Source organism: Nelumbo nucifera, chromosome 1 (genome assembly GCF_055504915.1).
Source record: "Nelumbo nucifera cultivar China Antique chromosome 1, China Antique-T2T, whole genome shotgun sequence".
Taxonomy (NCBI): Eukaryota; Viridiplantae; Streptophyta; class Magnoliopsida; order Proteales; family Nelumbonaceae; genus Nelumbo; species Nelumbo nucifera.
In genome coordinates, this window is record NC_142649.1 from 16646611 (window position 1) to 16717590 (window position 70980).

The 70980-nt window shown below is 37.9% G+C and overlaps 6 protein-coding genes and 2 non-coding genes across 9 annotated transcripts; 5 read left to right on the plus strand and 3 right to left on the minus strand.

Annotated features, from left to right (window-relative positions):
- Positions 1 to 2170: 2170 nt before the first annotated feature.
- On the minus strand, positions 2171 to 6023 carry LOC104611602 (uncharacterized). Of its 2 annotated transcripts, none has more exons than XM_010278738.2 (6): positions 5194 to 6023; positions 3606 to 3756; positions 3198 to 3482; positions 3069 to 3126; positions 2632 to 2710; positions 2171 to 2526 (listed from the first exon to the last, which is right to left on the minus strand). In XM_010278738.2, the coding sequence occupies exons 1-6, from the start codon at positions 5754 to 5756 to the stop codon at positions 2313 to 2315; spliced, it is 1350 nt and encodes a 449-aa protein (XP_010277040.1). In that variant the 5' UTR covers positions 5757 to 6023; the 3' UTR covers positions 2171 to 2312. The 2 variants fall into 2 exon arrangements, with proteins under 2 accessions (XP_010277040.1, XP_010277039.1); XM_010278737.2 differs by having other exon boundaries at positions 2955 to 3126.
- A 7418-nt stretch (positions 6024 to 13441) lies between these two features.
- On the plus strand, positions 13442 to 14286 carry LOC104611603 (anther-specific protein LAT52). The gene is made up of 2 exons (XM_010278739.3): positions 13442 to 13695; positions 13781 to 14286. Exons 1-2 carry the CDS (start codon positions 13533 to 13535, stop codon positions 14113 to 14115), a joined length of 498 nt encoding a protein of 165 aa, XP_010277041.1. The 5' UTR covers positions 13442 to 13532; the 3' UTR covers positions 14116 to 14286.
- A 1524-nt stretch (positions 14287 to 15810) lies between these two features.
- On the plus strand, positions 15811 to 27663 carry LOC104611604 (bifunctional riboflavin kinase/FMN phosphatase-like). Its single transcript, XM_010278741.2, has 10 exons — positions 15811 to 16214; positions 16458 to 16644; positions 17365 to 17495; positions 18271 to 18340; positions 18428 to 18493; positions 20749 to 20903; positions 20993 to 21070; positions 21239 to 21375; positions 21797 to 21889; positions 22137 to 27663. The coding sequence occupies exons 1-10, from the start codon at positions 16127 to 16129 to the stop codon at positions 22281 to 22283; spliced, it is 1152 nt and encodes a 383-aa protein (XP_010277043.1). The 5' UTR covers positions 15811 to 16126; the 3' UTR covers positions 22284 to 27663.
- A 404-nt stretch (positions 27664 to 28067) lies between these two features.
- On the plus strand, positions 28068 to 28140 carry TRNAE-CUC (transfer RNA glutamic acid (anticodon CUC)). The gene has a single exon. It is a non-coding gene; the product is annotated as a tRNA-Glu (tRNA).
- Positions 28141 to 28203: 63 nt separating this feature from the next.
- Positions 28204 to 28276, plus strand: TRNAE-CUC (transfer RNA glutamic acid (anticodon CUC)). The gene has a single exon. It is a non-coding gene; the product is annotated as a tRNA-Glu (tRNA).
- Positions 28277 to 36309: 8033 nt separating this feature from the next.
- On the plus strand, positions 36310 to 44691 carry LOC104611620 (ubiquitin-conjugating enzyme E2 36-like). The gene is made up of 8 exons (XM_088896737.1): positions 36310 to 36478; positions 36710 to 36737; positions 37082 to 37168; positions 39119 to 39177; positions 43536 to 43577; positions 43699 to 43772; positions 43937 to 44034; positions 44369 to 44691. The coding sequence occupies exons 1-8, from the start codon at positions 36443 to 36445 to the stop codon at positions 44404 to 44406; spliced, it is 462 nt and encodes a 153-aa protein (XP_088752863.1). The 5' UTR covers positions 36310 to 36442; the 3' UTR covers positions 44407 to 44691.
- A 4881-nt stretch (positions 44692 to 49572) lies between these two features.
- On the minus strand, positions 49573 to 53326 carry LOC104611605 (arogenate dehydrogenase 2, chloroplastic-like). The gene is made up of 7 exons (XM_010278742.3): positions 52754 to 53326; positions 52434 to 52602; positions 52192 to 52359; positions 51235 to 51317; positions 51038 to 51107; positions 50860 to 50934; positions 49573 to 50198 (listed from the first exon to the last, which is right to left on the minus strand). Exons 1-7 carry the CDS (start codon positions 53164 to 53166, stop codon positions 49938 to 49940), a joined length of 1239 nt encoding a protein of 412 aa, XP_010277044.1. The 5' UTR covers positions 53167 to 53326; the 3' UTR covers positions 49573 to 49937.
- A 12791-nt stretch (positions 53327 to 66117) lies between these two features.
- Positions 66118 to 67805, minus strand: LOC148802948 (uncharacterized). The gene is made up of 3 exons (XM_088896750.1): positions 67229 to 67805; positions 66728 to 66772; positions 66118 to 66640 (listed from the first exon to the last, which is right to left on the minus strand). Exons 1-3 carry the CDS (start codon positions 67322 to 67324, stop codon positions 66281 to 66283), a joined length of 501 nt encoding a protein of 166 aa, XP_088752876.1. The 5' UTR covers positions 67325 to 67805; the 3' UTR covers positions 66118 to 66280.
- Positions 67806 to 70980: the final 3175 nt, after the last annotated feature.

Sequence of the window (70980 nt, forward strand, 5' to 3'; positions counted from 1 at the left end):
GTCTTTTTTTTCAGGTTATAAATTCCAAGTGTCTACATAGCTTCCATTTCAGGTATGTAGAGACACTCTCATTGTAAGAGGGAGAAAAGAAGAGGAGGCCGTGTGTAAGGGAAGAGGGAAGAAAGGGTTTGGTATTATCTTCAATGTATTTAACATAAAATGGATAGATTAACAGAGGATAGAAGCACTCAGCAGATCTGCTGACTTAAATGCAGAACTAGAACAATGGAGAGATGCTTTAGAATGAAAAAGATATCAAAGGAGATCTAGCAAATCCTATTAAGTGGGGCAAAGGGGTTGCCAAAGGCCGGTGGAGATCAACTGACGTCTTCAATGAGATTCTGAAGCTCTTGAGAACCAAGTCATCCTAAAATGGGTTTCAAGAGAATTAAGATGGAAAAGCTACTATATATTAGAAGGGATTTTTTTTTGTATAGCAGTGATATGATATCCAAATAAAGTTTAAGGCATGGTCTTAGGATGATTTTTTTCTAAAGTCACTGTATATATTATATATATTTCTATACACTGTTACATACATTTATTCTTTAATATAAGGGGAATAATGTAGTACTGCTGAGATCTCCAGTTCTTTAATGTTCATGTGCCAATGCTAATGCCAATGGATATCCATTATTAAGTATGTTGTGATCAATTGATTGTTGATTTGTGTTGTATATTTAGGTTTCCTTATGACAAATGGAATTAACCATTCTCCCTCTTTGCACTGCTATGGCTGCAATAGGAAGGTTCTGATGAATACAGCTTTTTTGGTTTCATGGTGGTTCTGCATGTGTAATGGATAACTAATAGGAATGGATCAGCACCTAGTACATTGGATGGGATGATAGTGGATAGACGACATATTTGACTACACCTAGTACACACCATTGCTGCTACACAAGAGCCTCAAGAAATTTCTGTTTGCCCTTGGACATCACAAACAGTTTTGTTGCCATATATAATTTGCATGATCTGTTTGCTGCAAGCCATGAGCCATTTGCTGTAACAGGTGGATCAGAATAATAACAACAGATAGTCACCGTTGGCCATGGTTACATATAGATTTGGAACCCATATTTTGGGTTCTCTCGATGTCGTAACTTCTGCACTAGCAGCTTTTTCTAGTTCCTTTCCATTAGTTTGAGCTTCACCACTTGAAGGAAGCATTGATTTTAATCTATTCCAAACAGACCCGACTTTCACCCTTAAAGCTTTCCCATGCCAGAAAGCAAAATATTTTTTTATAATTTTTATGAGCATTAATTATTAACTACTCTATTTTTTTTTATTTCTTCATGGAATTTATTCATAATTTCAATATTATTTGAATCTTTAATAATTTATTTTATTTTTTATTTGTATTAATTATTAAATATATTATTATTTATTATTTATTACATATTGTATTACCTTTTAATATATTATTTCACTAATTATTAAATATTTTTTCATTGCTTTATGGAATTTATTCGTATTTTCAATATTATTCTAATTTTTAATAATGTATTTTTAATTGTTAGTTTTTTATAATTTTTAACACTTTATTGATTTTAATATTATTTATTGTTTAACGATTTTTTGAATGATAATGTATGAAATAGTGCTAACTGCATTCAAAATTACAAAATAGCCTGTTCTGGGGTAAAATAATAAAACCAAGCAATTTCAGATGTTGCATAATTGATCCAACACAAACAACATTATCTATTCAGACCCTCTAAAAAATAGAAAAACATCTATGCTGCTTTTTAGATTTCAGACACAGATAATATCATTTTAACTTTTCAGACTTCAAATTTCAGATTTATCAAACGCCACCTGAATTAAAAAAGCACGTGATATCATGTGCAAATGACAAAAGCTTTGAATAACAGATGACCTATTTTGTATCATGGGGTCATACTATAGAGTACATTTAAATAGTATTTGAAACCAGTAATTAACCCAATAGTTAAATATGAAATATTTATTTTAAGAGTATCTTAATCAGCTAATTTCCGCTGCTTAAGCCATTAAAGAACTCATAACCTCTTTGATAACTTATTCTCTAAGGTCCCTCCCTACCTTTCCTTTTCTTTCCCTACTTTTTCCTTCAAACCAAACATGGCCTAAAAGGCAAACAAATATATCATTCAATTGAACCACTTCAGCTATCATAGACGCCGTCTGAATAATTATCTTTAATTACTTAATATTAATTATGTATTATTTAAGAGTCTTTTCAAACAAGTCTGTTTTCAACTGCACTACACACAAAATCCATTAATTATCGAAACATAGTAGAAATCCTCTGTACAGCTTATATGCACTCAAATGGTTCCTCCAGTACCTGTCACAATGGAAAATGGATGTCTTCTGATATCAGCTCCTAGGCAACGAAGCTTCATCTCCAGATTCTCATAACCCCGATCAATATGTGTTACACCATCAATCACCGTGATTCCTTCAGCTGCCATTCCAGCCAACACCAGTGAAGCTCCACTTCTTAAATCAGTTGCAACAACTTGGGATCCAGACAAGTCACTGTCAAGGAGAAAGATGGTTAGTTTTCAACACCATTTCTGCATTCTTCTAGTATAAAGAGAAGAATATTCACACAACTCAAAAAAAAAAAAAAAAAAAGAGTACCTTCCTTGTTCTTTCCCATGGATTAATGCATTGTTTCCGTAAAGGTGGATTTTTGCTCCTAGTTTCTGCAGTTCCCTCACTAGTGCATGTGAAAAGACAGTAGTCAATTGTGGTTGTCCTATGGTCAAGATCAAAGAACATAAACAAAGGGAAGAAAAACGGTTCAAGTACAGTGGCTAATGGCAGATTTACACAAGGATAAACCTCGTTCTCCTGTTTAACTCAAATAGACTGGATACCTCGACCATTAGATGCTGTTAAACTTGAAGCTAGAGAGACTAGATTCCCGTATCATACCAAGTTTTAGTAAAAACTATACATACCATGCTTCATACGGCTTTCAAAAACAGACTCCTCTACAATACTTAATCCTTTACAAGTTGTAAGCAGTGACATTATTTGAGGCTGCATATCTGTAGGAAATTTAGGAAAAGGACCTGTTTTAACATCAAAACCTTGAAGATCTCCTCCAATCTTTGCAGGAAGTGCTGAAACCTGGGAATGCAAGACAGCATCTATGATCTCAAGCTAAAAAATCAGAAAGAAAAGCATAAAAATGTCCATACCTCCAATGTGTTTGGTGTGCTTTGCATGATCTTGCAACCGGCAGCTGAAAGCTTGTCAACAAGACACAATAAATGCAAAGGTATGACAGGTGAGATTGAGATATGTGAGCGTGTTATGGCTGCAGCAACCATAAATGTACCAGCCTCGATGCGGTCTGGCATTATGGTAAATTCAGGGCCATGCAATTGATTCCTGCCATTTATAACAAGCTTGCCACTTCCAGCTCCTTCCACATGAGCCCCACTTCTGATCAGAAAGTGTGCAAGATCAACTACCTCTGGCTCCTGGAGTAACAAGGCAGACCCAACACAGTCAATTTTTTGGCAACAATGGACATAAAAAAAGGCACTTCCATAATCCTGAGCATCAGAAATAGGGAAGTTTGAGCTTCAATCATCATATCATACTTGGGCTACATTTGTGAGCACAGTCATTCCATCAGCCATGGAAGCTGCCATCATGAGAGTTTCAGTTGCCCCAACACTGGGATAATCGAGATGGAACCTTCCTCCAACAAGTTTTCCGCCGTTTACAGCACATGCATGAACTTTACCATTCCTGTAAAATATACAATGCAGACACTTGAGTCCTATTAACCTACTTGGCTAAACTTAACAGATGTATGATTGTCCTTACTCTAGATTCAATGTTGATCCTAACAATATCTTCATGTTCAATGATTCTAGGTACTGTTTTCAAATATTTATCACCAAATTTCAAGCCAGAGAACTTGAATAATACAAATGTTCCGATTTGAGTCTGTACAAACTAAAGTTGTGTATCAATAGCAAAAAACACTTCCACAAGCAGCACAGAAGCGCCATAATAGTATGCATATGGCCATAGCCCTAAGAGCACATCAATGAGGCTAAGAAAGCCAACAATCAATCATCTTCTTTCAGATGTTTAATGATATTATGGGCAACAGACCACAAAAATCAAAATGGTTATGAGTAATAATTTACATTATTTCAGATATACAGTGTTCTAAAATATGACCTACCAGTTCTGACATAACAGATTGGCGGTTATGTCTCAATTAGAAAACTGGTTCAGTTCACACATGTTGGCAAAATTCATGTAGGAACTTAACCCCCAAAACCTTCAGAAGTTTCATCTATTGCAGTTTAACAATTAGGACTATATCAATTTGAAACAGGATAATCATTTGTATGCCTAACAAATAAATAAGTTATACTCGATATTATTTCAAACTGTACTTTGCAAAAAATATATATCAAATTGTACATAATAAAACGGAAAGTTCTTTTTTTGCTTTCTTTTTTTACCTTTTGTATACTCAGAAGGTATATTGCTCAATTCAGGCTTGCAGTTATTAGGTCATGAAAAGACGACGACATGTACTAACCCAAATGTAAGAGTACATAGATGGGCCCTGACAGTTGCATTGTGTTGCCTTCCATAAGAATTGTTCAGAATTGACACAATATGACATAGAAACATAGAGCCCCCACCCCATTCCCACCTCTATTTATATGCAAAAACACATTATACCTTGCTAAACTAACTCAGAACTAGAGCCTCTTGAAGACTTCAATGAGTGCAGTTCCTTGAAAGAAAGAATCATAGCCACCCCAAGTACCCAAAAGCACAAGACTAGTCACATCTACACCAACTAGAGGTGACATATAATATATAAGAATATCCAAACTAAGCTATCCAAACTAAAAATTTGGATATAATTAACATAAAAGATTTTAACTTTTAAAATCTTTAGGTAAAGGTTAAGCAAGCTTGGCATCTCTATTCTGTAAGCTTGACCAGCAGATCCAAACTAAAAATTTAAAAGTTTGGATCAACTGGTATCCCAATCATGCTTGTGGGTTAAAATCAATCATGGATCAACTGCTAAAAAAACAAAAAACACTGCAACCCTATGAAATGCAAATTCTTAACCAAATTTTGAAAATAAGTCGTCATAAAAGATAAGCTGAACAAAACATTAACTGACTTGAAGTTAGTATATACACTTAACTCAATTCAATAATGGCTCCAAGTGCACGAAGTCCTCGAATATACAGGTCTACAGGTCGAGCTCCTATGTCGCAACCACCGGGAAGTGCGACAACTGCCTCCCCGAACCGAGTAAGCAATGGCCCCAGAACAAAAAGCCCTGCTCGAATCTTCCCAACAGCGTCCGAGCATGGCTCCAAAGAGCAAAGTCCATCTGTATCTACTGTCATTTCTCCATTAGATACTTGGACTCGTACACCCAGAGACCGTAAAATCGAAACCATTGTTCTAGTGTCGGACAGGTTTGGCATGTTGTGAAGCTTCGAAGTTCCGGAGCAACAGAGGGTCCCAGCGAGGACAGCCAATGCAGAGTTCTTGGATCCGCTGATGTTGACATGACCGGAGAGCTTGGATCCGCCGACGACAACAAGTTTGTGATCTGGAGCTAATTTCTCAACATGGGTTTGGAGATTCTGAACATGGGAAGATTGGGCAAAAGCAGAGGTCCTTCTAAGAAAATTAATGTAGGGTTTTTCTGGGTTCGACTGAGATATATGGTTCTGGGGATTGAAGAGCAGAGCCATGGCTATGCACTCGCGTACACACTAAGAGGAAGACCGCTTTCACAGAATGGCGAAAAACTAAACGTGATAATCTTAAGAGCATTTTGCAGGCTTGCGCAGAGAGAAAAAGTGCGAGAATATTGTTTTGGGGATTGAGGAGTAGAGCCATGGCTTTGCATACGCGTACATACTGAGAATGAAACCGCCTTCACAGAATGTCGGTAAGCAAGCACCAAACCAGCCCCTTCGGAGAACTTTGTGGGTTTGCGCAGAGAAAGAGCACGAGCTTTTTTTTGGAAAATAAATAATAAATAATTTAGGTTAATTGAATATTAATACCTATAATTTGTGATTTCCCGAACCTCAATACGTGTCATTCAGATACAGTTTATAAACTGTATATATATTACTGTTTATAAACTGCCATTTTTTAAGATATTCATACAGTTTACGGGTCTACATAAATTGACCCTTATATATCAAACCCGCTAAAATAATACATGTCATTAAATTCAACTTGAAACGTTTATTACTTTAATTTAACCATTATTATTATTATTATTATTATTATTATTATTATTATTATTATTATTATTATTATTATTATTATTATTATTATTATTATTATTATTATTATGTTTATGTTTATGTTATTTTTATTTTATTTAATTTTTTTGTTATTTAGTAATAATATTAATTAAATTTGTAATTATTTAAATATTTACTTAAAATATTTTTTCCAGCCGAGTATAATCATTAAATAATAGATTTGTTAATTCATATTTTCCATTTAAGAATAAACATTAATGATTTGGCTTAACATTTTTAATGACTATTAATAAATATTTATTCTTATTTAAGGTTTAATTACTACATTTGGTAATTATTATGGGGCATGCTTTGAATAAATATTAATGATAACTAATGATTGTTATTTCGATTTTTATTATTTACTTAAATAAGTACTTGATAATTGTTATTATTATTAATTATTTTTATAAATAATTAATTGTTATTATTATTTACTTAATTCAGTAATTTTGAGTAAGTAATTATTTGATTTAATCTAAATTATTTCATTTTTTTTAATTATTTATAATAGACATTTAGGGTATGATCTTTATTTGATTTAAGAGACTTACCATGTTTTATCTAGACAATGACCCCATACTAAGGGGCAACTACAGTATCATTTAATTTAAAATTTACTATTTAACAATAAAAAATCAATGTCCTATTGAGCAATCCACCCCAAAAAAAGTATCAATAACTTGGAAATCATTAATCTATTTATAAAATAATAAAATTAGATGGATGTTTACAACAATATCACCAATACTACTTAATATTTAGAGACATATGAATAGATAAAAAGCATTTAAATGATATTCATTTAAAGAGGCAAAGAAAGAAGAAAATCATTCAAAGAGCTGCTAAGAAAAACAATCCATGCCAAACAACATTTGCAGATGCATCCATCCTCTGAAGTAAGAGATGAAAAATATATGACTACAATCAAATCATCATGTATGGATACAATCAACTGATAATTTGATAAGGATTCCAAAGCCCATCCAATAGAAGAAACATGAAAGAAAGGAGAATAATGGGACCATCCTAAGTATGAAAGTCACCTCCAAGTTAGGTGGCAATGCTTCTTTTGATCAATCCTGGTTACAGATTTTAAGTCTAAACTCGCCACAGTGCACACAGACTAGCTAGAATTTATCTCTAAGAAAAAGGTAGGGAAACATGTACATAACATAATAGTATATTTGAATTATGGGAATTGGGAGATAGAAATAGGAAATGTAGATTGAAATTACAATTTTGGGCATGTTGATGTGTCAAATTCAATTCAATTAGAATACTCATAGATTTTTAGTTCATTCATTTGGTAGCAATTTGAATATTTTTTTATTCCATGTCTTTATTAAGTTAATATAGATTAATAATATATTAATAATTATGAAATCAATAATAATAATAAGTATATTATTATTACTATTATTTACTAATAATATATTCTTATTATGTGTGTACTCATTTTGAAATCAGTAATATTAAATTATTATTGTTATTATTATTATGGAATAATTAATTTGTTATAATTATGATTTTTAGTTAATTCCTAAAATAATAATTGCTTTTATATTTCTTTTAGTTTAACAATAATGGATAATTGAAATTTTATAATTTAACTTTAACCAAATGAAATATTTATTGGAGAATAATAATTGTAATAATTATAATTACTTATAATAACAATAATGTAAATAAGTAGCACTAATTATATATTTATAAAATAATTAATATGAACTAATATAAATATAAAATGATTTTATCCCGATTAATAATTAACATTATTAAAATACTTATTAATTATCATTAATTAATTAACATTCTGAAGTAATAATTATCATTGTTATAATTAAGGAATTAATTATCAGTAAGTAATTATAATCAGTAATTAAATTTTATCAAGAATCATTATTATTAGTAATAATTAATTATAAATATTGATAATAATAATAATATAATTATATAATTATATCAAGTAATATAAGTATTAATTATAATTACTAATAATAATAATAATATAATTAATTATTTCATATAAATGTATGAATTATAATTTCTGATAATAATTCTAATATAAATAATTAACATTAAATATTTATTTTCAAAATAATTAATATGAGTTAATATAAATATAAAATGATTATTTTCGAATTATTAATTACCACTATGAAAATCGTTATTAATTATCATTCCGAATTAATAATGAGAAATATTTTTAGTAATTATTATTATTATAAGAAATTATTATTAGTAATTAATTAATTTCAATGAATTATTATTATTATTATTAATTAATAGCTAAAATTAATTAATTAGAAGTCGTTAATTATTATTAGTACTCCTGTCTTTCAAAAAGTTGACTCATCATCATTGTCATCATCAATGACAACTTGATAAATACATAATTTGATAAAAATAGGTAAACAACATTAATTTATTTTTTATCTTTTGAAAAACTGAATAAGAGAAAAATAAAATGGTTAGTGATGCGACGCAATCTGGTTGCTCCTAGCTGGAGATGATTTGGCTTCCAATAGACGACGGAGGTGGCTGATCTGCACAGAAAGAATCAGAGAACCCGGGGGTGCTTACCTAGTGAGGTACCCACAAGGGCTCCAATATATAAAGACTCCAACACTTTGGGGGCAAAGGTATGCACAATCACTGCTTACTATCTCTCTTGCTTTCTAAACTACATTCAACTCGCAAGTTACTCCAATAACAATATAATCTTCTCCGATGATGCTTTTCCATGTAGCTTTTTCAGCGGTTCAAACATGGTTATTTTGGTCATAGTTCAAATGTATACTCTTCTCATCTATTTGAAACTTGAAGGGTATTTGTGTTCTTTTACATGTTATCTAACATCAATTAATGCTTTTGGACTAAATTGATAGTTGTCGAGAGTTCATGTATTTCAATAGCATGTTTTAAAATTCAGGTATTAAAGTGAGACTAGCCCCAAAATAGAAGATATTAATCTCCAATTTACCCTAAAAAGTTTGCTTCTTGCATTGAGATTTGAGAGTACTGAGTTAATGGATTAGTAATTAGCAATTCTTTTTAGGGTAAATTGTTGAAACCTCCCATGAAATATTTATGACCATTTCTTAAACCTCCTCTAAAGTTTGATAATTGTGATCACCTCCCAAACTTCTAACATAGTTAAAACTTGAAATTAGATTCCCTTTATTATAATCCTCCAACAAGAATCACAAAAATATCCAAAATACCTATGCAACTACAATTGAGACTGGCTTTTATAGAAAAACAATACAAATTTGACTAACAACAAATAAAAAAAGAGAGTTTAAAGTTGCAGCTTTACCTTTGAGAGATTAATATGAAGAGAAAATTTTAATGCATGGGTATTTTGGACATTTAAATGCTTCTTGTTAAAAGATTATAACAAAAGGAATCTACTTGCAGTTGTGTTAAAAAGTTCAGGGGAGGTGATTGCAATTACTAAACTTCAAGGGAGGTTTCAACAACGGTCATATACTTGAAGAGAGGTTTTAGCAATTTCTAATTACGTGAGAGGTGTAAAATGGGTTAGGCCGATTGCAGGCCGGCACGACTCAGGCCATGCTCGACACAACTAAGTTAAGGGCTTTTGGCCCATGGGTCATGCCGGCACAGCTCGTAGCACGACCCAGCATGGCCCGACACATCATTAATCATTTTATTATAGCATTTTTCAATTTCTTAATCATTTTATATGGAATAAAATTTTAAGATGATTTTTTTTAATTATTGTTACAACCATTGAATTTGTCATTTTTCATTAACTTTTTATTATTTTTTATATTCTTTTATTATTATTATTTTTATAATAAAAGTAAAAAATAAAATAATACGGCCAAGTTCATGGACCCCACCCCAACCTGCACAGGCTGAACGGCTACAGTGATAAATATAATATATTTATAATTAAGAAAAATACTACTGACGAAAATACATGATACATTAGTTGGTAGCCTGGTAGTGGTAGGTTCTCTCACTTGTCGAGCTACCTGGGATCAAATCCTGCTGCTACCACAAGAGAGAAGAATGATCCATTAGCTGACTCAATACCGTAAAGCCACATTCCTTCATGCATGTTTACACATTACTTCCATGTGTGTACACAGATGGTGACTGTTGCTAAAGGTATCAATGGACTGGTTTTGCATTGGACCCTGTCCAGTTCAAAATCAATTTGAACGAATTGGATGGACCAATAAAATATATTGAATTGGATCAATCCAATCCAAAATATTTATTAGATTGAATTGAACCTGGTTTGCCCATAATAAATTTATATTAGATTGGATTGGATTAAACTAATATCTAATCCATTGATATAAAATAAGAATATACGTGTCAATAGACTAGGTTTGAGTTAAAACCAATCTAAAATGGATATTAACGTGTGAATGTGTGATGTGTATATTTACACTTAGTTTGTGCATGGATGTGATTGTTTTGAGTTAATATGCATATATATAAGTCTGACCATCATGGCGGAGTCAGGAATTTTCTTCTATGTGCCGAGTTATATATTTTTTTGGTTTATGATAATGAAAAAGTTATATTAACTCAATTAAATTATATAGATTTGCAATATAAATAATATAAATATTGTTAAGGAAAGTAAAAAATGATACAAAGGATGAGAGGACAGCCACATCTTTTGGTTATGGATAGGATTTGTGTCAACTCTCAAATCTTGTAATTACTACTTAATTCTCAATGTAATTGATTTACTTTTCTGTATTCTTTTTGGCAAAAATCAAGAAAATGAGATTTAGAGTAAAATGAGGTAGGATTTGAAGAGAAGTAGGGTGAGACGGTTTGAGTTTATTATGGCTTTTTTACAGTGTTTTTGAATTATCATTGACCCGAACAGTCGGACCGTTCAGCTTAGAAACTGCCCAGACAACCAGTTCCATTTTACCATTAATTCATTCTTAGGCAAAAAACTGTTGACTTGGTCAGAGGACTGCTAACCCAAACAGTCGAATCGTCGGTCCTAATTGCCCTAATATTCCAAACCACCTGAACCATTCAACCCAAACAGTCAAACCACTGAGTAGAAATCAGTGGCCACAGTGATTCCATTTCCGAATCAGCTTTTAAAAACTTGCTTTTTATGAAAGAAAAATAAACAAAATTTTGTTTTAATCTTGGAGTTAGTGGAGGGGCATTAAATGATTAAGGAGTTAGAGAACAGTGTGTGGTGGGGGTGGGGGAAGGACCATTAGGGGGCAAAGGACCCTCTAACTTTATACTTCGCTCTGCCCTTGCTGACCAATCAATCGGTATCATGAGTATTGCCTATATATAATATACAACTAGTGAATGACCCCGTACTAGTACGAGAAATCAGTAATGTTAAATTTATATCGTGGAATTAATATTGTTAAATTTATATTTATTAATATTTTAAATAATTATTAAAATTTTAATAAATATTTATTTCAAAAAATAGTTTTTCAATAATTATTAGAATATTGATGGTTTTCTTTTGTTACGATACGTAGAGGGTTAATGATTAAATGAGATTGATAGAATGTAGGCAGAAGTGGTTGTGGATAATTATTTTTGTATTTTCTGCATTTTTTAGAAATGGATTGAAAATAGTGGTAGTGAGTTGTGAGCTTTAGCATCAACTTTTCAGAAAATGCCACATGTTTAGTTTTCTTGAAAAATGAGAAGATCATGTATCTAAATTGATGGGGAGTTGTAGCCTAGTAGTGGGTTGTGGGCTTTAGTAGGAATTTCTCAGAAATTGCCATATGTCTAGCTTTTTGGAAAATGATAAAGCCACTCGTCTGAATGGGGTAATGGGTTGTGAGCTTTAACAACAACTTCTAAGAAAATGCCATTTGTCTAAATTTGAAAAAGCCACGTGTTTGAATGGCGGGGGATGTAGCCTGAAAGCCTTGGGTTGAAGGTTAAATTGGGTCAAACCCAATCAAAGTTTAGCAAGCCTAAAAGTGCTGAAGCCTAACAATAACTAGTCATCAACACGTGGACTAGACATTCCTACCCGGGTCAGTACAAAATGAAAAACAACTTGAAGGATAGTTTTACACTTAACATACCAAAGCAACTCATGTAAAATTACGCATAGACATTTTGGGGTCAGCTTGATTTAAATTCAGAACCAGAATCGAAATTGAAAATCTATTGGAATTAGAATTGGAATGATCTATTTCCTCTGTTTGTTTGGTTTAGACGGGAATCGGAATCAACTGGAATGGATTCTCATTCCTAAGAAAAAGAGAAGGAATGACCATTTTCTCAAATATAGAAATGTCATTCTACTAGGAATGCAAATAGGATTCTTCCACCCAACCAATTCTGATTCTGTGAACTGGATGGACCCTTAGTATTTTTATTCTCATATTTTTCATGTGAAAAGAGTTTGAGAGGACAGAGAGGGAGATCCAATCAGCTGAATGTATTGGCTGTAAAACCAATAATAATACCCCACATCAGTCATAAAACATATGAAACCACAATAAGAGATTGAAGTTATGAGCCCATGGTTTTTATGACCAGCGTGGGATATATCATTGTTGGTTTCAGTGTATACAGCCATCAGCTAATCCGAGTTAACATGGAAGAGAAATGTAGAGATAGATGTTTTCCAATCAGATAACCAAATGAAAGAATTGTTAGCTGGCCAGCAATTATAGTATTGTTACAATGTAGATCAGAGGGATTAGCCCAAGTGGAACAAAAAGGTCTTAATTATGTCCCACGAGTTGGGCTCCACCTTAACAATATCTAAAAAGGCCCATTAGAGTCCAGGACCTCTTCTAAGTTCTAACTTCCAACCATTCATCCAGTCATATCTTTAAAATAAACAAAATTCTGGAATCTGGTCCGTCCGTTTTGAATCCAGTTAATGCGTATGGTGATGGTGTAATACATGAACGAATTCATATTGCTTTGTTGGGTGCACCATTTTCTCTCTAATGGAGTTCATTCATTTTCCAAAAACCAGGCCCAATGAACGGGTCAACCCCATTCTCTGGACCTCAAAAATCAAGAGAGAATGCTAACAACCTTGCCAAGGATGACGGTTAGTCCCAATCTCTCTTCTTCTTCCTCTGACAATAAAACCCCGTCTCTATCTTGCATCAATCCATCCTCTCACAGTCTTCAACACCTTAAAGGAATTTCAAAAAGAAAAAAAACAAGGTTGGGTTAGCAGAGAATTAATCCATGGCGAAGTGTTTTCAGGCTCTTCCCCTCCTTGCCGCTGCTCTATGCTTCTTGTCCCTCGCAGGCTTCGTCCATTGCGACGAGCAGTTCTTCGTTCAAGGGAAAGTGTATTGCGACACTTGCCGTACACAATTCGAGACCAAACTCAGCGAACCCATATCAGGTAATTAAGAGCTTGATCTTGATTAATTCGAACTCATCGATTAAAACAGAAACCAGTAGTCCGATCATCCATTTCGGTGTTGCAGGTGCGAAGGTGCGACTAGAATGCAGGAGCCGAGAGAACGACGACGTGGCATACTCCGTCGAGGGCGAAACTGATACAACGGGCATCTACAAGCTGCCGGTGGAAGGGAGTCACGAGGAAGATATCTGTGAAGTGAAGCTGCTGAGTAGCCCCAGGAAGGATTGTTCTGAACCAGCTCCAGGACTGGACCACGCCCGCGTTTTGCTCAGCTCAAACAATGGCATTTCCTCCGCATCACGCTTTGCCAACTCCTTGGGCTTCATGGTGTTGAAACCTATCGAAGGCTGCTCCGATGTTCTCAAGGAATTGGGTCTCCTTCCCGGAATGAAAATCTGAGAAAAGGAGTTATCCAAATCCTATCCTTATATTTAATTAAATGATATAAAAATATTCTTCACCTCTGTAATTGCTTACAACGTTAACATCACATTTGTTTTACATATGTAATACTACTTATTGGGTGGAATTAATAATAAGAAATGATCTATGACTCATTAATAACTATTATATGACATTTAGCATTGGTCGATTAATTTCAAGTTGTTCAAAAAGGCTTAGACGATGATGATGATGATGACGATGGTGATACATGAATTACGTCCATGATTGGTACTGTGGTGTTTCAAGTGAAAAAAAAAAAAAACAGTTGGAATTTAGGGTCTGTTTGGTTCATTTTTGGAATCAGAATTAGAATTGAAATATTCTCACAACTTGTTTGGTTCAAGCAGGAAATCAGTTGGAAAGAGATCACATTCTCAAGGGAGGGGAGGGGGAGGGGATTTAGAATCAACCCTAAACTCTTCTTTACGAAGTTCATCATAAATAGAATGTTTGTTATCAGATTAGCCTTACTTGCGCGATGTCATAAAATTGGATGTCCCTGGTTTCGGATCCCTACCCACAGACACTGAGCAAGGTTTAGCTGAACCCTTTACCATTATTTAGAATCAACCCTAAACTCTTCTTTACGAAGTTCATCATAAATAGAATGTTTGTTATCAGATTAGCCTTACTTGCGCGATGTCATAAAATTGGATGTCCCTGATTTCGGATCCCTACCCACAAGACACTGAGCAAGGTTTAACTGAACCCTTTAGAATATGGTTTCACGCCATGGGGCCTGCATCTTTTACAGTGGGGTCCATGAATTTATTACTGACGGAATGACATGGAATTTCATCGTTGATTTCACAACCCATTGAACAGTTAAAACGTTAGTTTAATCCGATGCAGGTATCTAGGAAAGCCTTCAAGTTATGTTTGGTGAAAATATGGAAACCAAAAAAAAATACACCCATGGAAATTTACTCTCTGATAAAGTTATTCCTGTAGCTTCTCCAAAGCAACTCAGTCAACACAGCTCGAGCAACGCTAAAGCCCTCCTAAATCAGGAATAAACACATCAGTTCTGGTATATCCGACATGGATCATATCATGGTTATTTCCAACTTTAGTCAAGTTTACTTCTGGCCTAGTTAATCTTTTCGGTTATTGGAACAATGAATAGATCCTTCAACAATGACATTAGTTGCAGTTGTAGGGCCAAACGGTATAATCAATTTGTGCTTGTAAATATATTCTCACTCGGAAGCATAAACAAGATATACCCACAAAATTGTTCTTATTCCTTCTCATATTCCCCCAATATCTTTACCAATGTCATCCTAATTCGATTCTTGATTTACTGCAATTCAATTCACAAACTGTAGCAAATTAAGTGAATCACATCATCAATCTACTTCTTAATTCTTATAATTAAGACCATATTGTGAATGCCGAGCTCACGAGATTAGCAAATGTGCATCCAAAATTTGACAAACCAGCAAACCCAATTTGAATTCACTACTACTTGAATTCACTAATCAACCTAATTTTGAATCAGAAAAACCAGCAAACGGATCCAATTATGAACATAGCAACAATGATAATAATCATGTCTTAGATGGGCTATTTGTGAATCCCATTTGATGATGTGTTTCACCCCTAAAAACCTTAATTTTTTGTTCTCATCTAATTTTTGTAAGGTTTAGCTTAATGGAAGAAGCAAGAATGTGAGATGCCAAGAGGATATACCAAGAAACATTCTTAGTAATAAATCAGACTCCCACAATCCCTCTGAGGATCAAACCTTTATACCACTATCAATTGGTTACCATTATCAAAATGCAACACCAGTTCACGTCGTTTTCTCTTGCCCCTTTGGTTTTGAAATCGATTCCTCTGGGTTCATGGCTGTGTTTTTAAATGTCATCTTCATCTACTCAAACCCATTGCTCTATTTCTCTGCTCTTGTTTCATCATCTCTATTTTTTCTGTCCCTTACTGTGTCTCAACTAACTCCAAAGCCATGAGTTGTTGTAACATTGAGTCATGCAATGGAGAACCTCAGATTTCTGCTGTTATTTTGGATTTGGACGGGACCCTTTTAAACACAGGTACTGTACTGAACTTACTTGTTTCCGTTCTTTCCCTAATTGGTAGAGGATAAAAACCTATTCAGGAACCTTACCCAACTCCCCCTTGATCGAACACTAGACCATTCGATCAAAAAGGCTCTAATACCATCTCAAAGAAAAGCTTAAGCTGTTAGGAGAGGTTCCTGGATAGGTTTTTTATCCTCTAACACTAATCATATCTCTTTCTTTTAATCTCTGCCGATCGCTGTGGTTTATTTGCAGAGAAAGCAACGAAAGGAATTCTGAAGGATTTCCTGGGGAGGTATGGGAAGGTTTTGGACAGTGAAAAGGAAGACAAAAGGTTGGGTATGACGCACAAGGAGTCTTCAGCTGCCATTGTCAAGGACTATGATCTTCCCCTCACATCTGATCAATTTTCCCGGGAGATCATGCCTTTATATCAAGAGAGGCAAATTCTCCCAGGCCCACTGCTTTTCTCAATTTTTCATTTTTTCCTTTCTTACTTCATATGGGTCCTCCTGATGTTCCTGATTCCTCAGATTGATTGATTAGATAAAATAAAATTTCCGAACTTGGGCCTAGATTTTGTATTCAGGTATGGCCTGGGCCCATTACTTCAAACTCAGGCCTAAGTCCCTTTAATTTCAAGGACCCAAAGTTGCCTTGGCAAGTAGTATTGTAGAAGATAGAAGGTTTATCACTGGACACATAGAAGAGTGCCAAAGAAGGATGGCCATGGCCATGCTTCTTGGAACCTATTTAAGATTTGTAATTTTCTGTATGCATGTGTTGATAAACAACAATCACAACAGAAAGGATTTAACCATGATAAACAATTGTAAGAATGAACTGTTTGGTTCTCTGCATTTATCCAGGGGTTTTTATGTTACACAGAGAATGGTCCCTAGCTAGTGAACCATATGGGTACCCAAAGTTGGGATATGTATTCAAATAAGGAACTACACCTTGATGTCAAGTCACATTAAACCTTTCAGATTTTTTTTTTTAAATCCTGCATAAGAATTCTGCATGACTTAGAAGATAATTTTTCTAGTCAGTAAATAGTTTAGAAATTTGTCATTCTTTATTATTATTACTATGTGCACATAAATGATCTTAGTTTGTGCAGCTTTTGTAATGGGCTTACTGTTTATTTGGGTTCTTTTAGGTGGCCACAAGCCAAAGCTCTTCCAGGTGCTAATCGCCTTATCATGCATCTACATAAGCATGGAGTGCCATTTGCACTTGCTTCAAATTCCATACGGAAACATATAGAAGCAAAGATATCTTACCACCAAGGTCCTTTTTTCTTCTTGGCTTTCTAGAATATATTAACCAACATTCTGGATTTTCTCATCAGAAAGTATGGGTTCTGTTGTAATTAATAAATATCACATAGCCACCACCATGATGATGATCATCATTGTAATCATTTTATTGTTGTTATTGTTGTTGTTGGTCATGGTGGCGGTGCCGATGGTGGTCATCGCCGTCCACATTGTTGTTGTTTGTTGTTTATAAAACCATAAATCTGTTCCCTATATGGATTTTACTTTTGTTACTTGATTTGAAGATATTTTATCGTTTCAGTGAAGTCTTAACTTGTATCAGTTTAATTGCTCTACTTCTTTTTCTTTCCTCAGCATTTTATTGTTTTAATTATATCATATTAGCTTAGAGGATAGTGTGGAAGTGGTCCATACTTTCAGAGAGAGAGAGAGAAGGAAAACATTAAAAAAGTGTTAACAGTTTGACAGTATAGTTCTGTAGAAAGTATAATGTTTCCATGTTTTAATAATCAAAGAAGAATTTTATATTTCTGCCCTTGAGGAAGAATTCATGATCGATATTTCACCCAACTGTTTTTTGTAGCAATATGGTTTGAGATCAATGAATTATGGTTTTGTGACTAACATTGCTAGATGAATGTTTTGAAGTTTTTATCTGTTTTTTTTTTCTAAGTTATATATCCATCACTATCATTTAATGTTTGAGAATGTTTTCTGCAGTATAATTCTACTTGGTTTCTTTGTTTATTTGCTAATTCAACGTGGCTTGTTTCAAATTATTCTAGGATGGAATGAAGCATTCTCAGTAATAATTGGACGTGATGAGGTTAATTCTGGGAAGCCCTCTCCTGACCTGTAAGAGTCTTCATATGTTAAGTGATGAAATAACCTTTTTAGTTATTGTATTGTATTCTTTAAATTATTTTCTGTTTTTCCTCCTAGATTTCTAGAGGCAGCAAAGAGAATGGGAATGGAGGCAAGTCACTGTCTGGTGATTGAAGACTCCCTGTGAGAAATATAAACTCAAGAAATTATTATTTGCATATTCTATGGCTCTGCAATGCATTAATTGTTCCTTTGAATATTATTGTGATATATCTGTTGCAGTATACTAACCTCTTGGATCAGTTAAATCATGAATCATCTTGAAAACTAGCCGATGATGTCCTTACATTACCATGATCTTGAAGCATCCTGCTCCTACTTAGTGCATAAAACAGAGTATTTCATTTCCATTTTAGTCTCTTTTGCATCTGTTAACATTTGTATGACCAACAAAATAATTGATAACAGCATAAACAACATCTAACTTACCAGTGGTAGTTAGTTATTGAAGTCCAACTGCTACTAGGGATTTGGAATTTAGGAACTAGTAAAAAATGTTAAATGAGTTTGGCTATCTTGGTTGAAGAGTTGGAAAATCTGTACTTGGGACCAAATAGAAATTTGCTTTCCAGTCTTATATATCAATGAATGGCCCCATATAAGACCTGCAATAGTCATAAAGCTGTCCAGGTAGTACTTGGATTTAACTGAAGTTGAAGGCATTGTTGTTATTAACGTCTTAAGACTGGACCATTTGGCAGATAAATGAACCTTGAAGCACTCATTTAAGTCTCACTGTTACATTTGATTTTATATTCTCCGAGGGAGCTTGTGACAGAATTAGAAACATGAAACCCATGGCCATGTGTTTTACCGAATTATCATATCCATCTAGCATAATTGCTATAGATGAGAAGCTACTTTATTTTATATACTAGACCCCAATGTTTGAGCAGGGTGCAAGTTGGTACTAGGTAAACTAAAATAGTAAAATTTAGGTTATTAGGTTCCATGAAACTTGTAACTAGGCATGGCGAGGGCCTGGTGGTTAATGGGGTGCATCCATGTCAAAGTTTAGGGAATGCACAATGGGTGGAACATCTATATACATACTAAAAGAAGACACAATACCCATTAAAATTAGCTCTGATGAAGATGATGAGGTGGATGTGGCTAGAATAGATGAGTGAATGGGATACATAAGCTACTGGGTTGGGCATGGTGGATTCTTCATTGGGTCATGGAGTGGTGGTGAGATATGTCAGAATGCATTGGGTGGTGAAGCATGTTTTTATGTATCAGATGGTTTTGTTAGGGTGGTATTCTTCTTCAAGACCATTAAGGGTGTGTTCTGTAGCGTAGATGAGAAATTTGGTGGTGTGTTTTCATCCGCACCACAGGTGTGGTGTGGACAAAAACACACTACACCCCAACAGGGTAGTTGTTCTACACTGTGGACAAAATGTGTGGACCAATCCATACCACACCTCTATGGGCGTTCTACAAGGTGTGGTGCATTTCAGTCCACACCTTGTGTTTGATTCCATGCTTCTCAACTACAACATTTAAGATAACCTATGCCATTAATTATTAAAAAACAATATTTTATTTTTTAGTAATATACATAATATAATAATAATAGTAAATTGCTAAGAATTTTAATAATTATTAATGTTTATAGGTGAAACACAGGATCAATGAATGAGAGTTGCGTGGTTTGATCCATGAGAAAAATCCGTTGAGGAGATTTTGGCCCGTGGTGTGGATCAATCCACGAGATAGCGTGGATCGATCCACACCACAGGCAAACCGAAGAGCTATTTGAGTGTTGCGTGTTCTGAAACGCAATATATCGTGGACATTCCACGATGCCAAACACCTCCTAAATCTTCCACTTGGTTAGGATTTTGAATGAAACTCTTACTGTTTAGTTCCTTCACTGCAGAGAGCCAGATGTACAACTGGCTAAATGTTCCTGTTTTAATGCATAATTAGCATGTAAGCTTTCTTTTAAAGAAATTATTTCAGCAAGTAGAAAAGAGATGTACAAGAGAGGATGTACACAGATTTATAAAAAGTGCAAATACAGACCTCATCAGAACATATTAAAAAAATCAAGAATAACTATAGGTTGGAGTAAGTCTGACCTCTAGCATCCTCATCAATGATGTCTTTGAGGTCAGGAGGGAAATGCAAAGGAAAGGGGTGGCAAATCCTAGGCATTCCTTACAAATACACATGATGGTTTGACAACCTAAAAGTTCCACACCATTCATATACAGCTAAATACTTGGTCAAAAAGCATGAGTTAACTCTACTCATTGTTTTAGGGAATCTTATGACAAAGAAAAGATGTTGGTTGGTTTCATATGTTGTGAGTGGACTACCATCTACCATAAACCAATTGTATTTACATAATTACATGGACATTTCAATAGGCCTGGTGTTATGGCTGCAAAGGCTGCTGGAATGAAGGTGGTGACCATTCCATCCCTCCAAACTCAAGTGGATCATTATTCAATAGCTAATTCTGTGCTTCATTCACTTTTAGAGTTCCGGCCTGAGCTCTGGGGTCTTCCACCATTTGAAGACTGTAAATTACCTTTTCACTTCCTCCTTTATTTTAGTTATCATGAGTCCATTTCCTTAAATAGCCGATCTGATTGATTTAATCAATCACAGGGGTGCAAAGTGCATTGCCAATTGAACCAATGTATGTAAAGGGCATAGTCCGCAAGGGGTTTCTGTGTGAATTTGAAGGTCAGGAGGATCCACCCTATCCTTTTTAACATTTTGCATTACTATTTTGTGCGAAAATGCTTATTTTCAGAATAGATATTTTGCATCTGTTTATGATTTCTTTCTTTTCAGATTTGTGGTTGTGTTTACTAACCTTTTTCTTATGTTTTCAAAAACAAATAAATTCAGATGATGGTCCAACTGCTCTTCCTGATCAAGTTTCGGGAATATACTTTGGTTGGGCCAAACTTGGTGCACAAGGGAACTCCAAAGTCGTGGTGGGCATCGGATGGAACCATCATTTATCTACCATTATGAGAATAATTGTGGGTAACCAACCTAAGAAATCTTTATATATAATATCTAAATGATTTCATTTAGAATAGTCTGACTACAAACGAAAGTAGGATCTGTCAACAAGCATGTATTGGGAATTTGGGATACAGTGTTGCATATGCAGGGACCAGACTGACCATTAAAGTGGGGTTATCCTTCCAGTAGAAAATATGACATTTCTACCTACAATGGTTGGATGGTCTCACCAATCAATTTAGTGCATTTGTCTTATTGCTTTTTGTAGGAAATTTGAATGTGTTCATGTGACTTAGGATGAGTCCTCATCACAGAATACTTATGCAGTGTCATTTCCTGCTATGATGCTCTCAGTTCTTTTATCAAGTCTTCCTTCATGGCTTGCTTGTATTAAGTTATTTCATATGCATCCTATGTGGTTTTGTGCTTTTGCAGAAACCATGTCTCATTGATGAAATATGTGAAGACATATCTGATCAAGAAATGCACCTTCTACTTGTTGGCTACATCCGAGAACTGAGAGATGAGGTACCATTCAGGTTTCCAGTAGTAATGAACAATGATAACAACAATGAAAACAATAAATAATAGGGTCATCTTAACCTCTGTATTGATGAGACCCATCAACTTCACTCAAAATCAGGCCCCCATTAATACTTCTCAAACTTTGTCACTATATATAAAGAATAGCCAAAACAGATAATCTTTGTTATGTAAATATTACTATGTAGTACTTATAATATGGTGTCACTAAATTATTACTGTACATTTGCAGGTTAATACATTGGCAGATTTAAAATTATATGAGGAAGATAAATCCATTGCAAGTGCAGCCTTGGATCTTCCTATATTTGTCCATCATAAAGTTACCCTTCTCTCAGAAGAAGCATCATTTGTAGGCTGCAATTCTGCAATGGCTTAGACAAGCAAGCATAAGGAGTCACTGCAATCATACCAAAAACAGTTTCCTTTTTGGACAGAATGTGGAACTTGTCAATAAAGAAGTGAATGCCGTGTTGTTTTATTTTCTGCTTGGAAATTTCTAGACAACTCCCACCTGAATTTCCAAATCTTAAGGAGAATTCTCAAAGTTACAGTTTTCATTAAAATTCAAAAGCATTGCAACAAAGTTTAATTTATTTTCAACAATTTCAAAAACAACCTAGTGATGCATAGATATCTGATGAGGGCAGATTTGGCCCTCCAGTGAAATTGCGACACGTGGCACCTCGTGACAACTAGGCAAACAACTTACCAAGTTGGTGTCCCACCCGGGCACCGGTCTGGCTGGTCTGGCTGGCCTGGCGTGACCTGCATGCGGCCTACGGGCGGCCTGCACGCGGCCTGGCGCGGCCTGTGCGCGACCTGGCCGGATCAGCCTGGCACATGATCCGACCTGGCAACCTATAAGACGCCCACCGAGAACCATTAACGGCATACCCCGTGAGCTCGGTAGCTCACCAAGGAGCTCGCCAAGGAGCTTGATAGCTCACCAAAGAGCTCGCCAAGGAGCTAGGCAGCTCTCCAAGGAGCTTGCCACCAAGGAGCCAGGCAGCTCGGCATAGCCCCCCCGGGCTTCTCGCCACTTGTAGGGTAGCTCGGTACAGAAGAGTAGTTTGGCGTATCGCAGGAAGATCTCCTGCCTAACAACCTGGCCCAAACACCGACCTGCCGACTGACACAGGCGCCGACCTGGCAACCTGGCCCGGACACCGACCCGCCGACTGACACAAGCGCCGACCTGACAACCTGGCCGCCTGACACAAGCGCCAGCCTGACAACCTCGAGGAGTTCATCACCGTACCCCGGTTATGATGGGATATGACGAGTCTTACCGTTTGAAGGCTTTTCACCCACCTAACCCGCAAGGACACCACTATATAAGGACTCCGACCCCCAAAGCCAAAGGGGAGGAAAAAGGATGGTAACCCCTGCTCTCTAGCTCTCTCATTTCTCTCCAAGCTCTCTGTAATTAGAATGCTAACTTAGGCATCGGAGAGTCCCCGCCGGGAAAATACCCCCGGGTCCTCTGATTCAGTTCTCGCAGGTCCCTCAGCTCCCGCCGCCTACAAAGGAGAGGAAATCACCTCACGCGAAGGGTAGTCGGGTTGCGCTGCACCAGGGAGCTCCACCATCCTCTGAGTTGCAGGCCGCCTAGGAGCAAGTCAAGTGACGAGTCCACCAGGCAATTCGCCACGAGGGAGTTCGCCACCAGGCAGTTCGCCACCAGGCAGTTCGCCATCAGGCAGTTCGCCACCAGGCAGTTCGCCACCAGGGAGTTCGCCACCAGGCAGTTCGCCACCAGGGAGTTCGCCACCAGGCAGCTCGCCACCAAGCAGTTCGCCACCAAGCAGTTCCCCACCAGGCAGTTCGCCACCAGGGAGTTCGCCACCAGGCAGCTCGCCACCAGGCAGCTCGCCACCAGGCAGTTCGCCACCAGGGAGTTCGCCACCAAGCAGTTCGCCACCAAGCAGCTCGCCACCAGGCAGTTCGCCACCAGGCAGTTCGCCACCAGGGAGTTCACCACCAGGCAGTTCGCCACCAGGGAGTTCGCCACCAGGGAGTTCGCCACCAGGCAGTTCGCCACCAGGCAGTTCGCCACCAGGGAGTTCGCCACCAGGCAGTTTGCCACCAGGCAGTTCGCCACCAGGCAGTTCGCCACCAGGCAGCTCGCCATCAGGCAGTTCGTCACCAAGTAGCTCATCACCAAGGCACGTCACCACCGGGTCAAACAACGAGGTACTTAGCCAAAAAATTTATACATCACAAAAAATGGTACGTGACCAGAAACGGTTACAACAATTGGCGTCGTCTGTGGGGAACACGCTACAAAAAGCTAAGTTCTCATCCTACAAAAGCTAAGTTCTCATCTTACCAAAGCTAAGTCCTCACTTTTTAGAAATTGAAGCTATCGCTTTATAGTTTACATTTTTTATGAACTCAAAGACTATGCAGGGAGCTAACAGACTAAGTAGCTCTACCAACCTTACTTTCAATTCAAATAATGCCTCATCAGTCATCTCCGCAAGGTCCCCCCCTACAAAGATGAGCTCTTCGTGGCTTCCGCGAGAGTTGACGGCCAACAGACTACATAGGCGCCCTTACCGGTCGAGCCTTCCAAGGCTCCCGTGTGAGCTAGCGACCTAAAGTTAGTAGTGCTGCCCCCGAAGGTCGAGCTCCTAGTAGCTTCTTGTAGGAGTGGGTGACCGGCATTACGAAGCTGATGCAGCACAATCATAGCTCGACACCTCACAGGCAAAGCCTACGGGCCACATTACTGCTTAAGACCTGGTCGCCTCTCCGGCACGGGCAAAGTCAAAAAAGAGAGTAGACTACGAGTCACTCCCAAAGCCTACGGGCCACATTACTGCTTAAGACCCGGTCGCCTCTCCGGCACGGGCAAAGTCAAGAAAAGAGTAGACTACGAGTCACTCCCAAAGCCTATGGGCCACATTACTGCTTAAGACCCGGTCGTCCTCTCCGACACGGGCAAAGTCAAAAAAAGAGTAGACTATGAGTCACTCCCAAAGCCTACGGGCCACATTATTGCTCAAGACCCGGTCGCCTCCCCGACACGGGCAAAGTCAAAAAAGAGTAGACTACAAGTCACTCCCAAAGCCTACGGGCCACATTATTGCTCAAGACCCGGTCGCCTCTCCGGCACAGGCAAAGTCAAAAAAGAGTAGACTATGAGTCACTCCCAAAGCCTACGGGCCACACTATTGCTAAATATCCAGTCGCTTCCTCAGCAGGAGCAAAATCAGCAAAAGTGAACTATAAGTTGCCCTAGAGCCTAAGGGCTACACTAATGAACTGGCGGAGACCCCCTCGCCTTAGTGGCAGCTCGCCACATACAGGCAGCTCCCGAAGCCGAAGGAATTGGATCAACACCTACTAGCTCATCGACTTACGGGCCAAAAGAAATCTACTCCCTTCGCTGAGTTACTCTCAGCTCGGGAGTGGGGTGCAATTGATGAGGGCAGATTTGGCCCTCCAGTGAAATTGCAACACGTGGCACCTCGTGACAACTAGGCAAACAACTTACCAAGTTGGTGTCCCACCCGGGCACTGGTCTGGCTGGCTTGACGCGACCTGCACGCGGCCTACACGCGGCCTGCACGCGACCTGGCCGGATCAGCCTCGCACATGATCCGACCTGGCCGACCTGGCAACCTATAAGACGCCCACCGAGAACCATTAACGGCATACCCCGTGAGCTCGGTAGCTCACCAAGGAGCTCGCCAAGGAGCTCGATATCTCACCAAAGAGCTCGCTAAGGAGCTAGGCAGCTCTCCAAGGAGCTCGCCACCAAGGAGCCAGGCAGCTCGGCATAGCTCCCCCGGGCTTCTCGCCACTTGTAGGGTAGCTCGGTACAGAAGAGTAGTTTGGCGTATCGCAGGAAGATCTCCTGCCTGACAACCTGGCCCAGACACCGACCCGCCGACTGACACAGGCGCCGACCTGGCCACCTGGCCCGGACACAGGCGCCGACTTGGCAACCTGGCCCGGACACCAACCCGCCGACTGACACAGGCGCCGACCTGACAACCTGGCTCAGACACCGATCTGCCGACTGACACAGGCGCCAACCTGACAACCTGGCCCAGGTGCCGACCTGGCCACCTGACACAAGCGCCAGCCTGACAACCTCGAGGAGTTCATCACTGTACCCCGGTTCTGACGGGATATGACGGGTCTTACCATTTGAAGGCTTTTCACCCACCTAACCCGCGAGGACACCACTATATAAGGACTTCGACCCCCAAAACCAAAGGGGAGGAAAAAGGATGGTAACCCCTGCTCTCTAGCTCTCTCATTTCTCTCCAAGCTCTCTATAATCAGAAAGCTAACTTAGGCATCGGAGAGTCCCCGCCGGGAAAATTCCCCCGGGTCCTCTGATTCAGTTCTCGCAGGTCCCTCAGCTCCCGCCGCCTACAAAGGAGAGGAAATCACCTCACGCGGAGGGTAGTCGGGTTGCATTGCACCAGGGAGCTCCACCATCCTCTGAGTTGCAGGCCGCCTAGGAGCAAGTCAAGTGACGAGTCCACTAGGCAGTTCGCCACCAGGCAGTTCGCCACCAGGCAGTTCGCCACCAGGCAGTTCGCCACCAAGGAGTTCGCCACCAGGCAGTTCGCCACCAGGCAGTTTGCCACCAGGGAGTTCACCACCAGGCAGTTCGCCACCAGGCAGTTCGACACCAGGTAGTTCGCCACCAAGGAGTTCACCACCAGGAAGTTCGCCACCAGGCAGCTCGCCACCAGGTAGTTCGCCACCAAGTAGTTCGCCACCAGGCAGCTCGCCACCAGGCAGTTCGTCACCAAGTAGTTCGCCACCAGGCAGCTCGCCACCAGGCAGTTCGTCACCAAGTAGCTCATCACCAAGGCACGTCACCACCGGGTCAAAATGCTAACTTAGGCATCGGAGAGTCCCCGCCGGGAAAATACCCCCGGGTCCTCTGATTCAGTTCTCGCAGGTCCCTCAGCTCCCGCCACCTACAAAGGAGAGGAAATCACATCACGCAGAGGGTAGTCGGGTTGCGCTGCACCAGGGAGCTCCACCATCCTCTGTGTTGCAGGCCGCCTAGGAGCAAGTCAAGCCACCAGGCAGTTCGCCACCAGGCAGTTCACCACCAGGCAGTTTGCCACCAGGGAGTTCGCCACCAGGCAGTTCGCCACCAGGGAGTTCGCCACCAAGTAGCTCGCCACCCGGGAGTTCGCCACCAGGCAATTCGCCACCAGGCAGCTCGCCACTAGGGAGTTCGCCACCAGGGAGTTCACCACCAGGCAATTCGCCACCAGGCAGCTCGCCACCAGGCAGTTCGCCACCAAGGAGTTCGCCTCCAGGGAGTTCGCCACCAGGGAGTTCACCACCAGGCAATTCGCCACCAGGCAGCTCGCCACCAGGCAGTTCGCCACCAAGGAGTTCGCCTCCAGGGAGTTCACCACCAGGCAGTTCGCCACCAGGGAGTTCGTCACTAGGCAGTTCGTCACCAGGCATTTCGCCACCATGCAGTTCGCCACCATGCAGTTTGCCACCATGCAGTTTGTCACCAAGTAGCTCATCACCAAGGCGCGTCACCACCGGGTCAAACAACGAGGTACTTAGCCAAAAAAATTTATACATCACAAAAAATGGTACGTGACCAAAAACGGTTACATCATAGATATCTCAGTTGGATGTAAAATTTACTTATGTGGCATGTTCGAGGTTAGCTTTGCTTGATAAGAGGGGGAAGTTGGAAAAGATTGCTAATAAATATCATGGATTTAGTTATTATTGATGAAAAGGACCAAGGATAGAATTAAAATGTTATAGACAATGTACTCTTTTTTTTTTGCTAACTATCGACAATGTACTCAAAGAGAAGTGTGCATCACTGTAGTTCAACGCTGCTCAGGATGGATTTCAAGAAGGATCGTCTTTTTTTTTTTAATATTTTTTATATTGCACAAATTGGGATTTGTCATGTGTGGGTGACCAGTTTACTCGTATATAGTTGGAGGGGCCTTGTTTGGTTCTCACATGATGATTATGAGTGCATTAAACATCATAATAGGATGTCATATGGTGTATTTATTGCGAACAGCTTTACTATTAATTGTTTAATATTTGTAGTCTAGTTGGTTGGGATACTCGGCTCTCACCCGAATGTTTTGATCTATTTAGGCCTGGTTTTGGAAGTAAATTCTAGCCCTTGTGGCATGAATCCGTTGTAGTCTAGTTGGTTAGGATACTCGGCTCTCACCCGAGAGACCCGGGTTCGAGTCCCGGCAACGGAATGTTTTGTTCCATTTTGGCCTGGTTATCTTTGAAGTAGTAAATTCTTGCCCTTGTGGCATGAATCCGTTGTAGTCTAGTTGGTTAGGATACTCGGCTCTCACCCGAGAGACCCGGGTTCGAGTCCTGGCAACGGAATGTTTTGATCTATTTAGGCCTGGTTATCTTTGAAGTAGTAAATTCTTGTCCTTGTGGCGTGAATCCGTTGTAGTCTAGTTGGTTAGGATACTTGGCTCTCATCCTAAGACCTGGGTTCCAGTCCCGGTAATGGAACATTTTATATAATAAAAACTGTTTAATGGACCAGCCCAATTTGATACTGTATTATATAATAAAAAAATATATAATATATTTATTATTCTTCTTTTTTTTTAATAATAATGATATCTTTCATTAATTTTTTTAGGTTTTGAGGCCTTTTAATATAAATAAAATAATTTTTAATTGAATAAAAATGAAAAAAAAATCTTTTCCAAATTTAATTGAATAATAATTTTTAATTGAACATATTCTGTTAACATAGAGGCAAAGCCCAGCTTAAACCTAACCCGGTCCGACCTATGAACAGGTCTAGTTAGGATACTTGGCTCTCACCCAAGAGACCCAGGTTCGAGTCCCCTGAACATATTTTGTTAAGTAGAGGCAAAGCCAAGCTTAAACCCAGCCTGGCCCGACCTATGAATAGGTCTAGTTAGGATACTTGGCTCTCACCCGAGAGACCCGGGTTCGAGTGCCCACAATGAAACTATTTTTTAGAAAACCCTGCATTGTAAATGGTTTTCTTTTATTAGGAAATGGGTGAGTTAAACCCTCTTGAGATAAAAGATGAGCCACCTTGTTTCCCAAACGTTGGATGTGAGTGATATTTACCTCTTCGAAGTGATGGTTGGTAATAGGCCTGTTCATGGGTCGGGTCGGGCCGGGCTTTCATTTTGTATTAATAGAAATTTTTAAGGCCCAAGCCCGACCCTCATAAAAAGCCCGAAGCTTGGGCTCGAGCCCGAAATTTAACCCATATTGTTACTACTACTGAAGCGGCTAAATAGAGAAAGAGAAATTATAAAGAAAAAAATAAAAAAATGTATATATTAAATTATAAACATATATTTCAATAAATATTATATTATTTATATATTTTATATAATATATAAAATACATATTATGTATTTTATAAAATATATAATGCTGAGTCGGGCCGGGATTTTTTGACAAATCCTGAGCCCAGCCCGTAACGCAATCGGGCTTACTATGTTAGGCCCGAGGTTAGGCCCGCGGGCCTAATTACATGACCAAGCCCGACCGGGGTGCGGGGCGGGTCATCGGGCTACTCGACCCATGAACAGGTTTAGTTGGTAATTATGGATCTAATTCACCAAGGAGGCGTTGAATATGTTCACGGGTTGGGTTGGGTCAGTTTACTGAGATTTTTTCAACAGACCTGACCTGGTTGGGTTACCTGAAATTGAAATCGAAACCAACCTGGTCGGTTTGAGTCAGGTTGGGTCAGTTTGGGTCGGTTTCGGCTCTAAGTTCAACCATGGTAATAAATTGGTATATTGGAGAAATAAGACTGAAATTTGTATATTTCAAGAAACCTACTAATCTAAATAAAAAATGACACCTATTCTAATTGTAATTGGTTGCCTATTTGGTGTAAAAGACCATAAAAACTAAGATCCTTTGATTCTTTTCTTTAAACTTTTCCAAAAACAAATTCCTTGTCTAGTTGTCTTACAATACTTGTCATTAATGTCATTCCTAACTAGAATATTAGAAATTAAATTAGGTTGTAACTAGGATAGAGACAACTTAGTTAAGTAGAAACTAAGTAGGTTGTAAATACTAACTAGGAACTAACTACTAACTACTAAGTCGATTCGATTCGATTTTCACATATGAAAATCGAAACCGACCCGAACCATCGGTTTATGATTTTTTACAACCTGAAATCGACCGGTACTAAAAAAAACCCAACTGATTCGGGTTGGATCGGTCCAGATTGATCGGTTTGGTCAGGTTGGGTCTTCTTATCAACAGCCCTAGTGTTGAAGAAACCTGTAACATGGACCATGATTTTCAAAATCGGACTAGACTGAAATGGTCAGCCCGGCCCGGCCATGAACAGGTCTAGATACCAGTGCCATATTAAGTCCTCGATCCAAATAGGCCCTTGAGCAATAATGAATCATCCGTACCCTGATCGGATGCCCACCAAACCAACTTGTCGCAACTGGCCAGGGCCAACTGATCCGATGAATCTCATTATGATCGTCGCACCAGCCAGCGTTAGACCGACGCAATCCCAACAACCCTCCAATTAAATTCCTTCATAAAGTAGTACAATAAATACAAGGGATTGTATTGTCGGACAAGAAAAAGAAAAGCGCCTTTCCGACTCTTGACTCTCTTTTTCTCTTTCGCGCCACCAAAGTTGCATTGTTCTTTTGCTACAGATTCTTGATTCCACGAAGCCGGATTCACTTTAGGGCCGTAGGATTGGTAAGGGTTAGTGTGGGACCCTTAGAAGATTGTCAGATATCATGAAAAAAAAGAAAAGAACGAAAATAGTGGGCCTGGGGCATTGGATATAAAATCCACTACTGTGCTCAGATTGGGCTTCAATGGCCACTTTCATTGAGCCCACTCCCACTGGACTTCTTAGGTCAAAATGTTCTTACGAAATGATAGTATATAACAGTTACAAGCAACATCAGTAGGACGAGGCTCAAAGTCCTCGACTTCTTGTGAATTTGGCTCCCTGGCTCTGGGCCCCCACTAGTATATTATCACGAGACCCACCAAGGCACCAACTGTCTTTGAAGGCATGAAAATGTTGATGGAACACATGATAGGCCTTCCTTGCTCCAAGCTGGCTTTCTTTTGACCTTGCCATGGCCCACAGCTTAGGGCCTGTTTGACAGGGTAGAGTTGAAGATCCAGCTAAATTGCTTCAGTTGCTTTGAAGTACTCTAGATAAGTTATATAGAGGCTGAAGTAAAAAAGCTGATTTGGGTCATCCGGATGAGTGCCCATCAGGGAGGGCAGAAGTGCAATGGCTTCTCCCTTTCTAAGGTGGGCCCTTCACGGACAAACTTTAAGCTATATTTGGTGGAAAATCAAAGTCTAAAATACCACTGTTGTTTAGCCTAACGACTGGTGTTCCCATGAAGCTCCTTTTAGTAGCTTCTCCAAAGTGACTCGGTGAAAGCAACTCAATGAAAGATTCAGCACTCCCAAACAGGCCCTTAGAATGGTTGAGAGGAAATTAAGTGGTCAGTACTCAGTAATGATCTATTTTAGGTGATTTCTGACAAAGCTGGTCTCTTAGGTAGCACTCCTTAAAACACCGATGGGAGGTCAGGTCTTCTACAAGCGTAACACGTGGCAAGTTATCATAGTCCTAAAGCTGGTGCAGGTGTCTTAGCGCTCCTTAACCCAGGCTTCTGCGAGTAATTAATTTGGTTAATTTGCCATGTGTCAACCGAGTTATAAGATATGGAGTTAGAACACATGTGTCTACCGGGTTGGGCCAATCCACCCAAAAAACCTATGCCTTATTAAACTAGAAAAAGAATTTGACTTAGAAAAGAATAACCAAACACACATGAGAAATCTGTAATGGCATCGGTGAGGACTTCAGATGTGCTGCACTACTGTGCGCTGCACTTGTATTCGGTCTGGAATTGGTACCCTATTTTAGTGTGTGTAAAAAACCCATGCTGCCATTAGTAGAGGAGTACATGTTATTTTTTTCGAAGTTATTTATACTTAGGCTGCGTTTGTAATCAGTTACACGTGACGTTTTACATTGAACCATGAAAGTGATCGTTGCTTTTTTAAAATAACGATGGGTAGAAGAGTGTAAAGTTTTATATCGATAAAATTGATGTAGTTTTTACATCGATTATCAATGTAAAATTTTAGGACTGATGAGGTTTTACATCGATTATCAACATAAAACTCCACTCCATCGAAATGCATGCAAAACTGAACCAGAGTGAAGTTTTATGTCGATAATAATTACACCCTCTTTCCAAACGCCTACAAAACTGAACTGATGTAAATTTTACATCGATTCTTGATTTACATCGCATTCAAATGCAGTCGTTAAGTACATTTACCTATGTTATTTTATTTTCTAGGTAAATAAGATCATAATGATATTTTAACCATAAAAAGTTATTAATAAAATAGGCAATCTTGTCCCATCCAAGTGTTGTTAAGTTTTCCCCAAGGCTCCGTTTGTTTGCAATACAAACATGGAACTAGGGTATTTATGTATTGCGGTTCATGTTTGCAAGTGTTTGTTTAACATATATAAAATTAATGATTACCATATCAAAATTGTATTTTCTGACATTTTTGTACTCAAAAAAGAGAGCATTATTGTACTTATTTTTTCGATACAATTTTGTATTCTTTTGATAATCAACTTTTTAATCAAAGTTAAAGGCATTGGAGCATAAGGTAGCCGGAGCATTTAATGATGGCCCCACACTTAGCACCAATTTCAAACAAACAAGAGGAGTGCAAAAACGATTTAAAATCTTAATCGTGTTTGCATTCATGGACCGAAGAGAGGGTAAATATGTAGTGTACATATTTGCGTTTGCATTGCAACCAAATGCAACCTAAGGTGAAAAAGTTATGGGATTATAGCATATAAGGGCATCTTTTGGGCCCTAATATCAATAAAAGTAATAAATTTAATAAAGTTTTAAAAATAAGTTAACTTTTGTTTTAAAAATAATATAAAAAGGGGCAAAGTTATTGTTAATCATTTTCTTCTTCTAAATTATTCTTCAGAGCTGCCTGCTATTGCCTCTGGCATGCCTCCGCTTCCGGAGGTGGGTGGTGGCAGCGCTGATGACTCGGCATTCTGTCATGCACTTAAGGTGTTCGTTGAAAATATTGTGAGAAGAGAGGCTGTCTTTCTAGCTCAGACACATGATTGTAGCAGATTTTGGATCTGATGAAATAAATCCATCTCATAACTAAAAATATTAGAACCGTTGAAGGTAGTTGAAGAAGACCAATTTAGGAACTACAAGACGGAGTAACAAAGAAAGGTGTTATTGTAGAGACGGCATTCTGTCATGCACTCAAGGTGTTCGTTGAAAATATTGTGAGAAGAGAGGCTGTCTTTCTAGCTCGGACACAGGAGGATTTACAAATCCAATGCATCGAAAGGAAACCTACTGATAGGCATGTCAGTATAATTTGAAAGAAAATCTGTTTTTTCATAGGTTTCACCCTGTGGTTAAATCTATACCAACGTGGAAATTGTCTTTTGGAATGCTAAGGGTTGTAATAACCCAATGGTGCATTTCTTGAAAAGATTTTGTAATACAGAAACTCTGATGTCATATTTACATCAGAAAGAAGGCTGCCACGAGAAAATAGCCATAAGTTAGTAAGAAAGCCAACTTAATTACAAACAATATGTTATAAGAAGAGGCTAAGGAGCAGTCTGGAGGTTTGTTGTGTTGTTGGAAGGATAATATACCCTTGAAAATATAAGAAGCATCGGAACGATGGTTCATATTGGAAATGGAGAATAATACCATACTGGCGCATGGTAGACCAGTGCTGTTGCCGCCCACCTCCGGAGGTGGAGGTGGGTGGCTCTGAAGAATAACCTACAAGAAGAAAATGAACAGTAATTTTGTCCCTTTTTGATATTATTTTTAAAAAGTTAACTATTTTTGAAATTTTATTAAATTTATTACTTTTATTGATATTAGGGCCCAAAAGATGCCCTTATCTGATATAATCCCAAAAGTTATTCACAGGAAAAATAAATTTTCATACACCCCACATAAATCTTAAAAAAGAACATGAATGTCTTGGTTAGTGAGAACTAAAATCACATTGACTAGCTTTCCTCCTCTCAAAAGGCCATTAAGGCCATTTGGCTCCTGATTTTCACGATCTAATCATTTGGGTTCAGGCTGAGTGTTAAATGAGAGTGTATTAAAAATGCTATGCAAACAATTGCACCAGAGGTTCAATTTAGAAGAGTACAAATACATACAAAATAAAACAAAATACAAGGTTTTGCATTCTATAAATTTGCATTTGTGCTTCTTCGAAACTGAGCCAGAAGAGAGTAACTGAGTTGAACTTTTCTCCCTTTGGGGCACATATATAATTCATAGAATAGAAGATATTATAAGTGAATAGACCTATTCACGGACAGGGTTTCAAGGCCGAACCCATTCAAATTTTGGCAAAAACCAAACCCAAGCCCGGCCCATGGTGAAACCTTGTTAAATAAATATCAAAGTAAAGCAAAATAAAGGGAGAAATGTTTGCATGACAACTAATCAAAGTATTTTGGTGTGGAAAACCGAAAACATGGGTTTCCATGAGAGAGGCGTTTTGGGCAGACCCCTATTAGACACTACTCTGTGCCTATAATTTTTTTTATTATTATAAACAAAGGGTATCTTTTGTCTCTCCACTCAATGGGAGTGTGCCCGCCTCATGAGATTTGTCGAGATCAGACCCTTTCATATAATTGTCAAAACAGCCCAATTACTTATGTTATTACTCAGAACACCCTAATTTTGAATCATTCACCATGTGTTTTCATGAGTCATTTTCACAATAGCATAGCCTAGGTTGCATCAGTCCAATCAAAATTGGCCACATTACCCATGTTTCATAATTTAATAATAGAAATAGAAATATAAATAAATTGCGTAAAAACTTTGTAGTGTTTTGATTGGTACATAAATTTATATAATGAAGTGATATATGGTATTTGGATTTAATTTTTATGACTTGTACAGACTTTTTACAAGTATCTGCTTTCTATAGTTTAGATATATTATATAAATAAATGGTTAGTATTGGCCTTATATAGATTGGATATATTATATAAATAAATTTTGGGTCGGGCTTGAAGTATTGGTCCAAGCCCAACTTAGAAATTTATGGATCTATCACGGGCTCAAATTGGGCCTAAATACAAAACTTAGGCCCAAACTCAGAATTTCAGGTCCAAGTTAGTTGAAAATGATAATCCTTGAACCAAGTTTTTGAGTTTTTTCTTATAGTTGTGTTTGTTGATATTGCAAATGCTGAACCAAAGCAAAATTGCACTCTAGTTCAACTTTACAAGCATTTGGTAAGAGTATGTTGTTTTTCTTTCTTTTTTTGGTAAGTAGGTTAGAGTCTGTTGTATTAAGGAAGAAAGTAGATTTGATTTTTCCTGACATTCTTGCAATCTGTATTAAAATTGGTCATTTAGAAAAAGTAGACTCCAATCTTGATATTCATGTTTATACCTATCATAACAAAAAAATAAGGCTATATTTGTTTGAGGTGCAAATTAAATTTGCACTGGTGTAAATGCATAGGAATGGAAATGGCTATTAGTTTATTTTTGTTTAGACTGGGCTTTGGTTTATTTGCTTTATGAAGTAAAATAGGAAGTAATATGATGTGATCCCCACTTCATAGGAAAGAGAAGGGAAATTGATGAAAGGTCATATTTGGGAGGAATAAGGTAGGAAACAAATTGATGCGTTCCTTGCTTTATATGGAAGAAAACTAAGGTAGAATTAATACAAATTCTGCATCAATTTTCAATTTTTAGATACAAAATTTGCATTACTAAAGTGCCAATTAGTATAAATAAGATAAAAGTGCAAATTTTCAAGTAAGAAGAGTGCAAATTATGGAAAAATGATAATTACAATAACACAATTTCTATAAATGAACCAAAACCTTGTAAGTTTTTTTTTTTTTCGAAAGCAAAACCCTTGAACATAGAACTCTATTTGCTAAATCATCATTTTCTCCTTCCCATCCCACGGTTCATTTGCATTTTGTTATAAGTTCAAGTGTTCTGCAAAGAGAGGACAGAGAGAAAAGAAATGTGAACTATCATGCTTAATAAGGTTTAGTTAATTCAACTTCATCGCTAGTTTAGTATTTTTTATAATTTTAACAGTCAACATAATGAGCTCACTCAGACACGCAGGGACTTTCAGTGGAATTTGGAAGAATCACAAGGCAACTTTGCATAAAGTGATCGGCAAGGGGTAGGTAAAATATATAAAAGGAAAGCCCTAGCTTGAAAATTAGCCCTAGCTTGCAAATTACACTTACCAATAATTTGCTCATATCTACGGGTTTGCTTTTAAAAACCCCTCACAAATTCCACCGAACCCTGTCCCTTTGATTTTCTTTCTTTGTCTTGCGAGAGAGGGCTGCTTCTGCGTCTGCGTCTGCGTCTGCGTCTTCTGTATCCTTTTTTTCGTTGTTCTTGATTGCTTTCCCTAAATCTCACCTTTAATGGCGAACAGCAATCTACCCCGGAGGATTATCAAGGTACTTGTCGATCTCCTTCCTTCGATCCATCCGTGAATTTCGTCGATCTTAGTCTCTGTGCTAGTGTTCTCTCGATTTAGAAATTCTTCCCGGATTTTGAATGTTTTGGTATTCTTGTCTTTCCCCGAGGACCTAGGATTGTGGTTCTTTTTTTTCTGTTAGTACTTATTCGTTTCTAGGGTTTCTAGTTCTGCTTTTGATGTCTGATTACTTTCTTCTGTGATCGAACAGGAAACGCAGCGGCTTCTAAGCGAGCCAGGTATTTCTTGTTCTTCTCTGTTGTTTGTTTCTATCTTTCATCCTTTTGATCTCTCAATTTCCCTCTTGCTTTCATTTCCATGTGTTTATTATCTCTGTTGTACTGATGTATATCTTGTCAAAGTGTATATCTTTTTGTTAAAAACAAGTATATGTCTTTTTGTTCATCTTTCATTTTTAGATTGTTTTTTTTTTCTGTTCTTCTTCTCATTATAAAATAATTATAATTATGGAATAGTTATGGAGGTTTTAAGATATTGAGATGTCTGAGTAGCCACTGTGTGGACATTTATTACTAATTCAAGGAATTTGTGTCATATCTTACCGTTCGTCATCTGGAAACAGCTCCCGGAATCAGTGCTTCTCCTTCCGAAGACAATATGCGTTATTTCAATGTCATGATTCTTGGCCCGACGCAGTCTCCTTATGAAGGTAACTTAGTATATCACGACCTTTTCTGGACTAGTTTTTTCTGACGTGTTGCTCTCTTTGGAAATGTACTGTCATTCATGTTTTTCCTGATTTCAAGTTGTTTTTGAAGTGTAATTACTATTGGTGCAGCAGCTTAGAAATGGACTGAAGAGTCAAATTGGAATAAACTGTCAATATCCCTCCATTGACAAAAGCAAAATGATAAATGTCCACAAACACGGAATAAGCTCTGAAAGTGCAGCTTCTTATCAGTTTTTTCTCAAACCTGAATACGTGCATATTACATCAGGGGCAGTGTTTTAAAAGAGCAAGTGAAAGGCGAGGTGTGCGCCTTTTTGAAGCAAGGCATAAAAGTACAAAAAATTGTTAAAAAATAAAGAAGTTAGAAAATTCAAAAAAGCCAGAAAATTCCAAAAATGCCAAGCAATTCAAAAAAATAAAAAATATTAAACATAATATTAATGAGAAATATAAACTTAAGTTTTAAAATTGATGTTTTTAAAACCTGTTATCTAAAATTAAAATACATAAACATAACATGTAAAGCATACTCAAATGGAAATTTAAAAATAAAATCAAACATATAAAACATTTTAAAGCATGTAAAGCCAGCCCACAATCTCTTTTTTTTTTCCTCAATTGCATTACTTCAAGTAGCTAATGTGATGTAAAACATATTACATTCCTGATTCTATGAGCTTCCTTTGTGCCACGCCCCTCGAGGCAAGCCCAATCAAATCCATGTTAGAGTCTTAAATTAGTTCTCACACAAAAAAATAATGATTTTATAATTTTAATTGCTTTTTAAGAAGATATTTTAGTAGGATGAATGAATGAATGGATTTGTTTGGGCTTGGTTCAAAAAAAGCAAAAAAGCGTAAAATTTTCAAAAGGTGCACTCTTGGGCTAAGGCGCAAGGTGCACCAAGCGCATGCCTAGGCACACTAAGTGTGCGCCTTTTGAAAGTGTTGCACCTAGGACTTGGGCAAGGCGCCTGCTCTAAAATGTGCCTCACCTGTGTGCCTAGGCGCACCTTTTAAATCACTGATAAGGGGAAATTGTTTTGTCAGAGAAAACCACATGTTTGGGTGAAGACAGTTGCACATTGCTAACTTTCCCATGAAATTTCAGTAGATACTGGATAAAGAAAAATTGACAATTTGAGATCCATTTTCTTAAGAGTTTGCCAAATGTTTTAATGCTAGTTGCCAGCCTGACACAACCCTCCTTTATTTGGCCTTGGGATCAGCATTGTAAAACAAGCTTATACTGATGGAACAAGAATTATGTAGCTGATGTCATAGATCATACAGTTAGGACAAGGCCTAGTTGAGTTGATTGGATAGAGAAAAATTGAATGTGCTTGAGAAAGGGGCAACCTGACAAGAACTAATCCCTTCTACAACTTTGGTGGCTTGAGTACTCTATCTCTTTTTATTTCCATTAAATACGGAAATTTAGGGCCAATAGGAGATACAAATAATGCACGTATTGTGTCTCACCCAATATCTTCTATTAACCAAACATTTCTTTTTTTTTTTCTTTTTTTTATGAGAAAATTTCAAAGTTTACTCTCACGTTTTTGGGTAACCAAATGGAGCCTTAAGGATCTGAGTGAGAATAACTTCCAATCCCTTTATTGTTGTTTGGTATTTGGCGCTTCTATTTTTTATTTCTTATATTCTTTTTTATCTATAATTCCATACCTACCTCTTATACACTCCAATTTGCAATTTGTAATCTTGTGGGTTATTGCTCCTTTTCTCTGTCATTATTATATGTGTTGTTTGAAAGGAAAACCAGCTAATTTGTAGATACTGCAATAGCTGCCGTTTATCTGTACCCTTCAGCATGTGGTTATTTTCTCTGTTTCTTTCTCTTTGTCCCACCTTGTCTCCGACAGTTCTGTGGAGTTAATACAATCTTTTCCTATTTTTGATCTCTGCTCAGGAGGGGTTTTCAAGTTGGAGTTATTTTTACCTGAAGAATATCCAATGGCTGCACCCAAGGTATGGTATTCTTATAACTCTGGCAGTTCTGACATTTGGTGCAGGATACTGCTTTAATGGAATTTTGATTTACTTGCTGCTTATTATAACTTCTGATATTTGTCTTGATGGCCAGTTTTGTTATTCATGCATTATTAATTTTAAAAACCTACCAACTAAATAAGCATTTTTTTTCATCTTTTTGGTTTGTGAAACTTTATAATAGGGAATGGAAGTAGTGTATCATGTATGCCTTATCACCTGAGAATGTAATTATCTGCTTTTCTCTTTTGAAGTTAAAATTTAATCCTTAATATAGAAAGCTGATGGGAACATATTTTTTGTTGAATTGACATGTTTGCTATGTAACATTGCCTATATTATCTAAATTGCTAAATCTTCTGGACAAGACATTATACGGAAAGGATGGAGTTTCTGCAGTGTTTTGGATGCTACAATATATGTATGTTTTAGATTGCTCTATGAACCACAGCTGCTGAGATTTCTTGCCTCCATTTATATTTATTCTAGCATTATTAGAAATGGCATTTAATGTATTGAGTCTCTTATTTTTTTTTCTTCTGTCTGCTTTTTGGCACTCTTATCACCTGTAATTGGTAACTAAATTCACAATTATTTGGATTTTATATGAGTGAATCTTATTTCACCACCATTTTGTGCAACCAATGTAGTTTTAACTGAACATGTTTCCTATTTTGAATGTTGCTACTAGTTAGATTACAAGTTGTTTCTATTTGTGACAACTTATATTATTTTGACTCTCAGTTTTTATTTTGCTAACTGCTACTAGTTATAGGCTTGGACGTTGTTTCTCTTTGCACTGACATACTCTGTTTCTGACTTTCTGTTGGTTAACATGGCTTCTCTCACTGTGATACTGTGGGTTAAACATTTTGCTGCAGAAAAAAATGGAGTTTGTCCCATGAACGAGTAATAGTCTATTGCACAAGGATGTTCAAGTCAAATTTACCATCTTTTTCAAAAAAAAAAAATGCTACGTGATTACCAAATTATCATGACAGTCAAGAGTCATCAGCAACAACAAGTCCCAATATTGAACGAGTTTGTCCCATGAACCAGTAAATGTTTTTTGCCCTAGTAACTTTGTAAATTGCCATGATTGAAGGAAGATCCATTTGTATATATTTCCTTTTACCAATTGTCATGCAACTTGATTTGAAAATAAAAAAAAAGAATATGATAAAGGTAAAGTTCAATATTGGGATTTGTTGTTGCTGATGACTCTAGGCTGTCATATGATAATTTGGTAATCATGTAGCATTTATTTATTCATTTTTTGAAAAAGATGGTAAATCTGACCTGAACATCCTTATGCAATAGACTATTGCTCAGGTTTGAATAATTCTATGCTAAAGGTGAAGTTCAATATTGGGATTTTTGGTAACAGTGCACTTTTTTATGCATGCATACATGCACATGTGCCTTTTTTTGAAGCCGGGGGGGGGGGTTATAAGTGGAAAGCAGATGGTTCCTGTTAGAAGAGCCATTCAAGGAAATTGTTTAACATGCTTTAAATTTTAAAATATTCTATTTTATTATAAAAAATAAATGATATGTTCATCATGGGTCTAGATTGTTGATATGCTGTAGAAATTTGTTGAGGAGTCATTCAGTTTTATGGTAAGAATAAAGCTTTCCTTTGTTTTTTCAATCTCTTTCTCAAGTCTGGCACTCAGGTAGAGCACCTCCATATATCTCCATGTTCCAATCACCCAGCTTCCCCATTGGCTGATTTGGGTACTCATTTGAGCTAGATGTACAAAGCTCCCTTTTTACAGTCTCTAACCTATGGTAATTGGGGGGCTTTTGAAGCGACAGAGTGCTTCTTTGGTAATTAGGTTATTTTGGAGATCAAAGAAATGATATACAAGGTTCCAGGTGGATGTTTGTATCAACTACGTCTGTTTTATGATTTGGATGATGGACCTGGAATTCTAGAGATGCCCTTGTTTCCTTTTCTTTTATTTTTCCATTTAATGTGTTTATAACTTTGTCAAGTGTTGAATGACATCACATGAATCTTTTCATGTATTTTGTCTGTTCAGCATGAAGATTATTTTATCATCGCTTGTACCATTTTTTTTTTTTACTTCTGACATCTAGGTTGTGGAAAATTGTTTTCCATATACTACAACCATTTGGGCATAAAGTAAGCACTATGTGCTTGTTTCCGCTCTTACTAGTACCCAAAGATCCGATATATTACATCAAAAATGATTTTTTTATTATTTTATTATTTTTTTGTTATTGTATCTAGAATGAATTTACCATTACCAACCATATTTCTGCATAATATGCTATAAGTGCATATAACTGTACTCATTAGAGAAACTCCAAACTCCATGATATTCTCCCTAATCCTGCCATTCAATTCTGGTCTAGTATTAATGGATGTACTCCAGCCTTTTCTTCCCTCTGAAAACCTCTCAACCCGGGGATCCATATCTTAGATAGTGCTTCTTTTCCTTTTTGTGTTTTTCACCCTCTGAAGCATAGTTTTCAAGGTGCCAAGGTGAGGCTAGGCGACTGGGGGGCGCCTAGTCGCCTAGGTGATGGATTTTTTTTATGTTAAAAAATAGATCCTAGGGTAGTTCCCTAGGTACCATAACCATATTTCTTTAATAATTATTCATGGTTTTCATAAGAAAAGTATAAATTCCATATTAAAGTGTAGAAAATCAACATATTCATGAGAAGAAAAGGAAGAAGAAAAATAAAATTCAAAAAATATAGGGGCTGAACCCTTATTTTTGTTATAGGAAAAGAAGAAAATAAAAAGTATTGATTGGTGGTAGTAGTAGTAGTAGTAGTAGTAGAAGAAGAAGAAGAAGAAGAAGAAGAAGAAGAAGAAGAGGAAGAATATATGGAAGAGGAAAATGTGCTGATTAGATAAAATTTTTAGTTCTTCCTTACTTATTGGTTCAGGTTTTCAAGTCTTTGAGGGTTCAATACAGCATTTAGCAATGTTTGTGTTGATTAAACCCTAATAAATAAGAAAATAATAAAAAGAAATTAGTATATAAACACACAAAATGATTATTTTAGTTTAATAATGTCTATTTTATAATTATAATCTAAAAAAAATGAATAAAAAGTATTTTATAGTAGGAAGTGGAAAACTGTTAGGCGATTGGGCGAGGCGAGCCTCAAAGGGCGCCTTGTCGCCTAGGCATCGCCTTGACAACTATGCTCTGAAGATCATATATGCTATATGATTTTATGTATCATAGGGTAGAAATTCAATAACATAGAGTACAATATATAATGGGGTGCCTGTCTTGGCCTTTAGCTTGCCTAAGAAGGCGGCAGACATGTATGTGAAAAACTGTGATATAAGAAATCTGCCTCCAAGAAATGCCTTTTTTCCTTGGTGTAACTTGCCTTGGCCTTTTCCTTGCTTAAAAGGCACCAAACTTGCATAGGAAAAAATGTGTAGATACAAGGTGTCACTTAGGCCTGTTCATTTTCACCTACTTGGGTATGAGTAAGTATGTTTACCCAGGTAAGTGAGGTTCCAGCGTTCTTGTGTAATACATGTTACCCAGGTAAAGAGAGATGTGGGAGGGACAGTGCCTATTGGCATGCATGTTAGTCACCCACCTGCCCATTCCAGGTGGGTATAAGGCCTGTTCATTTTCACCTACTTGGGTATGGGTAAGTATGTTTACCCAGGTAAGTGAGGTTCCAGCGTTCTTGTGTAATACATGTTACCCAGGTAAAGAGAGATGTGGGAGGGACAGTGCCTATTGGCATGCATGTTAGTCACCCACCTGCCCATTCCAGGTGGGTATAAGGTGCCTGGGTAACTGATACTCTCCGGTATCTTGACTTACTGTGGGACTCAATATAGCGGCATATGAACACAGGGATTGTGGTCAATTGCTCATTTGACCAACTTAGCCCCCCGCTAAATACCGGCAAACGAACAGGGCATTAGGTACCTAGGCATTGCCTTCCAGTTCATGCTGGCAAACTTGTAGCCACCTTCTCATGCTGTTTGTATAGCCTAGAACTTTATACTGTTTGATACTCAATACTTGACTTTTCAAAAAAAAAAAAAAACTTGTAGCCACCTTCACTACAGGAAGTGGGTGGTGCAACTGTGCAAGTTTATTCCTACTCTTCATTTATTATTTTACATGCTTTCCCCCGAGCTCATTGTCATCCTGGTTTTATGTATTTATTTTGGTTATCAACCGGAGTCCTTATTGATATGTAAAAGTGAATGGATTACAATAAAAGTGCCAAGAACCCTGTTGCAAGTCAATTTTTATCCTGCTATTTCTTCATTGTAGTGCATCTGATGTATGGTTATCATCCATCTTTTGTCCTTTCAGGTTCGCTTCCTCACCAAAATATACCATCCGAACATTGATAAGGTATGCAGCCCATCTCTCTCTCTCTCTTCACCCCCCCCCCCCCCCCCCCTCACCAAAAAAAAAAAAATATATAAAATAAAAAGGATTATGCTTATTTCTTCTTATATGGACAACCTTTCAGCTTGGTAGAATATGCCTTGATATCCTGAAAGACAAATGGAGTCCTGCTCTACAGATCCGAACTGTATTATTGAGGTAATATGAAAATTACAGTTCTATATTAATAGCTAAAAGTAGAAATTTGATATTCTCTGGCTTGAAATAAGGGAGAATTTTGAAGTTCATGCTGAATGATTTTGACATTAGCATTTTGCAAACAAATTAATTGATACTACTATTACTTGTTTTCTTGTCACCAGCATTCAAGCACTCCTGAGTGCTCCAAATCCGGATGATCCTCTTTCTGAAAATATTGCCAAGCATTGGAAGACAAATGAGGCTGAGGCTGTTGAAACAGGTAGGGGGAATGATTTTTTGTGAGATCTATTACCTGCAACCTATGACTCTATGCCATACTCAATGGACTTAGGACCCAGCTTATCATGCCCCTCCTCCAGAGCTGTGGTAAGCCAGTCCTGAGGTCCATGGTAACCTTTTGATGTTCATTCTTGTATTCCAAGTTATTGATATGCATGCCATTTGTTTTGAGACCAAAAGATGACTGCTTTTGTTGGTTTTCAGTAATCCCGAGTGAAGAATTTAAAATTTGTATTCCTGTTATTGAATTTTTTATTGGATTCTTTTATAATCTTTTTATTAATAGTATGTTTTTCTCTGTTTGAAATTTGCAGCAAAGGAGTGGACTCGTCTATATGCAAGTGGTGCCTGATGATGCAATAAAAGCATTTTCTAGCAAATAACATCTCTGAAATGTAAGCTACTAAATGGGCATCGGGTTTTTCAAATGGAAATGGAAGTGGAAGAATTGATGTGACTGAACTATCAGAGGTTAATCTCGTCAAGCTCTTCAATACCAGTTGTTATTCGTCTTCCTCTTGTGGGAGGCGTCTGAGTCAAATTTGTATGAATAGATTTGTCTGCTGTTCTCCATCTTTCTCATGATCATCCTTGATATGATTTAGTGCTATACTTAATTCCATGCATTGATTCTGGATGAAGGGTATCAATTTAGTTTAAGAGAATGTTTGGGTGCAGAATTCCAATTTCAGATCCTTCGTAGAAAATCTTCCCGAGGAATTTGCTGTGTTAATAATTAAAAAGCATCTGGATGCAAGGACATTGTTGATGTTGGCCTTCGCCCTCCCTGCCCTTTGGCGAGGGATGCTTTGATCGAAACATATGGCTAATAAACATTCTCATTTTATTCCCTTTAACAAAGATTACTGTTTATTCAATGAATGAAATATCCTCTTGGATGGGGTATTTCATGTAGACTCAGTTTTTTTTGATAAGTGAAAATACCATTAACAGAAACAGGAGAATACAAGCAAGGAGGCTTTTCCATTCCATGTAGTAGCATCCAAAAACTTCACCATCTGAGTTAAAAAATGGGCCGCCCTATTAAACTAGAACTAAGCTTTACAGTACTAAAATTAGAAGATAAAGTATAAATTTTGCCCACCCAGAGAGCTTGTACACAGTCTACAACATTCTTTGCACCCGTGAAAATCACAATGGAAGTCCAGCTACGGTCTTTAACAAGAGATTGGCTTCAGGCAGTGCAAGCCCGTGTTCACACCGTTCGAACAGTTTCTTGCAACCTTACATTGGGAATATCTCACAATGAAATAAAGCTGAGATATTGTCAATGCAAGGCTGTAAAAGCTGCTTGAAAGGTGATTGATTCTATTCTGAGAGTACACGACATAGGCCCCTAGCTGGAGGTAGCTAGTGGTTAGGCCATCTAGTGGGTCCTCGTTGCTTCCAAGTTCCGACTTGACATTATTTCGAATTTTTTATTAGCCTCGGATGAAAGGTGCACCTTGAAGGAATTTGTGGACGACGGTATTGCAGCCTTGCCAGAAAAATATAACAATTTGCATGAAAATCTCTGGAGAGAGAGAGAGTTGTAACCAAGGTTCAAAGTATAGACACAGGCCGATATGCCAGTAAGGTGTATCGGTACTCCTTTTTAGGTTTTATTTATTTATTTTTTTGAAATCGGTTCAGAGGGATCGGTTTAAGGTTGATACCCTCTGAGCCAGTGTTTGACCCAATACAATACCTGGAGGGGTGTATCGGGAAGCCATCGGCACAATACGTATCGATACTTTGAACCTTGGTTGTAACAATTACCTCTATATTGGTTTCCATTTGAATAGTTATCAAACAGTTGGTTGGTTTTTATTAAAACAGCCTTCAATTGAGAAACACTATGGTCGTCCTATTAGCCTACTACAACGAGTTAGCATACAAGGTTATGGTTTGCCCGCTACTGTGGGTATCATAATAGCAATGTTTTACATGGTGTTTGGAAGCATGGGCGCTTTTTGGGACCGATTTTCAAGAAACAATGCCCATGCTTCTAAGACCCGTTTTTCACAAAAAAATGCTTATGTCGCGTAGGTACTGAGCAACACTATGCTGTTTGGTAAGGTGATTTTCATCATTGTTTTTCATGTATGTGCTGACAAGTAAGCACCACATAGGATACACATCAGTCAACCTTTGGGGGAAACGGTTCATCGATGCATGAAACGTCTGGGGTCCCGATTTTCAAGGCATGCCCGATTTTTTAATAATCGGCTGAACCAGACAATGAGATACATGTGCGTTTGTTGAAACACTTATATGGATCCGATGTGACACTTTTTTTGAAAAACAGCCATGGTTCCAAACATCCCCTTAAAAGTCGACCAGAACCGCTTTGGCCATTGGTTTTTGGGTCAGCAATTTGATCAATAATGATCAATAATGCAAATTTGTTCAAATACAGGATGCAATCTGGTATGATTTTGCATCCAATGTTTACAATGTTTTTTCGGTTGTGATAGGTGAAATCAAGAATCTTAATTAAGGTTGAAAGCAACCTACCTTACATCGACCAATTTTGAGTGCAAAAATAATTGAAACAACTACTTTATTTTCATTTTCGGTTACCAAATACCTGTAAAATTAAATTAAGAATGCTTACATCTGCACTCACAAAATACTTGTCTCCAAAGGCAAAAGAAATAAGCTATGGACTTCTGGCATATACCAGAAGCGGGGATTACATGGTCATTTGTAGGGGTGTTAATAGACCGGATTTGGATTGGATCCGTTCAAACCAAAATCAATTTAGGAGGCGTTTGGCAAGTCTTTTTAAAAAGATCTTTTAAAAGCTCAAGACTTAAAAAGACTAATGAGCTTTCATAGATAGATCTTCGAAGACCAAAGACCGTTTGGTTCCAATTTTTTTCAAAGTTCTTAAAAGCTAGAAAGACCAAAGACCGTTCGGCAAGTATACTTGCCGGTCCCTCTCACAATACATGTTAAATGTTATGTGCAGGACCCAATAACACATTCAAACATGCAAATATTATCTGTGGGTCCCACAACACAACAAAATTTTAACTTAAGAATCTCTCATTTTCCTCTCTATCTCACTAAGATTTCATTTTAAAGCTTATGATGAACCAAATCGTTGCTCCTCCAAATCTATTTGATCCAAGCTCCATTGGGTCAATCTAACCCCACAAATAGACCTATTCATGGGCCGGGTAGCCCGATGGCCCGGCCCGACCTGACCTGGCCCACACCCCGGTCGGGCTTGGACATGTAATTAGGCCCGCGGGCCTGACCTCGGGCCCAAAACAGCAAGCCCAACTGTGTTTCGGGCCGGGCTCAAGATTTGTCAAAAAAGCCCGGCCCGACTCGACTCAGCATTATATATTTTACAAAATATATAATATTTATTAGAATATAAATAAATAAATAAATAAATAAATAAATATATTAATAATTTAACATATACATTTTTTATTTTTTCTTTATAATTTCTCTCTCTATTCAGCCGCTTCAGCAATAGCAGCGACATGAGCTAAACTTTGAGCTTAGGCCCAGGTTGTGGGCCTGATGGCCTGGCCGGGCTCGAGCTCAAGCCTTAAAAAAATCTGTTAATGCAGAGTGAAAGCCTGACTTAGCCCATAAACAGGTCTACCCACAAATAGGTCCAAAATGCTCAAAAACCCCACCCTATCAAATTTTAACCAAAGATTCCCTCATGCTCTATCACACTAAAATTCTGTTTCAAAGTTTGGATTGACCGAACCACTATTCTTTCTAAATCTGTCCGATCCAGGCTAAGCTGCGCCAATTTGACCCTACCTATCGATTTAGAATGCCTAAAAACCCAATCCTTCCAAATTTCAATGAAAATACCCCTGACTGCCCATTAATATAAAAAGATTCTACTTCCTAAAATTACAAAATATCCCCTAAATTCAATTTGACCCAACTTTCCTAAAATGAAAAAATACCCCTAAATAAACTAACTTTTTTCATTTCAACTATTGTACTGTTCATCTTCCCCTCCCTCTCGACACACAGCGGCGGAACGGTGTTGCTTCCATCTTTCCTCTCCAGTTTTCTTTTCTTTTATTTTATTTTTATCTCTCCCTCTCTTTTCTCGATCCCCACTCTCACCGGCGATCTATCCACAAACGTAGAAACGACGACGACCCAAAACGCCATTTTTGTCTTCTTCACAGTGGCGACGAACATAGTTTAGACAATTTAACAACGACGACTCCATCCAACCTCTCTCATCGTTCCATTCCATCTCTCTCTCTTCCTCTCATTCCCCTTCTTTTTATTTTCTGAACCTCCGTTTTTTCCCAATCGCCGTTGCAAATCACAACAGCGACGATCTATCCACTCCATTCCATTATTTCATTCTCTCTCCCTCTCTCTCATTATTTATCTCTTTCTCTTTCTCTCTCTCCCTCTGTTTCTATCAGCTTTATCTTCTCTCCTACAATCATCCATAGCTCTTGCCATTGCATTTTTCTCCCTTTGCATTGAGTTTGAATCCAACATGGACCATAAGCTTGAACACAGTGAATAACAAGCCTCGGCCATCCATAGTTCTCGCCTGAAAATTGTTAGAAGAAGAAGAAAAAGAAGAAAAAGAAGAAAACCAGAAGAATAGAGAGTTTCTTTCGAATTTTTGTGAAAACCATTGGGAAGCTGAGGAGCTTGCATAGACCATAAGCTTGGTTAGGGGCTTCTCAGATCCAGACCATTTGGTCTTTTAGAGTCTTTTTTGGGATTTGTCTTTCAATCTAATGGGTTTTCATTAGCCAAACAAGACCATTTTCGGTTGGGGCTTCTAAAAGCCCAAAAGATCTTTTAAAAAGACCTGCCAAACAAGGCTTTAGACAGATTGAACGGATCAATAAGACATATTGAATTAGACCAATCCAGACAATGGTCCAAAATATTTATTGGATTGGACCTAATCCATCCATAATAAATTTATATTGGATTGGCTTTGATTGAACCAATATCTGATCTATTGGTGGAAGATAAAAATATGTATCAATGGACCAAGTTTGAGTTAGAATTAATGTGAACTAAAATAAATTTAAACAGATTGAATAATCCAGATATTAAATTGAACTGCTCTAAAATATTTATTGGATTGAACTGGACCTGCCCATTTGTAATAGACTCGCATGGGAGATTGAACTAAATCCAGCCCAATTGACACCCAAGACTCATTTGGGCTTTTAATCAATGCTCATTACTCAAGCAACTAATTTGATTTGATTTGAGGAGTGTTGATGACATGTTTCCATGTTCAGGAGGACATCTTTATATATAGGGCCTTTGTTAAGATAAGATGTTTGAAAATTTGTTCAGTCAAAAGTTTGCCAACTGTCAAAATTAGGATGATCAGGACATCCTCCTACTTTGAACCTTGAACCTGAAGATTAACACCTGCCCCAAAAATCAGCCAAAATTGTGATGCCAATCTGAAATACTGATTTGACGAGTTGAAACGCGTATGAATTAGGGACAATTGCTCTCAAGGCATGAGATGAGATTCCTCTGGCGTATTATCTCTACCATGCCAATCTGAAACTTGGCTTTTTATTGAGAAAAAAAAATGCAAAATACAAAAATCTGATGCCAGGTGGATTATTTGGTAAATAATAAATGTTCATAGTTGATGTAGTCATGTAGAGCCCACTCAAAAATTTGACGAGTCGCCTCAGTCACGGGTCGGACCCTGGACCCACCTATCCAATATTACAATATGGATTCCCCTCTTACAAAAAGGATGAATAGTGCATACTAGACTTTCTCTGCTTCACCAACATTTTATTAACATGCTCAATTAAAAATTTCGATTGATGAAAAAAATCAGATGGCTGATGATGAACAAACATCTTTTGGTTTTAATGTGGGACCAGACTATCTAGACCGAGAGTCTCTACGGTGTGGAGATGCAGAAGCTACGTTTTTGCTTTGCTGAGGAGGGGGCATGGCAAAAGAGGAGAGATCCTTCATCTCCTCGTTGTTGGGCAAGAAGTAAGTTGTGGGGTTGGGTTCCCTTGGCTTTGTTGGGCCCCCCTGTAGTGGGACCCTCTCTACAATCTGCCTCCTCAGTATATCATGGAGTCTTCCGAATAGCTTCTGCTTCAGTGTCTCAAATGCTCTGTCAAGATTCTCAATCTGCAGCAAACGATCATGCAAAAACAAAGTCAGCAAACCCCTGTTAGATAATGTCTTACAAGTACTAGTTATTCCAATTTGGGTCATCGTATGGGTCCCATCAGATAAGGATCCAATGGCATAAGCACCAAGATATGGGCCTTACAGCCAAATCATCATATGGGTTCCATCATATGAGGATGGAAGTAGGAGTGTAAATGGGTCGGATTCGAATCAAATATTTGAATAAGACAAATAGATAATATCTGAATTCGAATGTGACTAGAGAATTTGATATTTAAATTTGATTAAATATTTGAATATTTAATTTAATCGATTAATTATTTTTGGTAATTAATAAATATTTTATTTATATAATTATATAAATATTTAAATATTTTATATATTATATATAAGTAAATTCGGATAGTTATCGAATTGAATCAGTTCATATCTGAGTTTTGATTTGATTATTTAAATGGTATGAATATGACATCTAAATTCAAGTGATTATGATATTCAAATTATCCAAATTCGATTTAATTATATTGAATCTTAAATTCTAAATTGAATTCAAGTGACCTAAAATTATAAACAATCTTATTCTTTTCCTCTCTCTCTCATTTTTTTGCTAGGATGCTTAATCTATTCTCAAAATTCAAATGGGAGATGGTAAACTTGCCTGCTCAGTGGCGTTTACGTTATACATGAAGAGCCCATAATAGAGATCGAAGCTATCACTGACCGTATTTTCAGTCTGCAAGAGTCCAAATACAAGACTAATACATCAATATCTGTTCGATTTATTAACTAAAATAAAATAGGTTCTACTTCAAATGGATCCTGATAAAGCTAATTACCAGTTGTAAGAGTGTTTCATAGCCCTTGGTGTTGATGGATGTGGACTCTAAGTTCAGATGTGACAAAATCCTGGAATTTTCAAAAAAAAAAAAAGGAGGCCCATTAAGTCAAGGTTTTTATTTTTTATTTTATTTTAATAATCAAATTTCTTATAATATTTATCAAACTATATGCAATTTTTTTAGTAAATATATACCTTCCGATGGTGTGGGTGATAAATTGGCTGCCGGCGGCATGTCTATCATGTTCTTCACAAGACATTTCGACCATTCTGCATCCCTGAAAAACCCCCAAAAATCATTTGTTTAATTAATTGTACAGAAAATAATATTTAATCATAGAATTAAAAAAAATAAGGCCATATGATAGCAATGGAAGGGCTAAATGTTTAGGCGTAGTCAGATGATTAAAATTTTGCAATGGATCGGAGTGTAGTGGTCAATATTGTATAATGACCCTTTAATATGTTCCTACAATAAATGTTTTTGGGATTTGACCTGTTTAAGGGGTAGGCAGTAGGGGTGTCAATTGGACTGGATTTGGTTCAATCTGTTTCAATCCAATAAATATTTTGGATCGGTCTAGAAACTGTCCAATTTATTTAAATTCCTGTTAATTTAGATTGGTTTCAACCCAAATTTGGTCCATTGATACCTATATTCTTATTTTTTATGGATCATATATTGACTCGATCCAATATAAATTCATTATAGACAGATCAGGTCCAATCCGAGATGTCATATTGGTCCCTAAAACCGGTCCATTGACACTAGGCAGCCCTGAACATATTAAAAAAAAAAAAAGGAAAAGTGCTACCCCAAATATACTGATACATAACATCCTTTGAACCTTAGGCACAGCAGCACTGGCCCCCCATTAAAATAAACCCGGCCATCTCCATCTGGGGCTATGATTTTGATCCCTAATCGGGGCTTGGATCTACTACCAATGAGTTGTTTCAACATCCCTACCCACAAGTGATTATATTATGTGCGAACATTTTGATCCCTAAAGAGTGCCCTAGCCCTCTTTTGTCGAGAAGGACCGGGTCCGGAAAAGGCAGGCCGTGCTAAGCAAGCACCAGCAGCAAGTTTGGAAACGTCAAATTACGTTACGTGCATATTTTGTCTTCTCTGGACAAACAATTACAAACCTCTCGCTCGAAGATGCTTAGAAACTGAGCACATTTCTGGCCCTGCACGCTGTTTTCCGCAATCCGGACCTTGTCGAAGACGAACGGGAACGCGGCCCAGCCCTGCTTTCCACTCTCCGGTCCGAACATCGGGTGCGTGCAAATAATGCCGAATTCCGGTGGAAGCACCTGAAATTTCACCCTATTAATTTCCGGTGAACTTCAATTCCATATACATCATATACAAGCTGGGTAGTGGGTACCTCCAAAAGAAGATTCCTGGGGAACTGTTTGACCGATAAGACGTCGGCGAAGATGGTATCTGGCTTCAACTTGTGCATTGGGATGCTTCGGACAACAGTCTCGGTTGACAATATAGAACAACACACCAATATCACATCTGGCTGTTTTTCGCAGAACTGATCGATATCCCTGTTAATTTGTTATGTTATTGACACGTTAGTGTAGAATTGCAGCTTAAAATCGTGTAGACAAAGCACCCATTTGAGTTTTAATTTCCTGTTACGTTGTCGAGATGTACAGGGTACAGTAGTTCTCGATCGGAATAACCGATCGAGCTTACCTGAAAAATTCAATGCCACTTTCTGCACAGTACTCGGAATAATCTGAGCGGGATGTTGCCAAGACGATGTGTCCTTGTCGCTTGAGCCGCTTTGCGATGAACTGACCGAAGTTGCCGAACCCAACGATTCCAATTCTGAGAGGATCTTCGGGCGTGGATGTGGTCTCGGAGGGGGCGACGGATGGTTGCGAGGAGGAACTGTGGGCGTGGTTCAGTACGTGGGGGCGTGTCAAAGGAAGGGTTCGTAGTATAAGTTTGCTGACATTAGAGGAGCTTGATCTGTAAGAGACAGTACTGAGGTTATTAGTAGTGTTGGTGAAGGTGGTAATGGTGTTTTCTGGGGCCAAATTTGGAAGCAAAATTGGCTGGGTGTGGGGTTTGCAGTGGCAGAGATGGAGGAGAGAGGCTGCCATTGTTTCTCTTCTTCTCGCTGCCACTCAGGAGCTAGCCTTTGATAGCGTAGGTGCTTTTACTGGTCTCCCAATGCACAAAGTTTCAGGGGGTTCTTTAGGGTTGGTGGTTGTGAGAGCCGAGAGGTAGTCTTATTTATACAATAATGCTTGATTTGTATTTCCTTGGGGATTTCCTTGGGTATTCCCCAGGAAAGAGAGTCTTTAGAAGGAAGGAAGGAAGAATTTGGCTCACTGGGTTGGTCGAATAGTCAATGAAACATCATCTAAGCCATGACGTACATTAATAATGTATGTAATCTGCTTGGTTGAACACCTAGATAATTAATCTAGTTAATTAGTAGTGATTCAGATATTGAGAACATAAGAACATGATTAATATAATATATGCTTCTGACTTATGCCACGTGGAGTACTAATAAGGGTACGTGTAAGTGCATCCCACCTTACCCATGCATCTCTATTTGTTTTTTTATATTGTCTAGGTAACACGTGCATCTCACATGGCTCATCTTTTGTTGTATAACGACAATATTCCATATATCAGCCATGTAAAATGCATGGCTTTTATCTATAAAAGGCAAAGTTTATTACTTGCTTTGCAACGTAGTAACCACGAGCACCGGGAGTGAAATAACTTCCGAAAATCTCTGCAAACGGCACAAAGTCAATAAACGCCAAAATAAAGGCCTTCAAACCATAGTTTTCAAAACCGGACCGGATCGGAAAAACTGGGAACCGGTTACTTGATCGATTCCATTTTTTCTCAAAATCATTGATTTTGGTCAGTAAACTACTGAACAGGCCGGTTAATAGTTTGAACATTTTTGATTATTTTTTTGTCAGAATGGGCTGGCCATTCAGGTTGAACGATTGGACCATTCGAACAGGTAACCAGACCCCTGACCGGTTCGATCACCGATTTGGTTTTAAAAACCATGCTTCAAACCGAGTCTGGATCTCCTGTCCACACATACTCTGCCATGTCTACCCACATAATACTGCAGTCACACACGGAGAACATTCTCCTACATGTAGTATTATTATGCAAGGAAATTGTTCCCAATTCAAGGGGATAGTATGTTGTGAGTAGATGTGGGCAGAGTTCTTGTGGACAAGAAATCCAAAGTATAGCAAAACCATAACACAGTTTAAAAGCTCCCTAAAAAAGTAATTCATGATAAGGAGGTACCGGTTTTATTTCAGTTAATAAAACAAATTGATGTATGTATATATATATGTAAACATAAAAAACTGAAAAAATAAGGAACTGAGATAGATCGGTTAAAAGATGGGGTTCAGATGAGGTAGGCACGAAGTTGTAAGCACATTCAATGAGCACTTGAATTTTTTTTTGACACCCCTCTCTTAAAATACATTCACCCCACCCTTGAAAAAGATTAATACCCACTTTTGACAGTTGTCAAAATATTTATCAAGTGCTCATTTAATGTGCTTAATTTGACGTGCCTACTGGATGTGGTCCCTAAAAAAGGTGGTATTGATTCGATTTAAGAAAAGTGCCCACGTGGCACCCCTAATGAGTAGATGCAATTAAATATGGCTTAAACGTGTTTGGTATAGCTTCCGTTTATTCACTAAATATTTTTACTTGATTTGTTTACAAAACCGAGAAAAACAATAATGAAATCATTTATTGAAAATTAACCATTACATCATAAAAACAGTGAATAAATGACTACCTGTTGGGGGAACCGCTATTATGAAGCTTCCCTCAATGATAGACGTATACATAAATCAAGGCATGCTTTTACAATTCTCTATGCGTACGAATCAACATGATGAGCTAAATGCTGAATTGATGTCTATGTAACAACATTTATTGAATAAACACCCATGGTTCCAAACAACACCTTAATCATTTTCACAATTTATTTATATTTATACTTTCTATGATGTGGTGTAGGGAAAATTACACAACACAACGATTAGCTCTGTCCATAAATACTAAAAAATCGAGACCCCAAGGGATTCTTTTGAATGAAGATCTCTCGGACCTATCCTTGATACCCTTTATTGGTCAACCAATGCGTTTGCTTGATTTCCTTCTCTATGAATGTGATGAATATATTTGATTATGAGCCCATGGTTTAGAGCTAGCATATTACACCATCTCTTATCATAGTTTGGAATTTTAATATATAAAAACAAAATTAAAGATGGATAAATTATTGAAGATCCATGACGAGCCCAAATTTCCTATTCACTTTTTTTATCCACTCTCTACCCACTGTGAATTAGAGCCACACATCTCTTAATTCATAATAGAGATGTGTGGCAGCAATTCAAAGCGGGTAGAGAGTGGATAAAAAAAGTGAATTGGAAATCCCGAGTGATCCATGACCGGGAATTTCGCACGTGGAAGTTGTTTTTTCATTAAATAATTGTTTAATGAATGATCAATCCCATACTCATGAATGATTGAACGAATCCACCGCGTAAATAAGTAATGACATGTTTATTAGATGGGTTGGCGTTGATGATTGGAAAATATGGACTCGGTTCTGTCGCGTCGGGTCGGGTTTCGATTTTAATCATGTTTCCAAAAGATGCTTTTCATCACGTGTAGATAATGCCTCGTCACAGTTAAGTTAATCACATTTTGCCACGCACGACAATACCATATAACACTGTTTTGAAACAAGGAAATCAAAACGTTTTGATGTATTATCCTGATCGCACCTTGCGGCATTAGATAAAGTAACATCTTGGAGGAGCCATTCATCTACCCGTATATATGGAACATCAATTGTGTTATGATCATCGATATTCTTAACGTATGACTAAATGAATGTGACTAGCAATGTGCTATACTTAGCAGTTCCAAATTCATGGGACCACAAAATTGAACTTTATAATTGAGAGAGAAAAAAAAAAGGAAAAAAATTGTCTTATTCCAACCCATTGGCAATTGGACAACCGGACAACTTAGCGGACAGAAAATGGGACAACTTTCCAACTTACAACAAATCACCGTTCTCAACTTCCCGTTTTTTTTTTTTTTTTTTTTTTTTTTTTTTTTTTTTTTTTCTTTCTTTTCAGGAAAAAGCATCTATTTATTATTTATTTTTTGAGGAAGAAAGAAAAAGTATCTAGTTAAGGAAAAATTTTGTTACTTGAATTATTTAATTAAGGATGCAAGCTTCCTTCAAAACAAGCTGGACACGTATCCTGTATTAAAAATTCTAGATGATTATGCAATATTGCAATTGGTATTGAACGAATAATGACAAAGCAGGATTCATGTAGCAATCCCATGTGCATGCATAAATGAGATAAGGTTTAGATGATGAAATATTCTTACTGATTATGTATCAATTAGTTGAATGATTTGATACCCGTTTACGTCCTCAATTTAAGAAGTCAAATTAAACTCGCGATTTAATGCATAATGATTTGGGCTCCGTTCGTTTTTCGATAAGTTATTTATTCGGGTAAATGTAATTTTTTGGATAAATTTTTTCTGGAAAACACTTACTTAGGTACATGCATTTGTCCATGTTCTTTGATTTCTTAGGTAAATAAGGCAATGACCATTTTAGCTATAGAAATTCATTATTAAAAGGGACATTTTTATCCCATTCAAACATTGGCAAATTTTCTCTTATGTGGGAAAGTTATTTATCCACCTAAGAGAAGGATATCACTTTTTTGAATAAACAATATACAAAAAAGTAAACTTTCCTTGGTCTCCTCATAAAGCTGAAAAAGGAACATGGGGTTCTTAGTTAATGGAAACCAAAATCCTATTGATCAACTTTTCCCCTCTCCAAATCCAAAAAATAGAACGCCCCCAAATTATTATTTGAAACAAATAGAGACCATTAGGTGCCAAAGAGAGAACCCCAAGTAGAAATAACTTTTCTGAAGTTTTCTTCAATTCCTTTTGTAAGCACATGTAGATCACAACCGCACTACACTGCGACCATAATCCAAATATGATCTCATTTTAAAACATTTGTATCACTATTTACATTGGACTATGTGAATGAGGTATTGGAAGGGAAAATCAGGGTATTTTCACTTGGATAGTCTTATGTGGTGCACTAGTAATACTTATATGACTAAAACTACAATAAACAATTGTGAATTGCATTGTTATTTGCCAAAACATCTTATTTCCGATGTTACAATTCAATTCGATTCAAGTATAAATTATTGACTTAAAACACCACGGTACCAAACACTACCCACACTTCTCCCTCTCTAAATCTTTATTGTTAAATGGCACAAGATCCACCATACCATGGAAAACGTGACAGATAAAACCTTAAGCTAGGTTTTCAATTGGATCAAGTGGGAAATCCATTAATAGAATCTTAATGGAAGGTAAAAGTGAGACTAATTTCAGTTTTATAAAGCCTGTAAAAAAACCGAGATTAATTTCTCTCATCTTCACATCTGCAATGGTAGAGATTTGATAGAATGGGACAAAATGAAAAGTGAAAAACAAACCAGACAAGGGATGGGGGATCGATCCCACATAAGAGAAAATTTGTCTTATTATTAAAACGAGACAAAGAAGGGTGATCGATCTAACATGACTATCAAAAAAATAATAATAATAATATTATTATTATTAAAAATCTAACATACGTTGAATAAAGAGCACCGGGTTGCATTCGAACAAATATGTCCAATAGGATAATCTGGGTTTCCAAGTTTTTTTTCGTTCATTTAAAAGGATTTTCTTTATTTTTATTTGAGAAGTAATTTCATTTGTATCAAGAAGAAAAAATAAAACTCAGAGTAGATGACAAAAAAAATACTCTCCATATTTTGACTTTTATGCCAACCAACAGTTCTTTTTGGTCTTTTCTGCCTCATTTATCAAAAAAAGGATGTTCCATAAATTCCTTCTTCTTTCACTTTATTTCATTTCGATTTTGATGTCTTGGTGGCCTAATTGGCCTATCCTACGTCTTATTTGACAATTTTTGTTTTTGTTTTTTCCCTTTGGCACATTCAAGTTGGATTGTACAACTTGAAGAATTTCGCTTACATTGGAATCAAATTAGGGCTCGGGTCATTGAAAATTTAATAAATTGTCAATCCAATCAGATTCAAGTTGCATCCCTACTAATTAGCCACTATTTTATAAGTATTTTTGGTAGACATGGTGGAATGCTATAGCAGGGATATGACTATGTGGCTCTCCTTATGAATTTTCTTATTTTTCAAAATATCTGTAATATAGATTTACATGTGAATTAGGTGTCTGTTCCCTCTCACATTTTAATAAAATCCTTACTCTCTCTTGTCCATTTTTTAGGGTTTTTCCTTCCATTCCTCACGAGTTTCCTTCTTTTAAAGCAAAAAACCTCTGCTTGCATTTAAGGGTGCAAGTCGAGTGGGCTGGGCCAAGTTTTAGCTCAACCCTAAGAATTTGGGTTAAAGCCTAAGTGAGGTTTGGATCTGAGATTAAGCTCGAACTATCCAACCTAAGCCCAATCAACACTAAAATTTGATGCATTTGGGCTGGGTTTGGGCCCAGTCTGGGCTTGGCATAGTCATTCAGCCCACACACTATATATATCAGCCTACAAAATGTCTAATAATTTGATCAAATTGATTTTAGTATATTCAACAAAAATAATATATTAAGAAAGTCATAAAGTATAATACATCCTAAAGTCATGCCACATTACTCATTTCATCTTCTATGAAACTGTATGCCAGTGGTCATAAATTGAAGGTCTAGAACTCAAAAACTCCAACATAGATCTTCATCGGCGGATGGCTGACGGTCAATGTCTATCGGCATAAGTTTTCATGATAAACCACCGGTAAAAACTATGCCAACAGTTTTTGAGGCCTAGACCAGCAGTTTATGACTGCTAGCATTGAGCTTTTTTGAAGAATGACAATGAGCAATATGAAACACCATTTATTTTTCATTAAATCAAATCAATTTTTTATGCCATGAACTCATTTTTCATTCTGAAATGAATGAGGCTTATGGCAGAATTTTGTAACCAAATGCTTCTACGTTATTCATTCATGCCCAGAATGAGTAAGAATTGAAAATTGAGGCTTATAATAGTGAGCCAAATAAGGCCTAAACTTCTCAATTTGAAAGAATTGATTCATATTTCAGTTGTAATAAATTTTGAACATTCGAATTTAAAGTTGATTATTACATTAAAATCGATTAGAATTAGTTTTGCAATTTGTTCAATCCATGACTAATAATGAATGATTTGTATTTGGTACGATAAGGTTATCATGGGTAGTTGGAGGAGGCTAACTTGAGTGGAAGTGGCATATGTGCTAAAACTCTTTGCATTTTCTCGCTTAGGTATTTTCAAAAACATAAAAAAGAAAAAAGAAATTGGAATCATTTTAACAAGGCTCACAAGTCCCACACCAAGTTAGTGAAAGAGAATTAGTTTCATCAAATGAAGTGAGCAATAGTTATTTTAAGTGGGTCGTATATAGCAGTGCAAGTCGAGTGGGCTGAGTCAGGTTTAAGCTCAACCAAGGTCTAACCCTAAGAATTGGGCTTAAAGCCTATATTCAAGACCAAGCTCGAACTTGCCAATCTGAGCCTGGCCTGGAGTAAAATTGATGTGTGTGTGTTTGTATATGCAATATATGTATGTATGTAGACGGGCCAGGTTTGGGTTCGGATAAGGTAGAACCGGGTTTGGGCTACCTAAAGGCTAGACACAAGCCTGACCCAAAAAATAAAAGGCCAAACTTTTGGGCCCAGGCCTAGTTCGAGGCCTTAAAATCCAGGCCCAACCTGTATAAAATTGCAAGCTGAATTGTTGTAGACTCAATTTGGAACTACCCAAATTGCACCCCTGGTGGTAGACTGTATCACCATAGACGTACGTCTTCCGCTCTTCCCCATCAAGTTTCAAACTCGTGAATGATATTGGGTTGATATTTCTTTTAGGTAATTTGTTTGCGTTTTCGGAAACAATATAAACAAACTTGCCACGAATTGCATATTTAGAGTAATTTGAATTGGGGATGAACTTGTGCTAAAGAGTTATTTGAATTTTGAATCACTTCCTTCAACATAGCTTCTACCCTCCAGGCCTCCAGCATATTATTATGGACCTCCCCCAACTCCAAATGCTTCACCTTAATTTTAAACTAACTATGCACAGCGCAATGTAAGAAGTCGAGCGCAGAGAAGGTACACAGATTCCTGACAGTTAACAATTCTACTGAACTTAAAATGGTTCTTCTACACCTATTTCCATGTGGTTTTACAAACCCAAGGGTAACTTACCTGCATGATGCTGATACTCAGATACAGCAAGGACATGGCTGGACAAGTTGTTAGACACTGAATTTGCACTGAAAGTTGATGTCTGGCACCTAGTACTCATGTACCTACATATAAATAGATTTTTATTTGTTCCTTGTGCCTGGTTTTGTTTTCAGTGAACAATTCAATCGATGGGTTTAAAATTTTAATGGACCATTGGAGCATTTTTGATGTGGTAACCAATGTAAATGTACATCTATAAGAGTAATACTAAAAAAACAATAAGAATGGAATGACTCAGTCAGTGATGATTGATCTCTTGAATCATTTAAATAGATAAGTTACAAAAGGATAATTATGTATAGAAGATTATAATTACAGAGTTAGAGTTTATCTAGGAAATTACATGATAATGAGATAAGGTGATTAATTATCTAGGATAGCTATCCTAGATAACTGATCAGTCAGTGATACCCATCCCAGTTACAAGTCTATCATATCTATTGAGATACTCTAACAACATTGATAAAATCAATGTATTATTTACATCAACTATTGATGGAAAATTCAATGAATAGGAAGGTTTGCATCGATTTTCGATGTAAATCTTACACCGGAAACAAGTGCGTGAAAATATGGGCTGATAAGAAATTTTACACTGGTCTGTATTTACATCGAAAACAAACGCATGCAAATGTAAACCGACGATGGGATTTTAGTCGATTCGCATTTACACTAAAAACAAATGCAGCCTGCATGAATATAATGAATGAAAGGAAGAAGCTAAAGGAAGAGTGGAAAACCTTTTTGGCATTTATTTTCCATCTTTACCTACTTACTGAACATGATCCATGATGCATGATTCTAAATAATGTATTCTCATACATGAAAGCAGTTCTCTCTGAGACCCGCAGTAATAGAATAGAAGTTTGACTCTTTTTTCATGTTAGGTAACTGTGTCTCTTTCTCAATCTGGCCTTAATCTTCAAATCCCATTATTGGAGTTGATTTCACAAAGAGCAATGAATGGACCGAGTACAAGATCTCTCCAACCATAAGAGAGTTTGCATTATCTTGGGTATTCTCCAAATCCCTATGAACAGGCAATATCCATAATGGGAAGGCAACCATGAGAGTTTTCCAGATAATTGGAGTGCCAAGGATCTTGCTTTTGGAAGTGGCCATCAGGTATTTGGTTCTCCTTCTCTTTTTTGCAGACATGCATGCTATGATGTGGAAGAGAAATGATTTCATTTTCTATTTGCCGAACCCATATTAACTATAACCCATAGGGATGAAGTTGTACTAATTAACACTCTACAACACAATTTAGCAATTTGGAAGGTTAGAGTGGAGTTCTATTCATAAGCAAGAGGGTTTTGGTTGGGTTAGCTCTTTGTTTCATGATAGTTTTGGTCGTATGTTCTGTAAATAGTCACTATTGTGACAAGGTTTGTCATTATTGATCTTTGCTACAAAAGAAGCACAACTAAGGTTTATAAACTATAGTCAGAAATTCATAGCCATATAGCATAAAGAAGTTTTTGAAGAAAAAGTATAGAAATTCATATTTTTGGATAAATATCTATTAGTTGTGAATTTTATGAACAGACGGTCATTTTTGTTCCTGGAGTTGTCTCAACTTTTTTCAGATACCATGAAGAGAAATGAATCTTGTGTTTCTTGCTGCCGACTGATGAGAATTGTGATCTATCAAATTAACATGTTGAAACTCAGAATCAAGCATCCAGGAAAAGGGTGGGTTTCTTGTTATAGTCGTTGCCTCAATCTTATCAATCAAGTATATAATAGTTGATGGAGGGCCAGCTCGAGACCCACCGAACCAACCGACGCCAGCTCAAGTTTAGAAAGTACTCCTTATTCCAACCAACCTGCATCGGATGATGGTGGACATCGAATGGTGGACGTTGAAGGCATACTGAAGAAGAGTTCAAAGTTGCCAAGTTTCCTAGTTGTTTTACAAGTCCGACTTACCTAGTTATTTTACTCTACAAGTTTATCAGTGTTTATTATAAATACTTCTGTTTATGAGCTTTAATAACACACAAGAATTTCTTTTATCACTTCTTTCTTTACTAAGGCTCTACGCCTAGTTCTTTTCATGAGGCTTCACAGTCCAAAGCCGACTCGATCGTCCGGGTGCTTGTATAGTTAGCCCGGTCGAGTACGTCACGCTGCGTTAGGTGGTATCAGAGCGAGAGTTCGCCCAGTCAAATGGCCAACCAAGACGGTAGTAGTTGCAACCAACCCCGTGACGGAGATCAGGGGTTAGAAGCTGTTTGGAGAGCAATCGAAGAGCAGCGAACAACCACTCGTAACATTGAGCAACAGTTGGCAGAGATTGCTGGACAACTACGGACTTTGTTTCGGGAGGATGTTCCAAGGAATAGGGATAACGCATTGCACAAAGCCGGGGGAGACGACCACGGTAGGCCAATCATTGATCCTATACCCAGGAACCCTATTATTGATGATGATAGCGATGACGAGCTAGAGTTCGGCGTTGCTCCAGTTATTCCCGGTGATGGCAGGACCGGTAGGAATTGGCAAAATCATGGCAATTTTAGTCGCCGTTGGAATGATGATGAGTTTAAACTCAAGATGAATATCCCTACTTTTAGTGGAGATCTGGATATAGAGGGCCTTCTAGATTGGATCACCGAGGTCGACCGTTTCTTTGAGTACATGGAGATCCCGGAAGAAAGAAGGGTGAAACTAGTAGCTTTTCGATTGAAGGGAGGAGCATTTGTCTGGTGGAAACGAATGAGGGAGACTCAAATCAGAGAAGGAAGAGGTCCGGTTCGAATGTGGAAACGCATGAAACAATTAATAAGAGGTAGGTTTTTGCCTCCTGATTATGAACAATATATGTTTGAGTCGTATCAACGATGTGCACAGGGAACAAGAAGCGTGAACGAGTACACCTCATAATTTCTGAGATTGGCTGAAAGGAACCAGTTGTCAGAAAGCGACAATCAACAGGCAACCCGTTATTTGAGTGGTTTGAAGCCTACTATTCGAGACAAGATTGGAGTCCAGATGGTTATGAGTGTGCAGGAAGCGAGGAACTTAGCTTTGAAAGCTGAGTTAATGTTCCAAGAGAGGGCTCGAGCCGATAATTATCGACAGTATAGTGGGAACGACAACAGGCCCGCAGCGGTTGACAAGGGCAAGCCAACTCAAGGGGTACAACCCTCCCACCCGCCGAATATAGCTAACACCAGTAAGGCTACAACAGGAGGAAACACTCGAGGTAATACTTCAAACCCTCCTAAAACCATTAATCCCTATGCAAAACCTGCTTCTTTTAAGTGCTTCAAGTGCAATGAAGTTGGGCATAGGTTTAGTGACTGTCCCAGGAGAAAGGCAGTTAACATGGTGGAGAGGGATGAGGAAGAAGTTGGTGATGACGAAGTATATTGTGGGCCCGATGGAGAGGACGAAGAAGGTACTTATGAGCATGAAGAGTATACGTGTGTTGTGAGGAAGCTCATGCTATCTTAGAGAAGTAAAGATGACACACAACGACACTGGCTGTTTCGCACTACGTGTACTGTACAAGGTCAGTTGGTTGAGTTGATTATTGATAGTGGCAGTCAGGAGAATATTATCGGCAGAGATGTAGTGAATAAATTACAACTAATTCTTGAGAAACACCCGAACCCTTACACGATTGGTTGGATCATGGAAGTCGGGGGGCGTATGTGTGGAGGAACGCTGCAAGGTTCCATTCTCTATTGGTAAGTATATTGGTGAGGTTTATTGTGATATTGTGGATATTGATGCTTGCCATATTTTGCTTGGTAGGCCTTGGCAGTTTGATGCAGATGCCAAACACTTGGGTAGGAAGAACACATACCAGTTTGAGAAAGAGGGTGTGCGCTATACACTGTTACCTATGGCGGAAAAGAACCAAACCAAGGCTTCAAAGGTAGAGGAGAGGAATTTTCTTACCATAACACATCGCCACTCTGAGTTTGTAAGGGAGTGTTACCCGCGGTGTTCACTTACTGGTTATAAAAGGGGAGAGTGTGAGTGAACCACTAGGGGAGAACAAAATTCCAGTGGAAGTGCAGGGACTGCCCGACGAGTTTCATGATGTAGTTCATGACGAGTTACCCAATGAGCTTCCACCCATGCAAGACATTCAACACCACATTGATTTTGTTCCTGGTGCTAGCCTACCTAATCTGCCACACTACAGAATGAGTCCTAAAGAGAATGAGATTTTACGGGAGAAGGTAGAGGAACTGTTGAAAAAGGGGCACATCCAATTGGATGTTAACTTGCTGATCTGCCAAAACGTTTAATGTTGCTGATCTTCATTGTTATTTGTCGGAAGTGACGCTTGCCTATCCTGATCATGACTCGAGGTTGAGTTCTTTCCAAGTGGGGGAGAATGATGGAGGGCCAGCTCGAGACCCACCGAACCAACCGGCGCCAGCTCAAGTTTAGAAAGGACTCCTTATGCCAACCAACCTGCATTGGATGATGGTGGACATCGAACGATGGGCGTCAAAGGCATACTGAAGAAGAGTTCGAAGTTGCCAAGTTTCCTAGTTGTTTTACAAGTCCGAATTACCTAGTTATTTTACTCTACAAGTTACTAGTGTTTATTATAAATACTTCTGTTTCTGAGCTTTAATAACACACAAGAATTTCTTTTATCACTTCTCTCTTACTAAGGCTCTACGCCTAGTTCTTTTCGTGAGGCTTCACAGTCTGAAATCGACTCGATTGTCTGGGTGTTTGTATAGTTAGCCCGATCGAGTACGTCACGCTGCATCAATAGTGCTGCTAGAGCATTCTCCAATAAAGACTCACCTGGGTCAACCGGTTCCTTGGTCCTACCATGTTCATCTTCTGCAACGCTGGAAGCATTTTGGTTCACATTTGCATCATGTTTTACCTTACTTTTCTTTAAGTTTTATTTCACTTCATTCACACCATAAGCAAACAAAACTGATTAAAAACTTGAAACAAAAATAAATCAGAATTGCTTCTGCAGTATACCTGTATATGAGCTTCGTTGCTTCTTGTCTTACATCAGACTGGCTGCAATTGAGGGAAGATTCATTGCTGCAAAGTGATTTGGCAACATCTGGAGGGGGGAAGAATCTAATCTTCCATGTTTTGTCCATGTTTAACGAAACTCTTGTTTGTGCATGATGTTTTATTGAACAGAAACAGCGGAGAACTACTGTATGTATGTTCACCGTGAATACTACAATTTTTTCCCCTAGTTTTTATATTTCTCTTTTTTTTATATTTTGTGAAATTTCTAATATATTTCTATATTTTTTTTATATTATCTAAGTTTTCTCATATAATTTTTTTTTATGTTTCATTCAATCTGGATGGGATTGGACCCAATCTGGTCCATTTACATTTCAGTTGGACAGGTTTGAAATCGATTTGCATGGATCTGGACCGGATTGGGTACAAATGGACACATGTTGAGTCGGATCGGATTGGAACAAATCCGGACCAATTGAAACCCCTAATTCTTATGGGGCCTATGAGAGAGAGGCAGTTGTGCTGGGTGGGTCCGTGTTTTGTTAACCGTCATAACGGCCTTAACGCCCAAACGACTGTTGTTGGTTCAGGGAATGGGGAAAAAACTAACAAGGAACAACCCTGTCCACAGAAAACATCCCGACAAGCTACAACATTCAGAATAATTTTTCATTCCAGTAAAATCAGAAAATCAATTATGAAAAGACGATACTGCCCTATCATTCATGGAAAGCCATGGAACGGCTGCAAAATTTCCCGGCAAGAGAAAGAGAAAGAGAGAGAGAGAGAGAGCGACGTCTACGCCCTCTTGTAAATTTGATTTTTCTTGATCTAAATCTAATACAGTGCAAGAGCTAGAGACAGGGAAGTAGAAGATGGAGCAGGAAGAGGAGCATCAACGGTCGTTCCTGCATTCATGGCTCTTCGCTTCCTCTTCCGATTTCTTTTTTCTGAGCTTTTGTCAATTGCAGACTCGCATTTGGTGTGTACTAAATCTTCCTTCGCAAGGTTCCCCCTACCTGAGCTTAGGGTTTGGATCGACTGAACAGAGCATTCGTTCCATTCGAGAGCGGAGAGGTCTTCAAGCATCTCCTCGAATGTGATGAAGGCAGGGGAAATGATCTCCTCTGTCAGTTTCAGTGTGGATCGGAACGGATCAAGCAACGTAAGTTCGCTGACGGAATCAAGCAGATATTTCTGAAGTAAGAACAGAAAGGAAGATTCTATGAGAAAGAAATGACGGTGAAGATCAGGACAGTATGATCTATCAAATTATTTCCTCACCTTGGGTCGATTCTGTGGTTTCACGTATCCGTGCATGCTGATGATCTGTTTAAAACAAGAAGAATCAAAAGATTAGATGTTGTGCGCAGGAATTGAAATTACTGAACTTAATAATAACTTGATGAATTAGAGAAGATAAAAGTGAAAGATCTTCAACTTATTTGGTTCTTAATTAGTTTCTTATCAGATTCAGAGTATCTTTAAACCTCACAGGATATCAAATCATCCTGAAGTATAATTAAAATACATGTCAAGCAAGAAAACCATTGGATGAAATTATAAATCAGATCTTCTTGAAGCCACAGAGAGACTCAACTACATGAAAATTTTAGAGAGTTTGGGGAGAAAGACGAAGTATGAAAAGAACACGAAGAGCAGATTTTCTTGAAATGAAACAGATAGTCCGTCCAAGAGAAAATCCATAATGAGTAAATTTCAGAAAACAGTAAAAAGTAAAACGGATGAACTGAAGACATTGATTTCGAAGAAGAAGAAGACAACCTGATGAATTTGATTGACGGTGAAATGGTGGTGATCACTAGCATTTGTGCAGAGAGCTACATAGTCTTCAAGCGATATTTTCGTCCTCCCTTTCATTTTTCTGTTTTTGAAACGTAAGAGATATCTGTATGGCGTTTCGGTTGTTGAGTCTGCCTCTTCACTGTCGAGAGTCTACTAATGAGTACTCAGTCTACTCTCTAAGTGACCACTGACCACCTAGCAATCGAGCATTTCCTTGCCATTTACCATTTATAGGACCTTGGCCTTAGAAGTCTTGCATCCGTGGTGACAAAGTTACCACTTGTCATTTTCTCTAATGACGAAAATGCACACTAGAAGCTCCTACCGTGCATTCTCTTCAGGTACCCCAATTAGTGCTGTTCATGAGTCAGATAGTCCGACGGGCCGGTCTGGCCCGATTCAAGCTATGTCAAGCTTGGACAGGATTTCAGGCTCGTGGGTTCGACCTCAGTTTTAAAACATCAGGCTTAAAAAAACCCAATCTGACCTGAGCCCGATTTGATATATATATGTGTTCTTTGTTATTCTTATCTGTTTTTTAAAATAAGAATGAGATATTTTATTATTTTATAGGTTTTGAGGTCTTTTAATATAGATAAAACAGTTGTTTATTGAATAAAAAAAAGAAAAAAATATTTTTCAAAATTTTGGCCAATCTCGAGCTCGGGCCTGGGCTTCAGGCTCAAGACCTAAGCCTGATGGTCGGGCCAGGCTCGGACTCAGGCCTGAGTATATTTTGTTAATACAGAGATAAAGTCTGGCCCGGCCTGGCCCATGAACAAGTCTAACCACAGCAAATCATATCATACGTGAACAATGTTTTAATGGTTTTTGGGTTGAACCGTTCAACTATGGGTCTGTGACAGAGACCCTCCTATACTTTGTTTTGCAACAAACACTCTCTTATACTATGACCGTGAGCTTCTATGGATAAAAAAAACCATTACAATATTTTTTAATCCCAACATTATCCTCGGACAAGAAAAACACAGTTCTTTTTCCCCGACCTCACGATACACTAACAGTAGCGGCACTAATCTCATCTACCTCAGATTTCTTCAAATTTCTCTCTCCCTCTCCCCCAATCTCTCTTCATACCCTTTCTAGTGAGAGGTGATACAAAGCTAGCACGGATCTGATGCTTTTTTCTCGTAGTCGAGATCTAGTATGGTGGGTCGATAATATCATCGTAGCCGACATCCTCGACCCACCATACACAGATCTGGTGTTTTTCTCATCCATAGTCCACATCCACTGACTCTTGACTTCACATTCGAAGAACCACCATCTACATTAATTTTCAGAAAATTCCCAGGTGGGGAGTCCATGGACACAATGGGCCAGGAGTGCTAATGGTACTCTTAACAACTGGCTAGTGGTGGAAACAAATCTGATGGATTTAGGGTCCACACAAGTCGATCCCTAGCTCCAACAATTTGAGACTAATGTATCATGAATATGGTGGTCACGGTGTGAGGGTCAAAGAGGAGGTTTAGTTCATTAGTTTTTCAACTACCTGAACTAACATTAATAAGGGAGTCACCGTGGTTTGAGAGTCTAACTCCACCACTTGTTGAAGTTCTAAGGGATGAGGTAGCCAAGGTTCATGGAGGATTCTCACCTCACTCCCATCCCCAATTAAATAACTATCTCTTAAGCGAAACAAATCTTTGCAACCGACCATGTTAATCCAAATCTTTGCAATGGAGGATAGAAGAGATTCTTAGGGTTGTTAGTGAGAACAGAGAAACAGATCTGGAGGTTCTGCCAGATTTGGAGCCAAAATTCCGAGTGGTTCTTGCTGAGTTCGTTGTGTCAGATAAATTGCTGTTCTGTCGAGAATTCCGAGTGCTTCTTGCAGTCATTCATGCCAGCGCACTCTGGATTTTTATCCTCCAGATCTGTCCGTGTATCATGAACAATGCACTTTGGATTTCCATCGGGAAGATGAACAGAGTTTATGGAGATTAAAAAATATTGTAACTCTTTTTGGAGGAAAGGCTAATAAAGGGGTTTTTGTCTCACGGTTATAGTGCAATGGGGTGTTTGTTGTAAAACAAAGTATAGGGGGGTCTTTATAATTTACCCTAAATAAAATGAAAAAAATAAGAAATAATTCCCAATAAGTATCTTGTACTTTAGGCCGAGTGCCAATTTAGCATCCGAACTTTAAACGTGACAATCTAATACCATAACTTTCATTTTGTGACAATCTAGTACTCCACGTTAAACAACCATTAAGTATCTAGCAAAAAGACAAAAACGTCCTTCAAATCTAAACTCCAAACCTTACTCCTCTCTAAATGCTAAGACAATTGCTTATACAACCCAAAATTTATTTTTTCGCTGCTCATTAAAGTGGATTCAAGTACAAACACTGTAAAGAGTAGTTGAACATCCCCTTTATATTTATATTTTTATTGGGAAATTTATTCCTACAGTTTTGGGATTTTCCGTTCGCATGATTCATCCTTCTGTGTTCTGTGTTCATGGACAAAGTTTGTATGTCCACCCTAACTCAGAAACCAGATTTGTTGCCGCGCTGTTGCCGACAAAGGTGGGGAAGTAGAGGCAGAGTGATAACATCCTGATGTGAAGAGAATGTAGTTAGGGAGACAAAGCTCGTCCGTGATGGAGATGAATGCAGAGGCTAAGCTTACGTCTGTGATAAGAATAGAGAGAGGCGGATCAGAACAGAAAGAGAGGGAGGGAGAGAGAGGAGGTAAGCAGAGTGGCGAATGGCTTCGAATTGGAGGAAGAAAGGGTCCTTGGAGTTGGCGTTGGAATGATCCAAGAGGAGGAGATGAAACTCTAGGGGAGTGACGTGAGGAAAGACGAGAAACAAGTCGTGATTCGGAGAGAGACACAGTTGGGTGGGTGGTGGTGAAGGTGACTCGGCAGTTGTGGCGGGCAAGGGCAGCGGCAAGGCGGACGAAAGGTACCAGGTGACCCATCCCTGAGCTTGGGAGGAGGGCCACATGAGGAGGAAGTATCTGGAGATCGCTGGAAGATGACATTTCCATCATAGCTCTTTGGAGTTTAGAGGGGGGTTGAAGTTGAAGAGGAAAAAGGAAGACGGGAGGAGTAGGTTGCAGACTGCATTCTTATTTCTTTCCCTATAACACTTGAAGTGGTAGGTGTTATAGAGCATAGCACTAATTAATTATTTTCCTTCATTTATCCATTGAAGATAAATGAATAAAAATTACAGAAATAATCACTTGCAATGCCGCCAGCGGAGCAACAATCGCCGGTTGTGGTGACGCGAAACCCCATGGCCACGGATGATTGGATTATCATCATTTCTCTGGTCTCTCTGTAATCTGTGATGGTGGTGCTTTCTTTCTTCAATCAATAAACAAGATGGTGGAATGCTTTATTATTTGTTTTTTGTCTAGGGAGGATTCGGATTTGGATGTTAGATGAACGAGGCCAGAGCCATTACTGTAAGCATTATTCGGTGTGACAAAGAACGTTTGGCTGGTGGTGCTTCACCTCCATCAAGAGATTTGGGTTTCCGGAATTTGATCTTTATTTTTTTGAGAAAGTAGATGATGAACAGTGTGTTTGAGCTTTGTTTCATTTTCTTAAGAAAGAAGATGATGAATAGTGTCCAAGGGTAATTTTGATATTTTCAAGTCTTAAATTACGCATGAGTTCACATGATATACATAATTGACGGTCCATTAACGGTAGGTACTACATTGTCGTAAAACGAAAGTTTGAATACT

Coding starts and splice junctions, on each gene's coding strand:
- LOC104611602 (XM_010278737.2), bottom strand. CDS start 5,756: ATGGCTCTGCTCTTCAATCCCCAGAACCATATATCTCAGTCGAACCCA. Junction 3,757..5,193: donor GGAGCCATTATTGAATTGAG/TTAAGTGTATAT, acceptor TATATTTTACAG/GAATGGTAAAGTTCATGCAT. Junction 3,127..3,197: donor GCACACCAAACACATTGGAG/GTATGGACATTT, acceptor TTGCATTCCCAG/GTTTCAGCACTTCCTGCAAA.
- LOC104611603 (XM_010278739.3), top strand. CDS start 13,533: ATGGCGAAGTGTTTTCAGGCTCTTCCCCTCCTTGCCGCTGCTCTATGC. Junction 13,696..13,780: donor ACTCAGCGAACCCATATCAG/GTAATTAAGAGC, acceptor TCGGTGTTGCAG/GTGCGAAGGTGCGACTAGAA.
- LOC104611604 (XM_010278741.2), top strand. CDS start 16,127: ATGAGTTGTTGTAACATTGAGTCATGCAATGGAGAACCTCAGATTTCT. Junction 20,904..20,992: donor TCTTCCACCATTTGAAGACT/GTAAATTACCTT, acceptor AATCAATCACAG/GGGTGCAAAGTGCATTGCCA. Junction 21,071..21,238: donor GTTTCTGTGTGAATTTGAAG/GTCAGGAGGATC, acceptor AAATAAATTCAG/ATGATGGTCCAACTGCTCTT.
- LOC104611620 (XM_088896737.1), top strand. CDS start 36,443: ATGGCGAACAGCAATCTACCCCGGAGGATTATCAAG. Junction 36,479..36,709: donor TACCCCGGAGGATTATCAAG/GTACTTGTCGAT, acceptor GTGATCGAACAG/GAAACGCAGCGGCTTCTAAG. Junction 43,578..43,698: donor ACCATCCGAACATTGATAAG/GTATGCAGCCCA, acceptor ACAACCTTTCAG/CTTGGTAGAATATGCCTTGA.
- LOC104611605 (XM_010278742.3), bottom strand. CDS start 53,166: ATGGCAGCCTCTCTCCTCCATCTCTGCCACTGCAAACCCCACACCCAG. Junction 52,603..52,753: donor AGTGGCATTGAATTTTTCAG/GTAAGCTCGATC, acceptor ACAAATTAACAG/GGATATCGATCAGTTCTGCG. Junction 52,360..52,433: donor CCAGGAATCTTCTTTTGGAG/GTACCCACTACC, acceptor GTGAAATTTCAG/GTGCTTCCACCGGAATTCGG.
- LOC148802948 (XM_088896750.1), bottom strand. CDS start 67,324: ATGAAAGGGAGGACGAAAATATCGCTTGAAGACTATGTAGCTCTCTGC. Junction 66,773..67,228: donor CCGTCAATCAAATTCATCAG/GTTGTCTTCTTC, acceptor TGTTTTAAACAG/ATCATCAGCATGCACGGATA. Junction 66,641..66,727: donor AACCACAGAATCGACCCAAG/GTGAGGAAATAA, acceptor TTCTTACTTCAG/AAATATCTGCTTGATTCCGT.